This window comes from Bombus terrestris, chromosome 16, assembly GCF_910591885.1.
Source record: "Bombus terrestris chromosome 16, iyBomTerr1.2, whole genome shotgun sequence".
Classification (NCBI taxonomy): Eukaryota; Metazoa; Arthropoda; class Insecta; order Hymenoptera; family Apidae; genus Bombus; species Bombus terrestris.
In genome coordinates this window covers 8,064,901-8,132,354 of record NC_063284.1, presented here as the reverse complement: position 1 = coordinate 8,132,354, position 67,454 = coordinate 8,064,901, and the positions used below count along the sequence as shown (strand labels likewise).

The 67,454-nt window shown below is 42.2% G+C and overlaps 2 long non-coding RNA genes across 3 annotated transcripts; one reads left to right on the top strand and one right to left on the bottom strand.

Annotated features, from left to right (window-relative positions):
* Positions 1-24,977: 24,977 nt before the first annotated feature.
* LOC105666724 lies at positions 24,978-26,032 on the bottom strand. Its single transcript, XR_001099554.3, has 3 exons — positions 25,860-26,032; positions 25,734-25,776; positions 24,978-25,354 (listed from the first exon to the last, which is right to left on the bottom strand). It is a non-coding gene; the product is annotated as an uncharacterized LOC105666724 (long non-coding RNA).
* Positions 26,033-27,041: 1,009 nt separating this feature from the next.
* LOC105666725 lies at positions 27,042-63,728 on the top strand. 2 transcript variants are annotated; one of them, XR_007226738.1, is made up of 5 exons: positions 27,042-27,214; positions 27,298-27,340; positions 27,720-27,805; positions 58,888-62,773; positions 62,859-63,728. It is a non-coding gene; the product is annotated as an uncharacterized LOC105666725 (long non-coding RNA). The 2 variants fall into 2 exon arrangements; XR_007226737.1 differs by having other exon boundaries at positions 58,888-63,728.
* Positions 63,729-67,454: the final 3,726 nt, after the last annotated feature.

The window sequence follows — 67,454 nt, the reverse complement described above, 5'->3', positions numbered from 1 at the left end:
CATCCCGTTGACCGCGGATTCGTTATTGAGCCTAGGATCATTGTCAATAGCTTCTCGAGTATCTAATTACCGCGATTACTTGTCCAATTCCATCATAGTCATATTTGCACTAGTAAATATCCCCTGTATCGCATAACGATCACGTCTAGCGTCAATAGGGATTCGTTTCACGCCCTTAACCCTAACTCTAACCTTAACGTCGACCCGACATCAGAAGTGGGATCAGTGCCGATTATAACAGTGCTAGAACTTACGATCATCGTGCGCAAGTCGCAAGTCGTGCGCAATTCAGTCGCTAGTGCAAATCGAGTGTGAAACCTAAGAATTATCGCTATCACGTTTAACCCTTAAAATCGCGTGCTCCGACTCCGCTGCATGGGGCGCAGCTGCCAACCTGATTATGGAAGGAAACTATAATTTCAATAACGGGTGGCGAGTCGACTTCTACGTACTGGAAGCACCAACGGATAGATCAAGTCATCTGGGTGAGTCGTTTCCATTTTACTCCGATTCGGGAGCCGAGCGTTCACTAATTAAAGAGTCCGCGGCCTCGAGATTTTCTGGCAAAGGAATGACTGACATATTAGTAATGCGAGGAGTAGGGAATACCTGTATTAAACATACGCCTCCCATTTGTTCATTGTGTGTATTAATGATTTTTACATCGAAGATAATTTCTCATGTCCTTGCTGATAGTTATTTGAAATATGATGTCGCGATTAGTTGCGGGACTCTAAGTCTGGTTTTCGACGTAACATTACACAAAATAGCCTCGCTATGTGTAAAACAAAAATGATTGGTGTCTGTAATGAAACCACTGCAAACGAGATCGTCGTTAATGAAGTTGACGCTGATGTACATGGTAATAATAAAAGTCGATCAATTTCTCTTCTCGACAAATTCAAAGATTCATTCGTTACGGGTTTTCTACGTATTCGCGTAAATGCAGGCCGGTTAGAAATACGATTAACTGATCCTAACACCACTGTAGGAGGAAGTCCTTATAGACTTAGCGAGGAGGAGCGAAGAGCGGTACGTGAGAAAACAAGCGTTCTAATTAAAGCAAAGATTATAAGGCCTAGTAATTCGCCATTAGCGAGCCGTAACTCGTGAAGAAAAAAAAACGGCTCAGATAGATTACGAGTGGATCCCCGAGATCTAAATCAAAGTATCGTCGCGGATCGGTACCCTTTACTCCTTATTGCGGATCAAGTCGCGAGATTGCAAGAGGCGAGATATTTTATTAGCCTGGATATGGCCAGCGGGTTTCACCAAATTTCTATTTATCCTAATCCAACGGAGTTACAGCGTTCGTTACCCCGACAGACAATACGAGTAGATAACGATGCCGTCTGGACTGAAAAATTGCACCGTCCGTCTTTCGGAGGGTCATTCGCAAGGCCTTAGGTGACCTCGCTCATTCGTACGTTGTTATTTATTTCAATGACGTCCTAATTATTGCCAACTCGATAGATCAAGCTTTAGAAAGATTGAACACCGTATTAGATACCCTCGTAAAAGCCGAATTCTCTTTTAATTTTGCGAAACGTTCTTTTCTAAAGACATCGGTGCTCTATTTGCGATATGTAATTCATAACGGAGAAGTTCGTCCTAACCCGGGTAAAATACACACCTTAAGTTCTTCACCTGTGCCAACGACCGTTACACAGTCCAGGCAGTTCATAGGGTTAGCTCCGTACTTCCGAAAATTCATCCCTAAATTCTCACAGACGATGAAATTCCTGTATGCGCTCATCTCAGATAACAGAAATATAACTTGGACAGATAGACACGAGAAAATAAGACAACAGGTAGTTTCCGCCCTGACCGACGCGCCGGTGCTAACGATATTCAAGCCCAATTACCCGATAGAACTACATACTGACGCTAGCTCGGAGAGTTACGGGGTGATTCTGACGCATCAAGCCGAAGGTAAGAACAAGGTAATAGAGTATTACAGTAAAAGAACCAGCCCCGCGGAATCCAGATATCACTCCTATGAACTCAATACATTAGCTATCGTAAACGCCGTAAAACATTTCTGTCACTATCTATAGGGACGGGAATTTCTTGTCGTCACGGATTGCAACTCGTTGAAAGCATCGAGTGATAAAGTACATTTAAATGACAGGGACCATAGGTGATGGGCTTACTTGCAGACTTTTATTTTTGACATTATGCATCGGGAAAGTAAACGGACGGCTCGCAAATTTCTTGTCGCGAAACCCCACAGGCGTTGACCCTATTAAATTCGACAAAATCAAAGAGAAAATAGTTGACTGGCTGAAATTTCGGAAGATTGGCTATTAGCGGGACAACGTCGTGATTCTCAAACCTTGGAAATCGTCAAGGGATTGCAAAACGATGGACTCGCGGAAGACATCGCGAATACATACGAATTACGGTTCGGTACTCTGCACCGTAGGATACAAAGAAAAGGCAGGATTCTCTGTGTACCTATAGTCCCAAGATGTTTTAGATAGTCTGTTATTAACCATGTGCATCAGTCAATTATGCACTTGGGTTGGGATAAGACGCTCGAGAAACTGTACGAGTATTACTGGTTCGAAGGAATGGCGAAGTACGTTCGCAAGTTCGTAGAGAACTGTCATGCTTGTAGAGTTTCGAAGGCAAGCTCGGGTAAGATACAAGCCGAACTACATCCGATACCCAAGACCAGCATACCGTGGCATACGGTGCACATGGATATAACGGGCAAGCTAAGTGGCAAAAATGACTCCAAGGAATATGTCATCGTTTTAGTGGATGCTTTCACGAAGTTTGTATATCTGCATCATACCCGTAAGATAGACTCCCTTAACACCATTAAAGCGCTTAAATCCGCTATATTTTTATTCGGGAGTCCCTGCCGGATAATAGCAGATCGGGGAAGATGTTTTAAGGGTAAAAGAATTTCGAGAATTCTGCGAAAGCAAACGAATTAAAGTTCACTTGATAGCGATCGGTGCTAGTAGAGCCAATGGACAGGTAGAGCGTGTTATGGGTACATTGGAAAATGTGTTCACGGTAGTAGAGACGACCGGGCGGTCGTGGCAAGACGCGATTGGGGAAATACAGTTGGCTTTGAACTGTACCACCAACCGCGTGACCAACTCAAGTCCATTAGAACTACTAATAGGTAGAACGGCAAGACCTTACGATCTGTTGTTACCCGATAACATCAAAAGTATCGATATCTCCAATATAAGACGACAGGCAATAAAGTGGATGGAAACTAGTGCTAGGTATGATGAGGATGGATTTGACAAAGCTAAAGCTTAAGCGGTTAGGTTTAATCTCGGTGATTTCGTATTACGCAAAATGAGGAAAGAAATCAAATTAGATCCAGAATTTAGAGGTCCACTTGTAATAGCAGAAGTCTTGGAAGGGGACAGGTATATCCTAAAGACATTAGACGGTAAGCGATCGTACAAATACAGTCACGACAGGTTGAGGAAAATGCCAGATGGTCGCATCCCTGCTGAGTTGGATGTCTGTAGTGAAGGCAATAACAGTGACCATGACGATATGAGCACTTCGATCTCGGAAGATCAGTAGCACTATGCCATTAACACCCGGCAAAGCGAGTTCGCACGTGTTTCGGGGTGACAGTGTGATGAGGCTCAGTGAGAACATGCGATGTGATTCGCATGCATTTCGGGGCGACAGTATGATAAGGCTCAGTGAGAACATGCGATGTGACTCGCATGCATTTCGGGGCGACAGTATGATAAGGCTCAGTGAGAACATGCGATGTGATTCGCATGCATTTCGGGGCGACAGTATGATAAGGCTCAGTGAGAACATGCGATGTGATTCGCATGCATTTCGGGGCGACAGTATGATAAGGCTCAGTGAGAACATGCGGTGTGATTCGCATGCATTTCGGGGCAACAATATGGTAAAACTCGGTGAAACCGTGGAACAAGGCTCTATGTGCTCACACGATCTAGAAGACCGAGATCCTTTGGAGTGCGAAATCGAAAATGGTCCATCATGCCGTTACGATCCGACTAATAACCTGCAGGATGCAACTATCACCTTGAATACTAACTATAACGCTACTAATTTTCATTATCTTTTATTTCTTTGCTGCCAAACCCCCGAACAGGATTTGTTGCTACACTGGACCCTTGCCTTATTCGAACATCTAGTTAAATTGTGAATAATGTTAATTGTATCGAGTCTAATGTTAGGAAACTCAATATTTTAGTTACACACGAGGACGTGTGATAGTCAGAATGGCCGTGTCGGAGATGAAAGAACACCGGAACCTTCCTTTTGGAACTTTGGGAAGACCCCTAGTATTGTAATTTAGATTTCACCATAGCCGTATTAAGAAACTGTTGTCATTCGATCCGACTGTATTTATTTGAGTTTTGTGATAGTGAGCTCGGGCTCGAGGCGACAATCAGTCGCCGAACGTAGCCGCGGTCAAAGGGATGAACGTTTTGTCTAACAAAGGCATGAAGTAATTCTATAGCTCTCCTTAAAAGAAATACTTGGGACAGGGCACGACGGTAAACGTTTCAATGGTTTCTGCCCCGTGGCTCGCCACACGCAGACTTTGTCCTTCGGGTAAGATGATTGCCAGATGCCAACGCATCTTCACAGTATATGTTTAGCTGGGCGAGGACCCGCTACGAATATTAAGTTTCAATTATACAAAGTCTTTCAAATAGACAAATAGCCTGTGCCCCAACTACGGGAAGATAAGAGAAATCTATCCTTCCGCGAACGACGCTTCTCGCTAGCAACTTTCCCCAAGGACAGCTAATATCTTTCTCTAACCACCAACATGGAAATTGACCAATTAACAGCAACGTCAATTTCCCTCACCCTTCGAACGAAGACTTTTCTCCGCGAATCCGATGATCTCGTGCCCTTAGGCACACCCATTATAGTTTTCTTCGACAGCGTCACCGCGACGGAGAGTCACACTCTCTAGTGCGATCTCATCAGTAATCGACCTGTCTTTCGTATACGTAATAATTGCCCCTTGCTCTAACATACAGTGTAACTTAGGCGCTAACGAAGGGTAAAGTTCGTCATCCCGTTGACCGCGGATTCGTTATTGAGCCTAGGATCATTGTCAATAGCTTCTCGAGTATCTAATTACCGCGATTACTTGTCCAATTCCATCATAGTCATATTTGCACTAGTAAATATCCCCTGTATCGCATAACGATCACGTCTAGCGTCAATAGGGATTCGTTTCACGCCCTTAACCCTAACTCTAACCTTAACGTCGACCCGACATATATATGTGAATAAACATCTGTGTCGTTAAGCATATTCGAGTGTTCCTTCGATACCTATCACGACCTATCCACCTCAAGTTATTTAAGTTGTCACCTATGGGTATACGTATGCTTTACGTGTATATGCCGGGAAAAATCTAGAAGAAGAAGATACGACACCAACTAATGTTATAATGTTTGTTAGTAAAGATGTCTCCAATAAAGGACACACGTTATACACAGACAGTTGGTACGCGAGTTCACATTTAGCATATAAATGACTCGATAATAATACTCATTTAGGAGGAACGTCACGTTCAAATCGACGGGGAAAATGCTTATGAAGTAATGTCAAAGAAATTAAAACGGGGAGAAATTATAGCAAAAGGGCACAAAAGAGGAATAATCATTGTAAAATGGAAAAATAAGTGGAACTTCTTACTTTTTTATTAAAATTTGTAGTGGATCATAATGCATGACAGCAACAGTTGGTACATCTGATCAAATGTGTGTCTATAATAATTCGTTGCGAAAATACATGACATGGCATGAGTAGCTAGCCTATAAGCTCCGACTAATGCTGCTGTTTTCAATGCTTATATTTTATTTAAAAATATTAACAAGCAAAGTATGAAAGAATCACAGAATTTCAAAAGAAATTAGCTGTCCATCTAACAAATTGTCCGGATGAAGAAATTCCAAATAGCAGTATTGTAAATATACCTAAATATCTCCTATATTACAAGCTGCAACAAAAAATTGGAAGAGCGTCTAAAGTTCGAAGATATTGAAAGAAATCCTACAAAGATAATGCAGTATGATTTGGACGAGATATTGACGAGGTACACTCTTTCATGATCTTCAAATTATTTAAAATTTATTGATATAAGGATATAATTTTTGAATTGTATACCGTCAGTCAACAGTGACTAACGCGGCCTGAACGAAAAATTCTGAAAGTATTCATAGAAATGGAAAGATACATGGAGAATCTTCTATAAATATTAATAGAAGAAGCAAGATAACCAATTATTTACATGTAGTTATTTGTACCGTTATTTATATAAAGACTGGTTACTAGACACAAGTAAATCCATCGCAACAACTTAACCAGAAAATTATTCATGACTTCGAATATATAAATTTTTTGATCTGCGTTAATTTAAGCTTATTTCTTTTGTTTCACGAGTACTATGACCTAAAATTTTTAACAATATTTGCTAGCACCCTGTATATAAGCCTGTGATCCAGTTCCTTCCCTCCCCCCTCCTCCGCCGACATTCTCAATAAATTTAGTTTTTATATTCCAATGTAACGTATAAGAACACACGTTCTCTTTATGGCTAAAATAACAGCTTAGATCATCTAGTTCTAAAACTGACAGTAAACTCTACTTTTTCTATCACTCTATCTACTCTTAAGCACTCCGCTCACGTCGCCGTATGAATCTACTAAAATCTTTTGTAGAAAGGAAATCTTCGTAAGAAAATCTTTATGTACATGTTTTACGATATCCCCTGGTTAATTAATTAACGTAAAATGTTAGGTTGAGTAGCTCTTTTCGGTTTCATTGCCTAAATCATACTACTACTACCTTTGAAAAAGAGTTTCAACCGTTTACAACCGTTTTGCGATTTTAACTGCTTGAAACACCACAAAGTTGATGGTTGAACGCTTTGTTTAAGAAGAAAAATTTATGATTTCTGTTGCCAATGATCTTATGATCAAATGGATTATTATTACCAGATGGATTTTGAATATATTCCCATTTCTTTTCTACACCCTCCAAGCCTTAAATAATAGGCTTTGTTTGTTCGCGCCCTAATCCGTTACTAGCAGAATGCCCTCGCTATCTTTAGTTCCGCACATTATTCTGAAATGCTTAGGTATTTCATCATAATAGTTTTAAATCGCCAGGTATTGCCTGTTCGAACTATTTGCCGATTTATTTAGTTTATTACACTGCATAATTATATTCAGCCTTGAAAACTGAAGATATTATTATATTCTGACAATTTCAGATATCACGTACATAACATCATACAATCATAGTAATCGCGTTCCTCTGCTCACTGTGCTCACTCCATTGTACTGCACTGTCACGTAAATCTTCCGCTACGTATAATTCAAAAATACGTACTTTATAATTTGTCCAGCTGGACATTCGGTAAATTCTTCTAGCTTTATTGCTAATTAACATGTGGATGGCTACCCCAAGCGGGATACTGTCTTTCAGTTGCTCTATCTTATTTCTTCAATGAGGTCAGTGAGGTGTTTTCTCTTTAGTCTTCTTTTTATGAGAGTTTTGTTCGCTTCAACAGCCAGCTGGTTTGGATTTATTGCCGTCTTTTTCTTGTATTTTTTTACGTATCTGCCGATTTCTTCTTTGACCGTTGATATTTTTAGGTCTTTGAAATTCGCTTCGAGAGCTTTCTGTAGCGCTTTATTTTTTCGTCAGTAGTATACTACGTTATTTCCTAACATTTGAGATCGTATTTAAACTAAAGTATATAATTCTAGCATTTAGTTTTGGCGAAGTGTAGCACATTGCTTCTATTTTCAAATTCAAAACAGGCAATCCTCTTCTCTCACTTCCTCAACTTTCACGCATAGAAAATGGTTTTCTGCCTAATCTCATCCCCCGATAAAGATACGCAGGAATGAAATCAGGAACGTGTTTATCAAAAAGAAATCCGAAATAAAGTCACCGAGTAAAGTCATCAAAGATGTAAGCTGTTTTACATATATATGGCAATAAGTTTTCAAATGACGTAGATGAAGAAAAATGAGTTAGGCGCATCCCGTGTTTCAGATTGTACTATGAGCAGTGGATATCTATATCACAAATTAAAAAAGTTGTATGTGATTTTTGTATAGATACAAGATCTGTATAAATTTCATAACATAACATATTTCGCTGAAAAAGGTATCCTCTCACACGTATATTTTTTAATATATAGTGGTGTGCTTAGTTATAAAACATTGATTACAGATTACCATTACCAAGTTTCCAAGGAAATTATACAACTTTTCTCAGATGAAAAAATTCATTCGGTTTTGGCTAAATGCTAAGAAAAGAGTTCGCAGGACGGAATTTGGGCACGTTATTCTAATAGATTATAATGACAAAATGGGTGGTATGGATCGAAAAGATCAGATGCTCCATCTCTATCTGGTTGAAAGAAAAAGAAAACAGATGCGGTATGAACAATTATTTCCACTGCTATTAAACACAATAGTACTCAATAGCATCATTATATACAAAAAAATTATGACTTGTAGAACTACTTATTTAGAATTTCACATTACACACATTAGTAAAAAAGTCTGCTAATGATGTAAGCAGAGAAAGAGAGTTCGGTATCACCAAATCTTCCAACGACAACAGCGTTGCTAAAGATGCATATAGTATCGTGGGCAAAAGGCCTAAGATATCGGCAGAACCATAAACAATGTCGTGAGAGCCGCGGCGTCGTCGGGTACATCAATGTGTCGTCGGTCCTTTCAAGTGAATAGTTTCGTGGAAAAGGCCTGCGTGACCCTGGCCACGGGCGTTTTCAGGACACGTGCGCGATAGGGCGGGAAAAGACAAAGAGATCAATGTTAGTTGAGAAGCCGGAGAAAACGAATGCAAAAGGCGTGCAGTGTGAGTTGAGAAGCGAGAGCGAGCGAGTGCAGAAGCCGGGGAGTGTGAATCGGGAAGTCGAGAGCCGAGTATAAGAATAAGACGTACGATAGCATTGTAATCATTTCGTTGTTTTGAATATTATTTATTACATCAAAACATCATTACTTGTCCTTTTCTCTAAGACCCATTTAGATACTACATGCATTTTACGCACAAAACGGCGAAAAGAAAATAGGAAACTGTAAAATTCGACCAATCGCGGGGAGACGCAATCGCGAGGAAACACGTTAACGGGAGTCGTAAATTCCCGTTACGATTATAATGATCGACGCCGCGAGTAGATCGATCCCCTGATTTCCGTTAAGACAATAGGGGTGGTTGAATTAATATAACTCCGTAATTTGCAGTGTTATGATTATATTTTTCTCCAACAACTTCGTTTAATCACACACGATAGTAACGTCGCTGAGTATGAAGATTGCCTGGATCTTGCTCAGATTCTGACTGCCAATTTGATAGAGGAAGGCTCTCGTGTCGTAGTAGATGTGGCGATTGATCAGATCCGACTTTGACTGAATCGAATCAACAGAATCAACCAAGTGACCGAATGAGGAGACGTCGACTGTGTAACCCCAAACTCTTTTGCCCTGATGTCACCTTAGGCGACCACTTCTAAACATTCTCCAGACAGCCGATACTTGAACATTACACATGGCGACCTTGGTGACAATGTATATTGCCGGAGTGCCTGAGGGTTCATCTGTGTCCTAACGGTCCTTCCACCGAATGTTCTGGAAGCGTGGCAGCGGTCGCGTGCGCCTGCAGGGTGGTGGGCATGATGAAGGATGAAAAACAAAAGAAGAAACAGATGTCACCGAAAGTAAGAAAATATAGTAAGAGTCTCAGTCTCGAACGGGCACGGCTAGAGTTCAGAAGTGTATAAACGAGGAAAAAAATAAAGCATTCTTCTCTCCTTTAAATTTCTTTCTCATTTTACGTGACATTTTGGCGATCCTGCCAGGATACATCAACGTTTGATAAAACAAGATTACGGTTTTGGCCTACGGGACATCCGACCAAAGGTGTATCAAGCAACCTGGACTACGAAAAACGGTTTTATTAGTAAGTAGAACCATTTCCTCTAAAAGGATCGATCGATTGCATTCGATAACGTCAGACTCCGACGATCTATTACTCTGAAATGGACAAAAGGGACGATAAGAAAGTTACACCTGTCGCTTCGACTAGCGGTGATCCAAACCTGCGGGCAATTTTGGATATGATGCAGCGCCAGCACGAAGAACATAAGGCAGTTATAAATGATTTGTATAAACTAATCCGCGATGAAAGCACTCAACGGATCAAGGAAATGGAATTAATAGGGAAGACTGTAGCCGAACTCAAGCTAGGAGTACAATCCTCCGTAGATACGTCTGAGATCAACTCAATTATGACAGACGATACTAGTTCTGCCAGCAGAAGCACTACTCGGGACACCCGTATAGTGAAATCTCCGGAAGAACGCGTTCGGATCAAAGAAACTCCGGAAACCTCCGACCCAGCGAACTCCGAGGATGAGGAAGAAGAATCAGCCTCGTACGAACGACATATGTTCGACGCGAAAACCAGCATCGAGTTCATCCCAGTCCTCAACGGTCAAGATGACATTGGAGTGGAGGGATTCATCAAGCGGGTAAGCGAAGCTAGATCGGAATGTAAGGAAAAGCGTGCTTTATTGAAATTAATTCTAACCAAACGCATTGTCGGCGAAGCCGAAAGAGGCATTAGACATTCGGTTATCGAGACGTACAGCGCCTTATTCGAAAATCTGAGGAAGTTCGTATCGATTAGCGTAACTTCAAACGGTGCGCGCGATAAATTACAAAGAACTCGGCAAAGTTTCAACGAATCAGTACACGGATACGTCAAAAGATTTCGACAAGGTCTTAATGAACTTATATACGCATTGCAACACGAAATTCGCGATCCTATTCGACGAGCAGTCGCGATAGACCTAGAGAACGAACGCGCAACCAAAACGTTCATACTAAATTTAAAACCTGAGATAGAAATCAGAACATCAAGCATGAAACCGCGCACCTTACAAGAAGCACAAGATGCCGCGTTCGAAGCAGAACTATTAATCGGAGAAATTGAGCGAAACCGCGGAAATCAGTGCAGCCAGCAAATAAGAGCTCACTCATTCGCCCGAGGGAATGTATCGTCACAACGCAAACCCCCACTTAAGAGCGGTCCGATGACTACGCTCAATCGCCTGCCGACAAGCACTCAAATAAACAACGGAGGGAGAATGAAGTGTCTTAAGTGCAACCAAATAGGACATACCGCAAATTACTGCCGAAAATTTTCAACCGGCCAGCCAGCGAAATCTTCCGCCACCGCGCAGCTACAATATAAACATGGAGAATGCGGGACGAGAAGAGGAAACAGCGCTACCAGAATCTCGAGAGACGTCGTACGAGTACACGCAACAACAGGAAAACTTCTATCCATTGGAGTTCGATCGGGAACAGAAATCAAACGATATTTAATCGATACCGGTGCAGGAATAAATTTAGTTAAAAGATCAAGTGCCATATTTAAACCTAAGAAGACAGTAGCTAAAACATTTTACATGGGCAATGACAAATACCAAACTGACGAAACAGTAGACTTTCAATTCTTTAACATCATGAACACATTTCACGTTGTGCCAGACGATTTTCCTTTAATAGAAGACGGAATAATTGGTTTACCTATGCTCTCTAACTACTCATATCGAATTAACAACGAATCAATACAATTAAACGGGAACGAAATATTTTTCCAGGCGCCGAAAACCATTCTCCCAGGGCAAACCAAAATCGAAACAATTTATCTGGATAAAGTTCCGACGAGAGTATGTTTCTGCAATACTGGTGAGCAACCAACTATAATCACTAATGATCTTTCTTATGAACACGATCTCGATAAAATTGCTAAAATGAAACAAATAATTAGACTAGACCATATTGAAGACAAACTTCGTATTCCTATCGAAAAGATCCTCCTACATTACATAGACGTGTTTGACCTAGAATCCGATACCCTACCTTGTACTAACCTAACAAAACACACTATTACCCTACGCGAAAACAAAATCGTCAATACCAAATCGTACCGACCTCCCGAAGCCCATAAAGCAGAAATTGAAAAACAAATGAAAAAAATGTTAGATAAAAATATCATTGAAGAATCAGATTCTCCTTACAACAGTCCAGTATGGGTAGTACCCAAGAAATCAGACGCATCAGGCAAACAGAAATGGCGTATAGTTATCGACTTTCGAAAATTAAATGAACTTACCGATCAAGACGCCTACCCACTACCGACAATCGACGACATTCTATCACAATTAGGCAACGCCAAATTCTTCTCTGCTCTAGATTTATCTTCGGGATTCCATCAAATACCTATGGACCCCGACTCAAAGAAATATACAGCCTTTAGCACACCTCAGGGACACTTTCACTATAATCGCATGCCATTCGGTTTAAAAAACGCCCCAGCCACCTTCCAACGCATGATGGATACCGCGTTACGAGGATTATTGAACAAATATTGCTTTGTATACCTTGACGACATAATAATATTCGGTAGTACAATTCAACAACACAATGAAAACCTTGCTATAGTATTGCAAAGATTAAAAGAGTTAGGACTAAAAATCCAACCCGACAAATGCGAGTTTCTAAAACCTGAATTAGAATACTTAGGACATGTCATAACACACGAGGGCATAAAGCCAAATCCTAAAAAGATCTCCGCAGTTAAAGACTTTAAGATTCCCAAAACACCAACAGACGTAAAGTCATTTCTCGGATTAGCTGGATACTACAGAAAATTCATTAAAAACTTTTCCAAACTCGCCAAACCATTAACAGATCTCACAAAGAAAGACAATCCTTTTAGATGGACAGAAACGCAACAGACAAGCTTTGACACACTAAAAGAAAAGCTATGCTCAGCCCCAGTTTTAGCATACCCAGACTACACGAAAACATTCACACTCACCACAGACGCTTCCAATGAAGGAATAGGCGCAATCTTATCACAAGACGGACATCCTTGTTGTTACATATCACGGACACTCAACCCCCCAGAGAAAAATTATTCTACCACAGAAAAGGAATTATTAGTTATCGTATGGGCAGTTAAGAGACTCAGGCAATACCTGTTAGGAAGACGATTCGTTATTCGAACCGATCACCAAGCACTCACTTGGCTCAAAAATTGCAAAGACCCTTCCTCGCGTTTGATTAGATGGAGACTTAAACTCGAAGAATACGAGTACGATATTCAGTATTGCAAAGGTAAAGAGAACACAGCAGCCGACGCACTTTCCAGAAAAATTTACCAAATTACCGACAAATCAGTCCCAGACACACCTGCAAACTCCGAAAATATTGTAGAACACTTTAACGCATGGTCAGAAGACGCGACACCCCCGAGACGACTTAAAATCACGCCAAACGATCACACCTTCTATCAATTAAATAGAGAAACATTAGGTCCATTCGACAAAGATACTTGGATTCGAAAAATTTTTGAACTAACCAAGAAACACAAGAAAATTGGGATAGGAGACAATAGTTTTACCGAAACCGAAAAAGCTAGGATCAAAGTAACACTCATGTTTATTAATGACCAAATTGAAGAAATAACTTTTGCATACGAACCAATACAAACCATAACTGACGAACAAGCTCTAGACATTATACGCGAAAACCATAACGACATTAGTGGACACTTGGGTATTCAAAAGACATATAGTAAAATCAAAGACCAATTCAAAATCCCACGCCTCATGGAAAGGATAGAAGATTTTATAAAAAATTGCGAAGCTTGTCAACGACAAAAGCTAGTTAGAATCAGACCCAAGGAACAACCTGTAATTCCTCAGACACCAGTAGAGCCAAACGAAAAGATAGCCATGGATCTAATTGGTCCGATGCCTAAAACCACACGTGGAAATCAATACATTCTTTCGATTCACGATGACCTAACGAAATATCTCGTTTTAGTACCACTGAAAACACAACGAACCGAATCGATTATCGATGCATTACTACACCACTACATTTACATCTTCTCAGCACCCAAAACGATACTAACAGACCAGGAACAAAACTTTATTAGCGAACTAATGGAAAAATTCGAGAAAGCATTTAAAATCAAACATATAAAGACCACTAGTTTTCATCCTCAATCTAACGGATCCTTAGAACGAACACACGCCACAGTAAAAGACATGATTCGCACGAGCCTACACGATTCTAACAAAGAATGGGATCAGGTATTAGACTTTATTTGCCTAGGGTATAATACCGCGATACACGATGCAACTGGATTTTCACCCTTCGAACTAACATTTGGAAGAAAAGCCAACCTCCCGTCTTCCGTATCCCGAACTTCCAATTACACCTACGAAGAAATGTTTGCACTATGGCAAAAACAATTGCAAAAATATAGAATGATAGCGAAGAACACTCTTGAACAAAGTAGAAAGAGGTACATGAGAGATCAGACAAGAAAAATCATTAGAACTCAAACCTTATTTCAGGAAGGAGATCGTATACTCCTTCACAACGATCATAAGTCGGATAAATTGGACGACGAATGGTTAGGACCCTACGTTATTAAATCAGTCAAGACACCGTATTATGAGATTCTCATTAGAGATCGAGTTAAGAAAATCCACGGTAACAGAATAAAACCTTATTTTTCAGGACGATCACCCTTGCCGTCGGCTTTACCACCCTTAACGGATTAAAAATAACCCCTATTGACAATAATGGAATATTTCATGAGAAAGTATCCAAAGCATATCTTTATAGCGAACACATAAATGTTATTATAGGACTAGATATTAGTGCTGTATTGGAACAAGTAAGATATATTGAAAAGGGAGTAGCCGAAGTTAGGAATCATTGCGAGACACGAAAAGACTGTAACATATTACCAGAAATACGCTCTTTACAAGCAAAACTAAATAACGTCAGAACACTTAGCATCGAATTACGATCCTTAGCTCACATTCATCTCAGAAGTAGACGAGGACTAGTAGACGCTATCGGATCTATTAGTAAAACTCTTTTTGGAACCCTAGACGCAAACGATCTAGATATAATCAACAAAAATATAGACAAACTCTTTGAAGAAGGTAACAGCCTAAAAACCATAGTAGCCAACCAGACAGCTTTGATTAAACGAATTTTAAATAACGACGTCATCCAGCGACTGAAACAAGTAGACACAGGTGTAACAAACGAACTTAAAACGCTTAACAAAAACGAGATCACCTTAATAAAAGTCATAGCTCTAGAAAGCTCACTCTCTGACTTACATTTCCAAATCGACGAAATATTCAATTTAATCATCTTAGGAAAACAAGGAATAATAAGCCCACAAATTATTGATTCCGGAACTTTTATTAACAATTACGCCCAAGTACTAGGTAGCAAAACAGTAGGAAACGCTTTTATACCAAAGGAAGAGAATTTCCAAAATATTTTAGATATCTCAGAACTCACATTGTTTACTCGACAAAACAAAGTTTTCTTTGTAATTTCTGTACCAACAGTTATGGACATGGAATGGGATATAGAGCAAATATATCCCATACCATCTCTCACGAACAAAGTGTTTTTAGCACCTTTAGTAGTTCATCCGATATTTTTAACGTCAGGACTAAATTACATCAATGTCGATCAAAACTACTTGGATAAGCAATGCCGTTCTATATCTGACTTTTACATTTGCAAACAAACTCAGCCGATTCACGACCGTCGAGTGAAGCACGATTGTAACTCTGAAATCTTAAGCGCAGAAAACACTGTCAAATTCTGTAAGGTAGTAGTTTATAACATTGAAGATATAACTTTTATCCCATTAAACGCTGAGAATCATTTTATAGCTATACCAGAAAAACCAATAGATCTGAGCATTTTCGAAGAAAAGACACATCGAATTGTTAGACTAGAGAAACCATCTTTGTTACAAACTAATAAAACCGTAGACATATTGTACAAGAATAACCATATGAGAATCAGTGGTAGTAGCAAGGAAATTTCTTACGAGATTAAAATCAAAACAGTCAATGTAGCTAATGATTCAGACTGGATTATTTTACTAAATAAACTAGAGAAAACTCCAAAACTTATTAACGATAAGTACGGATACAAAAACACTCTGGATGGAATCGAAGATCAAACGAATCAACTAACTTTTGCTCATAGAATCGATCAAGTTGGATCACGGGGAATATCTATATTACAAATTATAGGATATTTATCCATTGCTCTCATATGCTTATACTTTCTCAACAAAATAGGAATGCCGAAATTGTGTTTTCATTTATTCTGTTGTAAAATCAAGCGAAACACGACAAAGAACAATCCACCAACCAGCGCTCCGATGCCAATCAACCCGGCACCTATCAACATGTTCACCCCGATTCTACCTGTGCCCAGCACCAGCAACGATTCACAAGTAACCTTCGACCTGGAAACACCCAAGGCAAAATTTCACCCATCTATCTTAAAGAGGAAAAGGAACTTCGAGGACTAAGTTCATTCTAAGGAGGGGGGAGTGTAACCCCAAACTCTTTTGCCCTGATGTCACCTTAGGCGACCACTTCTAAACATTCTCCAGACAGCCGATACTTGAACATTACACATGGCGACCTTGGCGACAATGTATATTGCCGGAGTGCCTGAGGGTTCATCTGTGTCCTAACGGTCCTTCCACCGAATGTTTTGGAAGCGTGGCAGCGGACGCGTGCGCCTGCAGGGTGGTGGGGATGATGAAGGATGAAAAACAAAAGAAGAAACAGATGTCACCGAAAGTAAGAAAATATTGTAAGAGCCTCAGTCTCGAACGGGCACGGCTAGAGTTCAGAAGTGTATAAACGAGGAAAAAAATAAAGCATTCTTCTCTCCTTTAAATTTCTTTCTCATTTTACGTGACAACTGCTTGACTCCGACTGTGTGACTTGAGTGGCTTGAATTGACTCGTACTGACTCGAACGACTAACTCGTACTGACTTCCTTGTGTGTCTACCTGTGGGACTTACGGTGGGCGTCTCGGGATGAGAGAGGTTTTGAACGAAGTAAGCTGATTCGTTGTTCGTACTTTCCGTTATGAACATGAGGACACAGATCCCCGTTACCATTGGCTAAGACGTTAACGGTTGAAGTTGGGATATGGAAGCATCCTACCGGCATGACTCGTGGGAAAACCCAGACATTTCTAGTCTCTAAATGCCTGGTTTTCCCTATCATATAATTAACAGTTTTTCCCGTCATAACTACCAGCTTACTCCGTAATTTTTAAGAACGTTCAATAAAACTAAGGACCTTTTTAAGTACCAGCTATAAACCGAAAATACTTGCAGGATTCAAGGTTTCTGCAAGCTAATGAGAATCGGTTTATGGTGGGCCTTAGCTTTATTGAGGGTTCTCTAACGACGTTTGGGTCTTGACGTCAGACATTAAGGTACGTCGCGCGGACCTTTTTACGCGACGTAACAGAAACTGTGTATTGATGTCGAAATTGAGATGTGGGCTTATGTTTGAAGAATTGTTTTGAAACTTACCATACGAAGTTACAATATTAGATAAGCCACGAATGAAGAATTTAAAGACCTTCGGAAACGTTTCAAAAATCATTTAGAGACATATTAATGTCATTTATAGTAAGTAATTATTTAATTATAGAATATCATACAAAATAATAGCTCACGCTGTCTTGCAACTCAGCAAAAACCGGTTAAATTCAAACAACGAAACTGTCAGTCTTGCTTCATTTTTGGATCCTAGCACTTTGCTGATCGGTTGCTGGTGTAATCTTATTTATATGGCCGAACATTGCGGACCTTTTTACCAATCGACCAAAATTAATTCCGGCTCTTTTCGCCAGATATTAACATTTTTATTTGAATAAACAAACATAACAATTATTTGTTATTAAATGTGTGACATATTTCGAAGTCATATTCTTTACAATCGTGCCTAGGTTATCCGAGTCCACCTTAAATGAAGTTCTGTATTATTCCAGGTGCTTTGAATTTTGCCATAACTTCCTTTTTCGAAATTTTAACACGAAGAGTACATTTCAGGTATTATGAAAACAGTTAAACTCTCAACTGATTAAGTAAAAATTTAACATAAATACATGTGCAGTATTGCATTATCGAAATGTTTTCTATGATTTTGTTATACCATTTATGGACACCAATAGAACTTTCCGTATTATCCGAGTTTTCGATTTCCCGAGGTAGATTCGGTCCATATCGGTTGGGATAATAAAATTTATTACATTTACTACACACATTTCGTGCTAATTATCTCGCGACTTATTCCAAGTCACAACATTATTCCTTGATAGATATTTTGAACTACACATGTTATACAATATCGGAAAATCGAGAAAAATACCGTAGCGGGGAATGAGACAATGCATTCGACTGTCTGTGATGATGATTCTTGGAAGAAGAGGGATTTTTCTTCACTATTTGGACTGAATACGTTTATTGGAAAATGCAAGAATAAAATACTCGATCCAATTGTAAATTCTACTTCCTAGTGCTCACTTTATTATTGAAAGGAAAGGGAAGAAACTCCAAAATATAAGAAGTGGAAGGGAAACAGATGCTTATGAATGTACTGTCCATCACGAAAGAAAAGTACAGGAAAAATGTGGGTAGACGCCGTGACTAAAATGTTTTTGCTTTCAGAAGAATTACATGGCGTGAAGTACGTGAATCATAATCGTATTTAAAACATTAAGCATGAAGCTGATTTTGATGTGCTTACCGTTCAGGCAGCGTGCAGACGCCGCCACGATCATTCCCGAGGTGAGAATTAGAGTATAAGCAGACGATAATACACACATCGCGGTGACGATTTAGTTTCATTTTATACAAATTATAAATGAAATATAACTAGATAGGGAACTCATTTCAAGTGGAAAAATGGAGTTAAGAGAGCAGTGAATTTGTTTATTAAAAGTTATCAAAATATAGATTGATGTAAATGGCAATTACGTCGAAAAATAATTAAGATATTTTATAGGTAATGAATTGAATTTTCATTTCCCTTCTGTTTCATTCCAGTTAACCGTCGTAGTTCGCGTTAAAAACGAAACTGCGCCATAGTATCTCGCAAAATAATGTGAAAAAGAATTGTTTGTGTTGTTCGATGATTCCGTTAAACGAAATGTAGCGACACATGAGTCATAGGTCAAGACGGATTAAGATTATCCCATGGTTGTTGTTGCCTCGGAAAACGGTTACAGCAATGACGCTCGACTTACCTCGATTAGTAAAAACAAAGTCGCTGTTACAGGCAACCGTCGACTGTAGACAAATCCAAATTATCCGACCCCCCTTCCCCCTGAGCAGTATAAATATACGGACGAGATCGCAGGCAGAAGAGATACCGAATATCTGCGAATTATCGAGCAATATCTACAAGTTATTATCCGACTTATTAGTTACCGAGTTTTCCGCGAGCGATCATACGTTAACTTTGCAAATACATTCGTACAAGCGTTTCTCGGCGATATTTATATTTATTCTGTAGCGGCACATGAGTCAGAGGACAAAGCAAATCATATTGTTGTTTTGCCTCGGAGTATTAAGACCGTTAGACTACAAGTAATGTAAGAACAAATAGACTCTGGGCAAAACAACGTCGCCGCTATCAGCAACCGCTATCAGCGTCGTAGGAAGACAAATTTGAATTTTCTGATTTCCCCCCGACCACTATAAATAAACCGACGCGATCGCGAGCGATAGTTCATACCGAGTACATAGCGAGTTCATATCAAGTATTTAGCGGCATCCAGAGCGGCGTATCAAGCGGCATTCTTTGAAGATCTAACGAGCGTCTATCAAGTTACGCGACAAGTATTTACGAGTATTTATTCCGCGATTATATCTTGCGATTTATAAATCGTAATAACGACTTAGTCTACGTTTATACATTAACTTATTGTCATAAATACATTCGACGGTTACAATGACAAGCAATATCGTCATTAATCCTCACGACCTTCGTCCTCTTCACACAAACATTTACAGTTCTTATTTATTCTATTTATTCTAAATATAATTGACGGGTTGCAGCAGCAATTTCTCGCATTCTAAATTGTCGATCCTCTACCGATCCACTACATTCTCCACTACAATTTGTGACCCCGACGTGATCGGAAACAGAACATGGCGACTACGAAAAACGATGTTAAGGCTACGGGTAGTGTCGTGGTTACAATGCCTCCGCTGCAACCTTCCAACATTACTGTTTGGTTTGCCTTGTTGGGATCGCAACTAGACGCGGCGGACGTTACGTCCGATAAGGTGAGGTTCGTGACCCTTGCAAAGAGCCTCGATGGCCAGCTCCTCCAGCAGGTAGAAAGCGTTATGACGGACCCGCCAGTCACCGGACGGTATGCGAAACTAAAGAACGAACTCGTTCACATCCTTACAGACTCAGATAGCGATAGCGTAAAAAAGTTGGTGGAGAGCGAGGAAATGGGCGATAGAAAACCGTCCCAATTTTACCATCATCTGAGGAAACTCACCACCCTCTCCACACCAGATGAATTCGTCTGATCGCCGTGGAGAAACCGGCTCCTCACCCGCATCAGGCGCATCCTCGCCGCCGTCGACGATTCCGACCCAGAAAAATTGATGCGATCAGCGGACCTCATCACGGAGGAGTTCAAAGGAGACACGGAACATACTTCGCAGGGAACAACGATAACGGACCACCCGGCGCACGCGGAACCGTCCGAAGCTCCATGGCTCGCGCTTTTCAACGCACTTAACGAACAGATGAACCAATTAAGGGCCGAGGTGAGTGCGATGAACATTAACTACCGTCCGCGTCGACACTGGCGATCAAGAAGTCGGAGCCGTTCCAGGTCGCGAGAAAAGACGTATGATTCCGGCCTTTGCTATTACCATGAAGTATTCCGCGAACGTGCGCGAACACAACACAACAACTCCATTATCAACGAAAGGATTCGCTGCCACGGCTGACGTGGCACCGATAAAAACAATCACCGGAGATTCACCGTACTACAGACTGCTAGCGGAATTCCCCGATCTCACGAGACCGCCAGTGTTCCGAAGAAGTGCAATACGCATGGGGTGCAACACTACATCAGCACGAAGCCCGGACCTCCTGTCCACGCCAAAACACGCCGCCTCGTCCCCGATCGACTCAAGCAGGCATCGAGAAGCCCGTGGGCATCACCCTTACACATCGTACCGAAAAAGGACGGAGGGATTCGACCGTGTGGCAACTATCGGGCATTGAACGCCTGCACCACCCCAGACAGGTATTAACCACCGCACATCGAGGACTTCGCGTAGAATCTCCATGGTAAGCGCATATGTTCTAAAATCGATCTCGTTCCCGCTTACCATCAAATTCCGATCGCGCCGGAAGACGTACCGAATATGATGTTTGGGCTTCGAAACACCGCTTAAACATGCCAACGATTCGTGGACGAAATCACGAGGTGCCTCGATTTCGTCTACGCGTACATAGACGATTTTTTAATTGCGTCCGAAAACGAAGAACGACACCGCGAACACTTGCGGATTTTGTTTAAACGTCTCGGCGAAAATGGGGTCGTAATAAATCTCGTGAAATGTGAATTCGGCGTCAGCGAAATAAAATTTCTCGGTTATACGGCTATCGCCGAGGAGATAAAGCCATTAGCCGAACGCGACGACGCTATAATTAAAGTACCGCTACCCACGACCGTTAAAGATCTGCGAAAGTACATCGGTATGATCAACTTTTACAAACGTTTCATACCGGGGGCAGCCAAAGTCCTTCAACCACACGACGACTTGTTGAAAGGTACAACGAAGTGCAACGCATCCATCGAGTGGACCGAACAAGCTGGAAATAGCTTTCGCGAGTCGAAACGCGCCTTAGTTGACGCGACAATGTTAACGCATCCGATTCCTGGCGCGCCCGTCAGCCTCGCGGTCGATGCATCCGATTACGCCATAGGAGCGGTACTTAGGAGGTACTTAGGATACCTAACAAACGTTAGGTTTTATGACAAAATCGCTATCACAATAAAAGTACAGCGCGTACGACCGAGAAATACTCGCGATGTACACCGCGGTGTAACGATTTAGATACGCCTTCGAAACTAGAGATTTCACTATTTTTATCGATCACAAACCCCATATATACGCGTTTAACAAAACCTCGTTAAGTGTTCGCCGAGACGGTTTAGACACTTAGATTACGTCGGACCGACACGATGGGGCTGGTCTGGCGCGCGGCGTGGGACGGAACCGTCCGTCTGGCGGAACTGGCTGTAGCCCGCGTGGTCGCCGCGATCAAGGGATTGGGGCTGAGGGTGTCCCCTGAGAAGTCCGAGGCAATGTGGTTCTGCCACAGGGCCGATCACGGGACGCCTCCAGCGGGTTATCGCCTGAGGTTGGAGGGGGCTGAGATCGGGGTCGGAACCAGCATGAAATACCTGGGCTTAACCCTCGACAGTCACTGGACCTTCCACGCTCACTACGAGCGCCTGGCACCGTCGGTCGAGGCGACGGCGAACGCAATAGGACGTTTGCTGCCTCGGCTGGGCGAGCCCGGCGTCGGAGTGCGCCGGCTGTTCGCCGGCATGGTGCGAACGAGGCTCTTCTATGGAGCTCCGATCTGGGCAAAGGATCTGATGGCCAGCCGCCGCAGTCTCCTGAAGGTCAGGAGGTTGCACAGGACGGTGACCATCAGGGTAGTGAGGGGCTCTCGCGCCATTTCGACGGCAGCAACGGCGGTGCTCGCCGGGTTCCCCCCGTTCGAACTGCAGGTACTGAGATGTCGCGAAATTTACCTCCACACTTAGGGTCGGTCGGATGGGATCGATCCGGTGAGCGCCGATGTTGAGGGTCGGGCTCGACGGGCCCTGCTCGATAGATGGCGTGCCAGCCTCGACATGAGGGCGGGCGCGCCGGAGCTAAGGGTCCTCGAGGTCGTCCTTCCAAACTGGGACGTTTGGTTGGACGGGGCCGGCCCACTTACAGGGTGACGCAGGTGCTCACCGGGCACGGGTGCTTTGGCGAATACTTGCTTCGAATCAGGAAGAAAGATACCGCGCGTTGCCACCATTGCGATGCGAGTGTCACGACCGGCATACTTTAAATCCGATGGACCGAGGATGAGGATAAAGATGTGGCGGCCTTGGCGACAATGTATATCGCTGAAGTGCCTCATGAGTCATCTATATCCCAACGGTCCTTTCACCGAATGTTCTAGAAGCGTGGCAACGGTCACGTATGCCTACAGGTTAGTGGGGATATTGAGGGATGACGAACAAAGAAGAAACAGATCCCACCGAAAGTCAAATTGTAAGAGCTTCAGTCTTGGAAAGTCACGGCTGGAGCTCAGAACCAAATCGCAGTCAGTGTAAACTCAGAGTACAAGAAATAAATTCTCTTGTTTTTTTTTGTTACCTTATTTTTTTCTTTTCGATCGAGTTACCCCTTTTTTTATTTTACGTGACACGAGCGTGGATTCGGCGCGGCACACGTTGGAGTTCTGTCTGGCGTGGGCGCGGCCGTGCCGCAATCTCATCGTGGAAATCGGATGGGACCTCTCGCCGCCGGCGATCCTCGGGGCACTGTTGGCGAGCGAGAGAGGGAGGAGGGCCGTGACCTCCTTCCGTGAGCAGGTTATGTTTCGGAAGGAGGCAGCGGAGAGAGCGAGGGTGCGGAGCTCCCACCCCGAGAGGATCGACCGGCGGGGGCGCGGCAGACGTCGCGGTCGCGCTTGGACAAGGCGCTCTAGGGCCGCCGCTCCCCCCCGTGTGGGTCAAACTTAGGCGCTGATAGATCAGCGCCTCGGGACCGCCAAGCAGTCCGGTAGGGGAACCAGACTGCCTTGCACGGCGGCCCTGGAGACGATGCATTCTGTGCGCGAGAGGGGCCCGGTGTGTCGCTCGCACCGGTTCCCGGGCCTCTTTCGATCGCAACCGGAACGGTCATCGTGGAGGTTTTAGTCGGTTGGAGTCTGGCACTGCTGTGCCGCTTCCGCTCCCCCCCCCCCCCCTCGCAGAAGCGACCTGGTGTCCGTGCGGATTTCCTCCACACAAAAAAAAAAAAAAAAAAAAATAGATTGCTTCAGACAATTTACGACCGCTATCCGGCACATTAAAGATTACAGGATTAAAGGGATAGACAATAATGTACCCGATAATCTTTTAGAAGCGATCGGGAAATCCGTCGATCATCAAACGTTAGCCGCAGCGCAAGAGAAAGATACCGAGCTACGCGAAATCATTAAGTCCGGCTCTAGCGCGCTGCAATTGGAAAAGATACGATTTCCCGATCAGGATGTCGGAATTTATTGCAATTTCTCGCACGAGCGCCCGCAACGAAAACAGCGCAAACAACAACGATCAAACAGCGAAAGAAAGCATCAGGAACAGGTACGTTACTCGATCTGGACGAAGAGTTCGTTTTTCCGATTGTTCTTTTTTTTTTTTTTAATCTACCAATCAGTCGAAACTCGTGCTTTGTAAACAACAGTGGTGTAACCGATATAGCAACGTTTCATATCATATAAAAAAGTATTAACCTATTTATGTCGAAAAACTGTTAATTTAAATTATATCTTACCTTTAATTTGTCGTATGAAACATAAGCAAAAGAAAAAACACAGGAGTGCCGTTTCGCATCCTTACCTGGCTTCCTTTCATATGACGAATTTAAGTTAAGATTTCTGGTGAACTAACAGATCTTTTTAATTTTTTCATAAGGAATACAAAGATAGATCGATGAATGTATTTGAAAAAAATATGATTCCATTTGCAAAAATGAAGTTGAAATGGAACCCTACTACTGGATCTACAAAAAAGTAATTTGCACCGTATGTGATGTCTTCTTTTGAATTAAATAATTTTTGTTAAACCTTTTTCTGATAACATCAATCTCACGTGAGATATTCTACCTCTTACTGTTTCGCTATTGGTTAAATATTGAGGTTAGGTTTCTATGTATTATAATAAATTTCTATGTATAATAAAATATCCACATATAAAATACATTTAAAAATTGAAAATTTTTAACGATTTTGTACATATCAGACCCGGTACATTATTCAAATCATATCCATATCTAATTGTAATGAATTGCAACAGAATCTGAGAACTGAGGTTTGTTCTTTTACATTTATAATTTTTGGTTCATAAATAGGAAAGATAACGAATGAATGTACTGTATCATTTTTCCTAAATGAAATAATGCACTTTGCGATAAAAATGCAGACATTATGGCAAATAATACAGCAATAGTAGACAATCAAAAAGAAGTAAGGAAAAAAGCTTACCATAACAGCATGGAAGAGAATTAATGAAGAATTGTGTTACTGGAATAAGCTCCTTTATGTATCACGAAGTGCATCAGGGGAGGATTCTTAAACAAATTTCGTAAAAAAATTACTATCTATCAGATAAATACAATACGAGATTCGAAGAATAATTAATATTATAAAAAATATAATTATTTTATATGAACATAATATCCAATTATTTATTTTTGGTTCTGAATAAGCATTATCTTTGATGAAAACATTTTTTAGCGAGAGAAAATAAAATAGGAAGAACGATCTAACATTTGTATAAAAAACTATAATCAATATGTTTAATTAAAACTAAAACATAAATATGTGTAACATCACTCTTACGTTAATATAAATGTATAAATGCAAGTAATACATGAGAGACGAAAAATATAATAAGAATAATAAAAAAGAAAAATAAATAAGAAAACTGTATTCGTTTCTACGACTTACTTCCACGTGTGAAATAATCTATCCGGTTGCCGTATGACCCATCCTAGAGGCAGAACAAAGTTATTAGATTAAAATAATTCACAGAAAGTTTTTAATTCATAAAATTTACAAGTATAAAGTATTTACCCCGAACAACTCCATTTTATGGAAAATTGCAAGTCAACTTTCGAATAACCAGATTTTATATTTTATCTAGCAACTAGCACTTCTTACTAATTGCTCAAACGTTGCTGATTGCTAGCACGTTTCCACTATCGCGTCTCGAATATGAAAGACTGTCGAACAATACTGTCCCTTTCAAAGACAAATTCGTACTGCTTGTTCATTGGCTACGATTCTGGACTATAAGCGAATCCTGTACGCTGCGCAAATGTCTCTGCGCCGACAGTCGCAAGCAGAGCTGACACATTACATGTAATAAATAATGACATAATTACAGTTTATATTAAGCTTTATATTTTATGGTTATCATTTCAAGTTAAATACATTTCAGCCAACATCAACAATGATTCTTACAGTTTCGAATACGCAATTGTAAATAATTAATTATTATTAGATACAGAAAGTATAGTTCAAAGACAAAAACATCAATGTCTAATGGATGTAAATAAACAAATCGCCAAGCAACACGCCGAACAAAGCCGCAAACGTGTCAGCTCTGCTTGCGACTGTGTTAGATATGTACATGTAGTGTTACCGACAATTTTTTGCGAATATTTCGGAAACTAAAACCGAGCGGCGGTAAACTGCCAAGAATGAAGTTGTTGGAAATGTTGATTTCTACAGCATATCATTTATTCGTCCGGATTTTTTAAATAATTATGTTCGATACATTCTAGAGAAACTTTTTATTCGTCTTTATAGAGCCCTCCATCTAGTAATCTTTACGTACGCTTATGTAGAAGACACCCCTGAAGTAATGCCGCATGATAGTCCCAAGGTTGAAATTACCTCAATTACCGCTCCTGTAACGGGAGAAGTGGAGGGGTTTTTAGTAGATATGGCACTACCATCTTGTGGAGTCCAACATAACCCGGAGGCACAGGCTTCTATGCCTAATGCATGTAAAATATTGTGCAATTGTTACATAGTATGAATATATTTTGCACTTACATATTTTATGCACTTTGACATATAATATCTATATAAAAATCAGCAGCGTAATAGTGACAATTTTCAAGATGTAAAGTCGTTATTGTATTATAGTAAAATTGAAATAAAATCGGCGCAGAGACATTTGCGCAGCGTACAGGATTCGCTTATAGTCCAGAATCGTAGCCAATGAACAAGCAGTACGAATTTGTCTTTGAAAGGGACAGTATTGTTCGACAGTCTTTCATATTCGAGACGCGATAGTGGAAACGTGCTAGCAATCAGCAACGTTTGAGCAATTAGTAAGAAGTGCTAGTTGCTAGATAAAATATAAAATCTGGTTATTCGAAAGTTGACTTGCAATTTTCCATAAAATGGAGTTGTTCGGGGTAAATACTTTATACTTGTAAATTTTATGAATTAAAAACTTTCTGTGAATTATTTTAATCTAATAACTTTGTTCTGCCTCTAGGATGGGTCATACGGCAACCGGATAGATTATTTCACACGTGGAAGTAAGTCGTAGAAACGAATACAGTTTTCTTATTTATTTTTCTTTTTTATTATTCTTATTATATTTTTCGTCTCTCATGTATTACTTGCATTTATACATTTATATTAACGTAAGAGTGATGTTACACATATTTATGTTTTAGTTTTAATTAAACATATTGATTATAGTTTTTTATACAAATGTTAGATCGTTCTTCCTATTTTATTTTCTCTCGCTAAAAAATGTTTTCATCAAAGATAATGCTTATTCAGAACCAAAAATAAATAATTGGATATTATGTTCATATAAAATAATTATATTTTTTATAATATTAATTATTCTTCGAATCTCGTATTGTATTTATCTGATAGATAGTAATTTTTTTACGAAATTTGTTTAAGAATCCTCCCCTGATGCACTTCGTGATACATAAAGGAGCTTATTCCAGTAACACAATTCTTCATTAATTCTCTTCCATGCTGTTATGGTAAGCTTTTTTCCTTACTTCTTTTTGATTGTCTACTATTGCTGTATTATTTGCCATAATGTCTGCATTTTTATCGCAAAGTGCATTATTTCATTTAGGAAAAATGATACAGTACATTCATTCGTTATCTTTCCTATTTATGAACCAAAAATTATAAATGTAAAAAAACAAACCTCAGTTCTCAGATTCTGTTGCAATTCATTACAATTAGATATGGATATGATTTGAATAATGTACCGGGTCTGATATGTACAAAATCGTTAAAAATTTTCAATTTTTAAATGTATTTTATATGTGGATATTTTATTATACATAGAAATTTATTATACATAGAAACCTAACCTCAATATTTAACCAATAGCGAAACAGTAAGAGGTAGAATATCTCACGTGAGATTGATGTTATCAGAAAAAGGTTTAACAAAAATTATTTAATTCAAAAGAAGACATCACATACGGTGCAAATTACTTTTTTGTAGATCCGGTAGTAGGGTTCCATTTCAACTTCATTTTTGCAAATGGAATCATATTTTTTTCAAATACATTCATCGATCTATCTTTGTATTCCTTATGAAAAAATTAAAAAGATCTGTTAGTTCACCAGAAATCTTAACTTAAATTCGTCATATGAAAGGAAGCCAGGTAAGGATGCGAAACGGCACTCCTGTGTTTTTTCTTTTGCTTATGTTTCATACGACAAATTAAAGGTAAGATATAATTTAAATTAACAGTTTTTCGACATAAATAGGTTAATACTTTTTTATATGATATGAAACGTTGCTATATCGGTTACACCACTGTTGTTTACAAAGCACGAGTTTCGACTGATTGGTAGATAAAAAAAAAAAAAAAGAACAATCGGAAAAACGAACTCTTCGTCCAGATCGAGTAACGTACCTGTTCCTGATGCTTTCTTTCACGGTTTGATCGTTGTTGTTTGCGCTGTTTTCGTTGCGGGCGCTCGTGCGAGAAATTGCAATAAATTCCGACATCCTGATCGGGAAATCGTATCTTTTCCAATTGCAGCGCGCTAGAGCCGGACTTAATGATTTCGCGTAGCTCGGTATCTTTCTCTTGCGCTGCGGCTAACGTTTGATGATCGACGGATTTCCCGATCGCTTCTAAAAGATTATCGGGTACATTATTGTCTATCCCTTTAATCCTGTAATCTTTAATGTGCCGGATAGCGGTCGTAAATTGTCTGAAGCAATCTATTTTTTTTTTTTTTTTTTTTTTTTTGGAGGAAATCCGCACGGACACCAGGTCGCTTCTGCGAGGGGGGGGGGGGGGGGGGGGAGCGGAAGCGGCGCAGCAGTGCCAGACTCCAACCGACTAAAACCTCCACGATGACCGTTCCGGTTGCGATCGAAAGAGGCCCGGGAACCGGTGCGAGCGACACACCGGGCCCCTCTCGCGCACAGAATGCATCGTCTCCAGGGCCGCCGTGCAAGGCAGTCTGGTTCCCCTACCGGACTGCTTGGCGGTCCCGAGGCGCTGATCTATCAGCGCCTAAGTTTGACCCACACGGGGGGGAGCGGCGGCCCTAGAGCGCCTTGTCCAAGCGCGACCGCGACGTCTGCCGCGCCCCCGCCGGTCGATCCTCTCGGGGTGGGAGCTCCGCACCCTCGCTCTCTCCGCTGCCTCCTTCCGAAACATAACCTGCTCACGGAAGGAGGTCACGGCCCTCCTCCCTCTCTCGCTCGCCAACAGTGCCCCGAGGATCGCCGGCGGCGAGAGGTCCCATCCGATTTCCACGATGAGATTGCGGCACGGCCGCGCCCACGCCAGACAGAACTCCAACGTGTGCCGCGCCGAATCCACGCTCGTGTCACGTAAAATAAAAAAAGGGGTAACTCGATCGAAAAGAAAAAAATAAGGTAACAAAAAAAAACAAGAGAATTTATTTCTTGTACTCTGAGTTTACACTGACTGCGATTTGGTTCTGAGCTCCAGCCGTGACTTTCCAAGACTGAAGCTCTTACAATTTGACTTTCGGTGGGATCTGTTTCTTCTTTGTTCGTCATCCCTCAATATCCCCACTAACCTGTAGGCATACGTGACCGTTGCCACGCTTCTAGAACATTCGGTGAAAGGACCGTTGGGATATAGATGACTCATGAGGCACTTCAGCGATATACATTGTCGCCAAGGCCGCCACATCTTTATCCTCATCCTCGGTCCATCGGATTTAAAGTATGCCGGTCGTGACACTCGCATCGCAATGGTGGCAACGCGCGGTATCTTTCTTCCTGATTCGAAGCAAGTATTCGCCAAAGCACCCGTGCCCGGTGAGCACCTGCGTCACCCTGTAAGTGGGCCGGCCCCGTCCAACCAAACGTCCCAGTTTGGAAGGACGACCTCGAGGACCCTTAGCTCCGGCGCGCCCGCCCTCATGTCGAGGCTGGCACGCCATCTGTCGAGCAGGGCCCGTCGAGCCCGACCCTCAACATCGGCGCTCACCGGATCGATCCCATCCGACCGACCCTAAGTGTGGAGGTAAATTTCGCGACATCTCAGTACCTGCAGTTCGAACGGGGGGAACCCGGCGAGCACCGCCATTGCTGCCGTCGAAATGGCGCGAGAGCCCCTCACTACCCTGATGGTCACCGTCCTGTGCAACCTCCTGACCTTCAGGAGACTGCGGCGGCTGGCCATCAGATCCTTTGCCCAGATCGGAGCTCCATAGAAGAGCCTCGTTCGCACCATGCCGGCGAACAGCCGGCGCACTCCGACGCCGGGCTCGCCCAGCCGAGGCAGCAAACGTCCTATTGCGTTCGCCGTCGCCTCGACCGACGGTGCTAGGCGCTCGTAGTGAGCGTGGAAGGTCCAGTGACTGTCGAGGGTTAAGCCCAGGTATTTCATGCTGGTTCCGACCCCGATCTCAGCCCCCTCCAACCTCAGGCGATAACCCGCTGGAGGCGTCCCGTGATCGGCCCTGTGGCAGAACCACATTGCCTCGGACTTCTCAGGGGACACCCTCAGCCCCAATCCCTTGATCGCGGCGACCACGCGGGCTACAGCCAGTTCCGCCAGACGGACGGTTCCGTCCCACGCCGCGCGCCAGACCAGCCCCATCGTGTCGGTCCGACGTAATCTAAGTGTCTAAACCGTCTCGGCGAACACTTAACGAGGTTTTGTTAAACGCGTATATATGGGGTTTGTGATCGATAAAAATAGTGAAATCTCTAGTTTCGAAGGCGTATCTAAATCGTTACACCGCGGTGTACATCGCGAGTATTTCTCGGTCGTACGCGCTGTACTTTTATTGTGATAGCGATTTTGTCATAAAACCTAACGTTTGTTAGGTATCCTAAGTACCTCCTAAGTACCGCTCCTATGGCGTAATCGGATGCATCGACCGCGAGGCTGACGGGCGCGCCAGGAATCGGATGCGTTAACATTGTCGCGTCAACTAAGGCGCGTTTCGACTCGCGAAAGCTATTTCCAGCTTGTTCGGTCCACTCGATGGATGCGTTGCACTTCGTTGTACCTTTCAACAAGTCGTCGTGTGGTTGAAGGACTTTGGCTGCCCCCGGTATGAAACGTTTGTAAAAGTTGATCATACCGATGTACTTTCGCAGATCTTTAACGGTCGTGGGTAGCGGTACTTTAATTATAGCGTCGTCGCGTTCGGCTAATGGCTTTATCTCCTCGGCGATAGCCGTATAACCGAGAAATTTTATTTCGCTGACGCCGAATTCACATTTCACGAGATTTATTACGACCCCATTTTCGCCGAGGCGTTTAAACAAAATCCGCAAGTGTTCGCGGTGTCGTTCTTCGTTTTCGGACGCAATTAAAAAATCGTCTATGTACGCGTAGACGAAATCGAGGTACCTCGTGATTTCGTCCACGAATCGTTGGCATGTTTAAGCGGTGTTTCGAAGCCCAAACATCATATTCGGTACGTCTTCCGGCGCGATCGGAATTTGATGGTAAGCGGGAACGAGATCGATTTTAGAACATATGCGCTTACCATGGAGATTCTACGCGAAGTCCTCGATGTGCGGTGGTTAATACCTGTCTGGGGTGGTGCAGGCGTTCAATGCCCGATAGTTGCCACACGGTCGAATCCCTCCGTCCTTTTTCGGTACGATGTGTAAGGGTGATGCCCACGGGCTTCTCGATGCCTGCTTGAGTCGATCGGGGACGAGGCGGCGTGTTTTGGCGTGGACAGGAGGTCCGGGCTTCGTGCTGATGTAGTGTTGCACCCCATGCGTATTGCACTTCTTCGGAACACTGGCGGTCTCGTGAGATCGGGGAATTCCGCTAGCAGTCTGTAGTACGGTGAATCTCCGGTGATTGTTTTTATCGGTGCCACGTCAGCCGTGGCGGCGAATCCTTTCGTTGATAATGGAGTTGTTGTGTTGTGTTCGCGCACGTTCGCGGAATACTTCATGGTAATAGCAAAGGCCGGAATCATACGTCTTTTCTCGCGACCTGGAACGGCTCCGACTTCTTGATCGCCAGTGTCGACGCGGACGGTGGTTAATGTTCATCGCACTCACCTCGGCCCTTAATTGGTTCATCTGTTCGTTAAGTGCGTTGAAAAGCGCGAGCCATGGAGCTTCGGACGGTTCCGCGTGCGCCGGGTGGTCCGTTATCGTTGTTCCCTGCGAAGTATGTTCCGTGTCTCCTTTGAACTCCTCCTTTATGAGGTCCGCTGATCGCATCAATTTTTCTGGGTCGGAATCGTCGACGGCGGCGAGGATGCGCCTGATGCGGGTGAGGAGCCGGTTTCTCCACGGCGATCAGACGAATTCATCTGGTGTGGAGAGGGTGGCGAGTTTCCTCAGATGATGGTAAAATTGGGACGGTTTTCTATCGCCCATTTCCTCGCTCTCCACCAACTTTTTTACGCTATCGCTATCTGAGTCTGTAAGGATGTGAACGAGTTCGTTCTTTAGTTTCGCATACCGTCCGGTGACTGGCGGGTCCGTCATAACGCTTTCTACCTGCTGGAGGAGCTGGCCATCGAGGCTCTTTGCAAGGGTCACGAACCTCACCTTATCGGACGTAACGTCCGCCGCGTCTAGTTGCGATCCCAACAAGGCAGACCAAACAGTAATGTTGGAAGGTTGCAGCGGAGGCATTGTAACCACGACACTACCCGTAGCCTTAACATCGTTTTTCGTAATCGCCATGTTCTGTTTCCGATCACGTCGGGGTCACAAATTGTAGTGGAGAATGTAGTGGATCGGTAGAGGATCGACAATTTAGAATGCGAGAAATTGCTGCTGCAACCCGTCAATTATATTTAGAATAAATAGAATAAATAAGAACTGTAAATGTTTGTGTGAAGAGGACGAAGGTCGTGAGGATTAATGACGATATTGCTTGTCATTGTAACCGTCGAATGTATTTATGACAATAAGTTAATGTATAAACGTAGACTAAGTCGTTATTACGATTTATAAATCGCAAGATATAATCGCGGAATAAATACTCGTAAATACTTGTCGCGTAACTTGATAGACGCTCGTTAGATCTTCAAAGAATGCCGCTTGATACGCCGCTCTGGATGCCGCTAAATACTTGATATGAACTCGCTATGTACTCGGTATGAACTATCGCTCGCGATCGCGTCGGTTTATTTATAGTGGTCGGGGGGAAATCAGAAAATTCAAATTTGTCTTCCTACGACGCTGATAGCGGTTGCTGATAGCGGCGACGTTGTTTTGCCCAGAGTCTATTTGTTCTTACATTACTTGTAGTCTAACGGTCTTAATACTCCGAGGCAAAACAACAATATGATTTGCTTTGTCCTCTGACTCATGTGCCGCTACAGAATAAATATAAATATCGCCGAGAAACGCTTGTACGAATGTATTTGCAAAGTTAACGTATGATCGCTCGCGGAAAACTCGGTAACTAATAAGTCGGATAATAACTTGTAGATATTGCTCGATAATTCGCAGATATTCGGTATCTCTTCTGCCTGCGATCTCGTCCGTATATTTATACTGCTCAGGGGGAAGGGGGGTCGGATAATTTGGATTTGTCTACAGTCGACGGTTGCCTGTAACAGCGACTTTGTTTTTACTAATCGAGGTAAGTCGAGCGTCATTGCTGTAACCGTTTTCCAAGGCAACAACAACCATGGGATAATCTTAATCCGTCTTGACCTATGACTCATGTGTCGCTACATTTCGTTTAACGGAATCATCGAACAACACAAACAATTCTTTTTCACATTATTTTGCGAGATACTATGGCGCAGTTTCGTTTTTAACGCGAACTACGACGGTTAACTGGAATGAAACAGAAGGGAAATGAAAATTCAATTCATTACCTATAAAATATCTTAATTATTTTTCGACGTAATTGCCATTTACATCAATCTATATTTTGATAACTTTTAATAAACAAATTCACTGCTCTCTTAACTCCATTTTTCCACTTGAAATGAGTTCCCTATCTAGTTATATTTCATTTATAATTTGTATAAAATGAAACTAAATCGTCACCGCGATGTGTGTATTATCGTCTGCTTATACTCTAATTCTCACCTCGGGAATGATCGTGGCGGCGTCTGCACGCTGCCTGAACGGTAAGCACATCAAAATCAGCTTCATGCTTAATGTTTTAAATACGATTATGATTCACGTACTTCACGCCATGTAATTCTTCTGAAAGCAAAAACATTTTAGTCACGGCGTCTACCCACATTTTTCCTGTACTTTTCTTTCGTGATGGACAGTACATTCATAAGCATCTGTTTCCCTTCCACTTCTTATATTTTGGAGTTTCTTCCCTTTCCTTTCAATAATAAAGTGAGCACTAGGAAGTAGAATTTACAATTGGATCGAGTATTTTATTCTTGCATTTTCCAATAAACGTATTCAGTCCAAATAGTGAAGAAAAATCCCTCTTCTTCCAAGAATCATCATCACAGACAGTCGAATGCATTGTCTCATTCCCCGCTACGGTATTTTTCTCGATTTTCCGATATTGTATAACATGTGTAGTTCAAAATATCTATCAAGGAATAATGTTGTGACTTGGAATAAGTCGCGAGATAATTAGCACGAAATGTGTGTAGTAAATGTAATAAATTTTATTATCCCAACCGATATGGACCGAATCTACCTCGGGTAATCGAAAACTCGGATAATACGGAAAGTTCTATTGGTGTCCATAAATGGTATAACAAAATCATAGAAAACATTTCGATAATGCAATACTGCACATGTATTTATGTTAAATTTTTACTTAATCAGTTGAGAGTTTAACTGTTTTCATAATACCTGAAATGTACTCTTCGTGTTAAAATTTCGAAAAAGGAAGTTATGGCAAAATTCAAAGCACCTGGAATAATACAGAACTTCATTTAAGGTGGACTCGGATAACCTAGGCACGATTGTAAAGAATATGACTTCGAAATATGTCACACATTTAATAACAAATAATTGTTATGTTTGTTTATTCAAATAAAAATGTTAATATCTGGCGAAAAGAGCCGGAATTAATTTTGGTCGATTGGTAAAAAGGTCCGCAACGTTCGGCCATATAAATAAGATTACACCAGCAACCGATCAGCAAAGTGCTAGGATCCAAAAATGAAGCAAGACTGACAGTTTCGTTGTTTGAATTTAACCGGTTTTTACTGAGTTGCAAGACAGCGTGAGCTATTATTTTGTATGATATTCTATAATTAAATAATTACTTACTATAAATGACATTAATATGTCTCTAAATGATTTTTGAAACGTTTCCGAAGGTCTTTAAATTCTTCATTCGTGGCTTATCTAATATTGTAACTTCGTATGGTAAGTTTCAAAACAATTCTTCAAACATAAGCCCACATCTCAATTTCGACATCAATACACAGTTTCTGTTACGTCGCGTAAAAAGGTCCGCGCGACGTACCTTAATGTCTGACGTCAAGACCCAAACGTCGTTAGAGAACCCTCAATAAAGCTAAGGCCCACCATAAACCGATTCTCATTAGCTTGCAGAAACCTTGAATCCTGCAAGTATTTTCGGTTTATAGCTGGTACTTAAAAAGGTCCTTAGTTTTATTGAACGTTCTTAAAAATTACGGAGTAAGCTGGTAGTTATGACGGGAAAAACTGTTAATTATATGATAGGGAAAACCAGGCATTTAGAGACTAGAAATGTCTGGGTTTTCCCACGAGTCATGCCGGTAGGATGCTTCCATATCCCAACTTCAACCGTTAACGTCTTAGCCAATGGTAACGGGGATCTGTGTCCTCATGTTCATAACGGAAAGTACGAACAACGAATCAGCTTACTTCGTTCAAAACCTCTCTCATCCCGAGACGCCCACCGTAAGTCCCACAGGTAGACACACAAGGAAGTCAGTACGAGTTAGTCGTTCGAGTCAGTACGAGTCAATTCAAGCCACTCAAGTCACACAGTCGGAGTCAAGCAGTTGTCACGTAAAATGAGAAAGAAATTTAAAGGAGAGAAGAATGCTTTATTTTTTTCCTCGTTTATACACTTCTGAACTCTAGCCGTGCCCGTTCGAGACTGATGCTCTTACAATATTTTCTTACTTTCGGTGACATCTGTTTCTTCTTTTGTTTTTCATCCTTCATCATCCCCACCACCCTGCAGGCGCACGCGACCGCTGCCACGCTTCCAAAACATTCGGTGGAAGGACCGTTAGGACACAGATGAACCCTCAGGCACTCCGGCAATATACATTGTCGCCAAGGTCGCCATGTGTAATGTTCAAGTATCGGCTGTCTGGAGAATGTTTAGAAGTGGTCGCCTAAGGTGACATCAGGGCAAAAGAGTTTGGGGTTACACAGTCGACGTCTCCTCATTCGGTCACTTGGTTGATTCTGTTGATTCGATTCAGTCAAAGTCGGATCTGATCAATCGCCACATCTACTACGACACGAGAGCCTTCCTCTATCAAATTGGCAGTCAGAATCTGAGCAAGATCCAGGCAATCTTCATACTCAGCGACGTTACTATCGTGTGTGATTAAACGAAGTTGTTGGAGAAAAATATAATCATAACACTGCAAATTACGGAGTTATATTAATTCAACCACCCCTATTGTCTTAACGGAAATCAGGGGATCGATCTACTCGCGGCGTCGATCATTATAATCGTAACGGGAATTTACGACTCCCGTTAACGTGTTTCCTCGCGATTGCGTCTCCCCGCGATTGGTCGAATTTTACAGTTTCCTATTTTCTTTTCGCCGTTTTGTGCGTAAAATGCATGTAGTATCTAAATGGGTCTTAGAGAAAAGGACAAGTAATGATGTTTTGATGTAATAAATAATATTCAAAACAACGAAATGATTACAATGCTATCGTACGTCTTATTCTTATACTCGGCTCTCGACTTCCCGATTCACACTCCCCGGCTTCTGCACTCGCTCGCTCTCGCTTCTCAACTCACACTGCACGCCTTTTGCATTCGTTTTCTCCGGCTTCTCAACTAACACTGATCTCTTTGTCTTTTCCCGCCCTATCGCGCACGTGTCCTGAAAACGCCCGTGGCCAGGGTCACGCAGGCCTTTTCCACGAAACTATTCACTTGAAAGGACCGACGACACATTGATGTACCCGACGACGCCGCGGCTCTCACGACATTGTTTATGGTTCTGCCGATATCTTAGGCCTTTTGCCCACGATACTATATGCATCTTTAGCAACGCTGTTGTCGTTGGAAGATTTGGTGATACCGAACTCTCTTTCTCTGCTTACATCATTAGCAGACTTTTTTACTAATGTGTGTAATGTGAAATTCTAAATAAGTAGTTCTACAAGTCATAATTTTTTTGTATATAATGATGCTATTGAGTACTATTGTGTTTAATAGCAGTGGAAATAATTGTTCATACCGCATCTGTTTTCTTTTTCTTTCAACCAGATAGAGATGGAGCATCTGATCTTTTCGATCCATACCACCCATTTTGTCATTATAATCTATTAGAATAACGTGCCCAAATTCCGTCCTGCGAACTCTTTTCTTAGCATTTAGCCAAAACCGAATGAATTTTTTCATCTGAGAAAAGTTGTATAATTTCCTTGGAAACTTGGTAATGGTAATCTGTAATCAATGTTTTATAACTAAGCACACCACTATATATTAAAAAATATACGTGTGAGAGGATACCTTTTTCAGCGAAATATGTTATGTTATGAAATTTATACAGATCTTGTATCTATACAAAAATCACATACAACTTTTTTAATTTGTGATATAGATATCCACTGCTCATAGTACAATCTGAAACACGGGATGCGCCTAACTCATTTTTCTTCATCTACGTCATTTGAAAACTTATTGCCATATATATGTAAAACAGCTTACATCTTTGATGACTTTACTCGGTGACTTTATTTCGGATTTCTTTTTGATAAACACGTTCCTGATTTCATTCCTGCGTATCTTTATCGGGGGATGAGATTAGGCAGAAAACCATTTTCTATGCGTGAAAGTTGAGGAAGTGAGAGAAGAAGATTGCCTGTTTTGAATTTGAAAATAGAAGCAATGTGCTACACTTCGCCAAAACTAAATGCTAGAATTATATACTTTAGTTTAAATACGATCTCAAATGTTAGGAAATAACGTAGTATACTACTGACGAAAAAATAAAGCGCTACAGAAAGCTCTCGAAGCGAATTTCAAAGACCTAAAAATATCAACGGTCAAAGAAGAAATCGGCAGATACGTAAAAAAATACAAGAAAAAGACGGCAATAAATCCAAACCAGCTGGCTGTTGAAGCGAACAAAACTCTCATAAAAAGAAGACTAAAGAGAAAACACCTCACTGACCTCATTGAAGAAATAAGATAGAGCAACTGAAAGACAGTATCCCGCTTGGGGTAGCCATCCACATGTTAATTAGCAATAAAGCTAGAAGAATTTACCGAATGTCCAGCTGGACAAATTATAAAGTACGTATTTTTGAATTATACGTAGCGGAAGATTTACGTGACAGTGCAGTACAATGGAGTGAGCACAGTGAGCAGAGGAACGCGATTACTATGATTGTATGATGTTATGTACGTGATATCTGAAATTGTCAGAATATAATAATATCTTCAGTTTTCAAGGCTGAATATAATTATGCAGTGTAATAAACTAAATAAATCGGCAAATAGTTCGAACAGGCAATACCTGGCGATTTAAAACTATTATGATGAAATACCTAAGCATTTCAGAATAATGTGCGGAACTAAAGATAGCGAGGGCATTCTGCTAGTAACGGATTAGGGCGCGAACAAACAAAGCCTATTATTTAAGGCTTGGAGGGTGTAGAAAAGAAATGGGAATATATTCAAAATCCATCTGGTAATAATAATCCATTTGATCATAAGATCATTGGCAACAGAAATCATAAATTTTTCTTCTTAAACAAAGCGTTCAACCATCAACTTTGTGGTGTTTCAAGCAGTTAAAATCGCAAAACGGTTGTAAACGGTTGAAACTCTTTTTCAAAGGTAGTAGTAGTATGATTTAGGCAATGAAACCGAAAAGAGCTACTCAACCTAACATTTTACGTTAATTAATTAACCAGGGGATATCGTAAAACATGTACATAAAGGTTTTCTTACGAAGATTTCCTTTCTACAAAAGATTTTAGTAGATTCATACGGCGACGTGAGCGGAGTGCTTAAGAGTAGATAGAGTGATAGAAAAAGTAGAGTTTACTGTCAGTTTTAGAACTAGATGATCTAAGCTGTTATTTTAGCCATAAAGAGAACGTGTGTTCTTATACGTTACATTGGAATATAAAAACTAAATTTATTGAGAATGTCGGCGGAGGAGGGGGGAGGGAAGGAACTGGATCACAGGCTTATATACAGGGTGCTAGCAAATATTGTTAAAAATTTTAGGTCATAGTACTCGTGAAACAAAAGAAATAAGCTTAAATTAACGCAGATCAAAAAATTTATATATTCGAAGTCATGAATAATTTTCTGGTTAAGTTGTTGCGATGGATTTACTTGTGTCTAGTAACCAGTCTTTATATAAATAACGGTACAAATAACTACATGTAAATAATTGGTTATCTTGCTTCTTCTATTAATATTTATAGAAGATTCTCCATGTATCTTTCCATTTCTATGAATACTTTCAGAATTTTTCGTTCAGGCCGCGTTAGTCACTGTTGACTGACGGTATACAATTCAAAAATTATATCCTTATATCAATAAATTTTAAATAATTTGAAGATCATGAAAGAGTGTACCTCGTCAATATCTCGTCCAAATCATACTGCATTATCTTTGTAGGATTTCTTTCAATATCTTCGAACTTTAGACGCTCTTCCAATTTTTTGTTGCAGCTTGTAATATAGGAGATATTTAGGTATATTTACAATACTGCTATTTGGAATTTCTTCATCCGGACAATTTGTTAGATGGACAGCTAATTTCTTTTGAAATTCTGTGATTCTTTCATACTTTGCTTGTTAATATTTTTAAATAAAATATAAGCATTGAAAACAGCAGCATTAGTCGGAGCTTATAGGCTAGCTACTCATGCCATGTCATGTATTTTCGCAACGAATTATTATAGACACACATTTGATCAGATGTACCAACTGTTGCTGTCATGCATTATGATCCACTACAAATTTTAATAAAAAAGTAAGAAGTTCTACTTATTTTTCCATTTTACAATGATTATTCCTCTTTTGTGCCCTTTTGCTATAATTTCTCCCCGTTTTAATTTCTTTGACATTACTTCATAAGCATTTTCCCCGTCGATTTGAACGTGACGTTCCTCCTAAATGAGTATTATTATCGAGTCATTTATATGCTAAATGTGAACTCGCGTACCAACTGTCTGTGTATAACGTGTGTCCTTTATTGGAGACATCTTTACTAACAAACATTATAACATTAGTTGGTGTCGTATCTTCTTCTTCTAGATTTTTCCCGGCATATACACGTAAAGCATACGTGTACCCATAGGTGACAACTTAAATAACTTGAGGTGGATAGGTCGTGATAGGTATCGAAGGAACACTCGAATATGCTTAACGACACAGATGTTTATTCACATATATATATATGTCGGGTTGGCGTTAAGATTTGAGTTAGGGTTAAGGGCGTGAAACGAATCCCTATTGGCGCTAGACGTGATCGTTATGCGATACAGGGGATATTTACTAGTGCAAATATGACTATGATGGAATTGGACAAGTAATCGCGGTAGTTAGATACTCGAGAAGCTATTGACAATGATCCTAGGCTCAATAACGAATCCGCGGTCAAGGGGATGACGAACTCTACTTTTCTTCAGCGTCTAAGTTGTACTCAATGTTAATGCATGAGGCAATCACTACGTATCTGAGAGTTACTTGAATCGTCTTTGAGATCGTACGGGAGAGTGGTTCTCCATCACGGTAACGCTTTTTTTTTTTTTTTTTTTTTTTTTTTTTATTAGAATATTTACAATCAATTCTCGTTGAGAATTTTCAGTAACTTAATTTGGCGTGATACAATGACATGGATTATAATAGCTTTATATTGTTGATTCTAGTAGGACTAAGGATTTAATCTAGTGGGTATTTTCTTTTTAGTCTGCGGATCTGGTCCGTCGTGTCCAGTAGTTGGGTGACTAGTGGGTTGTGGTGGTTGTTGACTCTTGTGTTATATCTGCTTCTGGACTTGTGTATTTCGTCTTTGACTGTAGGTATCTTGAGGTCTCGGTGTATTGTTTCGTTGGTAACATACCAGGGTGCATTTAATAGGGATCTTAGCGTTTTCGATTGGAAGCGTTGGAGTATTTCAATGTTGGAGTTACTTGCTGTTCCCCATAGTTGGATTCCGTAGGTCCAGACAGGTTTTATTACGGCCTTGTAGAGGGTTATTTTGTTCTGTATGTTTAGTTTGGAGCGTCGGCCCGTGAGCCAATAGAATTTTCTTAGTTTTTCCTTTAGTTGCTTTGTTTTTTCCGAGATATGTTTTTTCCAGGTTAGCCTCCTGTCCAGGGTCATGCCCAGGTATCTTACGGAGTTCTTGCTTGGGATTATTGTGTTGTTAATGGTGACCTGGGGGCAGGTTTGTTTTCGGAGCGTGAAGGTTACATGGGAGGATTTTTTTTCGTTTATTTTAAAGCCCCATTTTTGGAACCACTTTTCCATGGAGTCGAGACTTCGCTGGAGAGTGGATGAGGCAATTGCCGGGTCTGCGTGGGTAGCTAATAGTGCTGTGTCGTCGGCAAATGTTGCTATTGTTACCTCGTTTGATATGGGTAAGTCGGCAGTGTAGATGGAGAATAGTAGGGGTCCGAGGACACTACCTTGCGGTATGCCGGATTCTATTGGGAATGTTGCGGAAGTGGCGCCTAGACATTTGACTATGAATTGTCTGTTGGTTAGGTAGGATTTTAAGATGGAGTAGTATGAGTGGGGTAGGATTTTTTTAAGCTTGTAGAGTAGCCCTTCATGCCATACTTTATCGAATGCCTGTTGGATGTCTAGGAATACGGCTGAGCAGTATTTTTCCTTTTCAAGGGTTTGGCTGATCATGTGGGTTATGCGGTGGATTTGCTCTACTGTTGAGTGTTGTTTTCGGAAGCCGAATTGGTGATCTGGGAGAGTTTTCAATTCTTCTAGGAGTGGAAGGAGACGGTTCGTGAGCATCCTCTCGAATAGTTTAGATAGGGTAGGTAAAAGACTGATTGGGCGATAGGAGCTGGCTTCATATATTGGTTTACCGGGTTTGGGGATGAGGGTGATTAGTGAGATTTTCCACGCCTTAGGAAAGTGTTCAAGGCGGAGGATGGCGTTAAAGATTGATGCGATGAGTGCAATCCCTTTTATGGGGAGTTCCTTGATTGCTTTATTTCCTATTAGGTCGTGACCTGCTGCTTTCTTGGGGTTTAGGCGACTGATTGCTTCTATGATCTCTGCAGAAGTGAAGGGTTGGATAGGAGGGGACATTTGGAAGGGAGTGTGCAGGTATTCGGTGACGTCCGCTGCGGCTATGGAGGAATGGGGTTGGAATACTTCAGTCAAGTGTTTGGCAAATAGGTTGGCTTTTTCTATAGGGCTACGCGCCCATCCACCCTGCGGGCGGCGGATTGGAGGTATTATTTGTGGGGGGCGCGTGAGTTTCCTGGAGGCTTTCCATAGTGAGTAGTTTGAGTCGGCTGTGGGGGACAGGCTGGCGAGATATTTGTGAAAACGGTCATTATTGTAGTTCTTTATGGTTTTGGATAGTTTTCTAGTTGCGTTGTTTAGTTTGCGTTTGTCCTCCGGTGTTCTATGGGTCTGCCATATCCTTCTTAGTCTACGTTTTTCTGCTATTTTTTTTAGTATGTACTGGGGGTATTCGTGATTGCTGATGGACGTTTTTGCCGGTGTGGAGACGCGGATAGCGTTTATTATGCTCTCATTTAGGTATTCCGTGGCTGCTTCGATTTCGTCATTGGTTTTTAGTGAGGTTGAGGCTGAAGTTGTGTGGGTGAAGACTTCTCTAAAGAGCTGCCAGTTGGTGTGTTGGTTATGAATGGAGCCATTAGGTGTATTCTCGATGATAGTTGAACTGACTGTTACTATCACGGGGGAATGATCAGAGGAGAGATCAGCCGAGGAATTGATTTGGACGTGTCTTGGCGAGATATTTTTAGTTATGAAGAAATCAAGGAGATCGGGTATTTTGTTTGTGTCGGTGGGCCAGTATGTGGGTTCGTATGTGGTAAGGTAGTTGAGGTTGTTGGATATTATGCTGTTGAGGAGGTTTTTGCCTCTTACTGTAACCAGTCTGCTACCCCATTGGGTGTGTTTAGCGTTGTAGTCTCCTCCGGCTATGCATCTGTTGCCCAGGGTGTCCAGGAAGTGGTCGAAGTCTTCTTTGGCGATGGAGTGTCTGGGAGGGCAGTATACAGCTGAGGTGGTGATTGTACCATGATAGTCTTCTATTGCTACGTTTGTTGCTTGGAGGTAGTCTTTCTGGAATGGTGGAAGTTCGTAGTGTTTGATATTTGCTTTGATTATGATTCCGGTGCCGCCGTGGGCCTTTCCGCTGGGGTGTTGGGTATGGTAGAACTTGTATCCGTTTATGTTCAGGTAGTTTTTGTCGGTGAAGTGAGTTTCAGATATGAGCATTATGTCGATTAGCTGGTGTTTTAGGAAGAGTTCTAGCTCAAGTTTGCGTTGCGCTAGACCATTGGCATTCCAGAGAGCTATGCGTCTTGGTTTTATTTTGTGTCTGGGCGTATTAATTTGTCCATGATGAATGTTAATAGCGATAGCAAATTGTTTATTTGCTCTGATTGTTTCTCTATTAGCTTTTCTAGTCTAGAGACGTTGTCTGTGTTAGGTGAGGTGGGGGCACTATTTTGGGGAGGATCCCTGTGGCTATTTGGTGTATTTTGAGTGCCTTGTACCGCTTGGGCATAGGAGTTTGAGGGAGTGGTGAGTTTGATAGGGCTGGGTGTTTGATTGATTGGAGGGATTGGGATAACTGTGGATTTCGGCGAGCTGGGTGTTTGGTGATTTTCCTCTTTTGTTCTAAGTTTGGGGTATTTGCTTGAGTACAGACTTTTGTAGGCTGAGCAGCCTTTGTAGTTGGCAGGATGGTCACCTTGACAGTGGATGCACTTCGCTGGGGTTTCCGGTGATTTCCTGCACTGGTCGGTGGGGTGTGTACCTGCACATTTGACGCAGCGGAAGGTGTGGTTGCAGTATTTCTGCGTGTGCCCATATCTTTGGCACCTTTTGCATTGGACTATCTCCTTTTTGGTTTGCGGTGGTTCGAATTTAACGATGGCGTTCATTAGACGACTGATATTGTAGATTTCCTTGTTGTTTGGTTTCTGTTTTAAGTCGATGAAAAATAGGGATAGCGGGTCTTTTGTGACTCTATGCCTTATGTTGCTGACATTTGTGACTTCGTGGCCGAGTTTCGATAGTTCTATTTTTAGTTCGTCGATGTCTGCGGAGTGGTGGATGTTTCGTAGCACCACCCGAAAAGGTCTTTCTTCCTTGAGTTGGTAGGTGTGGAAGTTGGCATTCAGGGCCCTGAGTGTCTTGGTGAGCTTCCTGTAAGCTTCTGGGTTTGTCGGCAGGATTTTTACTTGATTGTTGGTTATTTTCAGGTTATAGTCCTCCTTGGAGATATCTCTCTCTAAGGACTTGGTCATTGTCTGGATGTCTATGACATCATTAACAAATATTGGCGGTGGAGGGGGGCTTCTCTGTGCGTGATGGTTTGACGGCGGGTCTGCGATTTCCATGGCGTCGTTTGAGGATTCCAATACTGCAAACCTGTTGTGAGTGTTAATTTGTGTTGATGGCTGTTCGTTCGAGTTAGTGTTTGATGGTCCAATTTTGCGTTTTTTCGCCTTGTTGGCGTCGTTGGCACGGGGGGATCTGCTGAGCTGCTGCCACGGGGGGAGTAGCGCGGGGTAGTGGTGGGTTTGCACAGGCGAGCCTGGTCGTGATTGTTGGGCCATCATCGAGCTAGCTATTTCAATATGAATAACTAGTCGTGAGGCTATGCGGCAGGGATCGGGTTGGGGTTAGTTGCGTAGGCTTTTCTTCTCTCTGGCGGATATGAAACACTTGGGAAGATAGGAGCACGTTGTGTTCACTTTCGACGGTTGGGTAACACGTGTTGCTTTCGAACTTCACTGGGCACTAGAGACACGTCTGCACGCTTCGGCACTCGACAGCGAACGACGGTAACGCTGTCGAGGAAAACTATGATGGGTGTGCCTAAGGGCACGAAATCATCGGATTCGTGGAGAAAAGCCTTCATTCGGAAAGTGAGGGAAATTGGCGTTACTGTTAATTGGTCAATTTCCATGTTGGTGGTTAGGGAAGGGTGCTAGCCGCCCTTAAGAGAGAGTTCGAGAAGAGGAAGCGTCGTTCGTGAGAAAAATAGATTTCTCCTATTTTCTCGTAGTTGGTACGAGGACTGTTTGTCGGTTTGAAGGACTTTAGTTAAACAAATCTTAAGATTTATAGCGGGTCCTCGGGCTAGCTGAACATGTACTGTGGAGACGCGTCGACATCTGGTAATCATCTTACTCAAAGAATAGAGTCTGCGTGTGGCGAGCCACGGGACAGAAATCGTTGAAATGCTTACCGTCGTGTCCCGTCCTAAGTATTTCTTTTAAGGAGAGCTATAGAGTTACTTCATGCCTTTGTTAGACAGAACGTTCATCCCTTGACCGCGACTACGTTCGGCGACTGGTTGTCGCCTCGAGCCCGAGCTCACTATCATAAATCTCAAATAAGTACAGTCGAATCGAATGACAACAGTTTCTTAATTCGGCTATGGTGAAATCAAAATTACAGTACTAGGGGTCTTCCCAAAGTTCCGAAGGGAAGATTCCGGTGTTCTTTCATCTCCGACATATATAATGTTCAAATTAGGATAATCTAGGGATCGATTAAGTCTGAAAATCGAGTTTATTATAACAATATTTAAACAAAATACAGAGGTAAACAACAATAAATAATAATTAATAACAATAAATAATAATGAATAACCTGAATTTGTCTACCTGAAAATCGAGAATCGATTTTCCACGTCCTAAACTGCCACTCTTCCTCTGTCAATCTTCAATACACTAAATAAAAATTTCTTTCTTGTGACCGTGTCTATTTCTAATGCTCGAAATCCTTCTTCTTCTCTAATCGTCCGTCTGTGTAATGTCTGTTTGGCAAATCGGTTATCCGTAACGACAAATAAGGTCACATTGTCCGTTAACAGAGAAAGTCCTTTTGTTTATCCGTGTTTGAACTCTTAGGAAGTTTATACCTCTCCTCCTTGTATTGACAATTGCCTCGCTAATTGTTCTTTTCATAGGGGACTAGTTTACTCGCATGAAAGAAATTCCCTCCAGCTTTACGATTACCGTTATCCACTTCGTACATCGACTCCTGCTCGGACAGCCGAGGAGGACGGACGTGTCTAGACGGTCGTCCTCTCCAGGTATAAGTGAATAGTGAAAAAGTGCTCCAAAGTAATAGTGCTGCAAAGTGATAGTGAGGAGGAAATAAAATAACAATGCAGATACCAACTATAAACATAGCAACAAAAGGAGAAACATATTATATAAAAACCAAACAAATTAACATGGAGACAGAAGAAACAAAAGAGCATCGGGGACAGGAAGATAGCAATTCAGAACATGAAAGATACTACCAGGATGAAAGCTGGAAGCCAGTGAAGGCTAGCAAAAAACGTAAAACAACCACAGACACAAGTGCCATAGGAAACCCAGTCACAGAAAAGCAGCGATGGCTGCAAGAATTACCATTAAGTAACTCCTTCAACTCACTAACTGAAGAAATAGACGCTGACCCCGTAAGTAAAACCACTATCCAAACAAACCATATTACAAAACCACCACCAATTTTTGTCGAGGCCCAAATAATAGACCCGCTCATTGATCTACTAAATAATCTAGATGAGAAAAACAATTACACAATAAAGCAAACAAAATTGGATCAAGTAAAAATTCAAACAAACACACCAGAATCATTTAGGAAAGTTATAAAAGCATTAAAAGAAAAAAATGCTATCTACCACACGTATCAGCTTAAAACTGAAAGGAGCTATAAAACTGTCATAAGAGGATTGCATCCTAAAACCAACATACATAAACTAAGCGATGAGTTAGCTAAAATTGGTCATCAAACAAGAACAATAAACAATATAACAAGATTCGACACAAAGCAACCACTACCACTATTCTTAATAGAACTTGAACCCAGAAACAATAACAAGGAAATATATGATATCAAACAAATACTAAACACAATAGTAACAGTCGAACCACCACGACACAAAAAAGATATACCTCAATGCGGTGTCAACAATACGGACACACTAAAAACTATTGCAACAGAAGCCCAGCTTGCGTCAAGTGCGCAAAAAATCACTTAACTGTATACTGCCCATATTCAGGAAAAATAGAAAAAGTTAAATGCTTCAACTGTAACGGAAACCACCCAGCCAGCTATAAAGGCTGTGAAGTAAGAAAACAACTACAACGAAAACTGTTCCCGCCCCTACGAAGCAGGACAAGCACTAACACACAAGCCCATCATGACAGCACAAAACCTGAAATATTACCAAATACAGAGCAAGCAATAAACACCAAACCTATCAGCACCAACACCATTGGTGGTCTAAGCTATGCTCAAGTAACCAGCCAACCAACACACACACATAACCAATACCACAGCAATAGTAACAACGACACTGCAGAAATCAAAGAACTGCTCAAACAATCCATAAGGAACACCGAAATGCTAACCAGAATGATAAGCGAACAAAACGCAGTACTCAAACAGCAAACCCAACAAATCACAGTCATGCTACAACTAATTACAAACGTGCTAAGCAAAAAATAAAAACGGACACTCTAAAAATAGCAGCCTGGAACTCAAACGGCCTCCAACAACGGGCCCTCGAAACTAAAACATTCATATACAATAATAATATAGACATACTACTTGTCTCAGAAACACACTTCACTATAAAAAGCTATTTGAAAATACCATACTACACCATATATGATACCAAACACCCCTCAGGAAAAGCTCACGGAGGGACAGCAGTGATAGTCAGAAACGATATCAAACATTATCTTCACAGCCAAGTTAGCAAAGAATATTTACAAGCAACCACTGTTACAGTTCAAACTAGCAGCAACTACTTCCAGTTGTCAGCAGTATACGTGCCTCCGCGACACAAAATAACAACACAAATGTGGGAAGAATACTTCCAGGACCTAGGGGACAAGTACATCGCAGCGGGAGACTACAACTCAAAGCACACGCTTTGGGGATCAAGAAACATTACACCTCGAGGTAGAACACTGGAAAAATACATTAGAAATAATAACCTCAATATATTATCCACAGGAACACCGACACATTGGCCGACTGACCTGAACAAAAAACCAGATCTTCTGGACTTTGCAATTACAAGGGGACTAAACACAAATAAACTAAAAATAACACCCAACCTCGAGCTCAGCTCCGATCATACACCCATAATAATTGAATACAGAAACAAACCAATTCACTATAGCAAACCAGAAACACTATGCAATAAAACCACCAAATGGCAAACTTTCAAAGAAATAATAGAAAGCAAAATAAACTGCAACATCCCGTTAAAAACTCCTGAACACATAGAACAGGCAGTAGCAACATTGACAGCAACTATTCAGGAAGCAACAAGGACAACCACTACTCCCGAACCAACCAGCAGACAAACAATAACAATCCCGCAAGAAATACTCGACAAAATCAAAGAAAAAAGAAAAGCAAAAGCAAAATGGCAAAAATACAGAACCCGAGAAAACAAAAAACACTTAAACAAACTTGCAAAGGAAATAAAAAACAAAATAAAGGAGCACAACGATAATGAATTCGCAAAGTTCATAGGGACACTCTCCACACACGAGAACACCAACTATTCACTATGGAAAGCCACGAAAAAAATAAGGAAGCCAATAATACCCGTCCCGGCAATCAGAAAAGCAGATAACACATGGGCAAGAAGCAACGAAGAACAAGCTGAAGAATTCTCCAACCACCTCTACAACACATTCACACCACACATTATCAACAACAGCAACCTCAAAAGTCATACGGAGGAGGATCCACAAACCACTGCTACCACAGCCGACAAGGAATACACCATACCTAAAACATCGGCACAAGAAATTAGAAACATAATTGATAAAACAAAAAACAACAAAGCGCCAGGAATCGACCTAATTAATGGTAAAATCTTAAAAAACCTTCCGCCAAAAGCAATAAGACTAATAACAGTAATATTCAACGCAATTCTAAGAATTCAATACTTTCCCAAACCATGGAAATTAGCACAGATCAAAATGTTACATAAACCAGGCAAAGACCTGCACCAAACTGCATCTTACAGACCAATATCACTGCTTCCAGTATTTTCCAAAATACTGGAAAAAATAATATAGTGCCGGATAAAAACAATAATAGAGACAAAAAAACTAATACCGGATCACCAATTTGGTTTCAGAAACAAACACTCCACGATAGAGCAAATGCACAGGCTTATAAGCGAAATAATAGTAGCACTAGAAAACAAGGAATACTGCACAGCCCTCTTTATAGACATAGAGAAAGCATTCGATAAAATTAACCATGAAAGTCTACTACAAACAATTAGGAAACAATTCCCGGAGCAAATACACCACTTAAGAAAATCCTACCTAAGCTGCAGAACCTTCGTAATAAAAATCAAGGACACACATTCTCAAGTTAAAGACATCAAGGCCGGGGTACCACAAGGAAGCGTCCTAGGCCCAATACTATACACATTATACACGGCGAACATACCAACAACTACCAACAGCACAGTATTGACATTCGCGGACGACACAGCTATACTAGTCAGGCATACTAACCCAGAAACGGCAGTCAAAATACTACAAGAACACATCGTAAAAATAGAAAATTGGCTACAAGAAAAACAAATAAAAGCAAACCCCAATAAATGCAACCATATTACATTCACGCTACGGAAAAAGACACCACCAAACATTCTATTGAACGGCACGCATATAACGCAAACAAAGCATGTCAAATACCTAGGACTCCACTTAGATCAAAAACTCACCTGGAAACTACACATCAAATCAATAGTAGAAAAAATACAGAAAACAAGAAGACAAATGCATTGGCTAACAAGCCGAAAATCCAAACTAAGCACAGAAAACAAGTTAAAAATATATAAAACGATCATAAAACCAATCTGGACGTACGGAATACCACTATGGGGGACGGCAGCAATGAGCCATATAAACAAAATAGAGGTAATACAGGCTAAAATCCTCAGGACAATAGTAAACGGACCTTGGTACGTCAGAAACGAAGAGATACGAAGGGACCTGGGAATGCCAACGGTCAAGGAAGAAATCAACAGATACTCCGAGAAATACAAATTAAGAATAGCAACACACATAAACCGGCTAGCTGCGGAAACATACAAAATCACAAATATGGACAGAAGACTAAAAAGGAAGCACCCAGCAGACCTTATAAAGGACATAACCTAAGAAACACGAGGATGGTACCCCGCTGGGGGTAGCCACCAACATGCTAATTTAACCGTTAAAAAATTCCACCAAATGTCCAAATTGGACAAATTGTGAATTTTAATAAATAAATAAAAAAAAAACTAAAAAAAAAAAAAAAACTTCGTACATAGAATTTGAGATCCTTCTCAGAATTTTGAAAGGCCCTTTCCGGATTTTCTCCAATTTATTTCTATTTAATTTATTCCCATTCTGAGTGAAGGCCATATCGCCAATTTTAAATTCATGCTCTCTTCTTTTCTTATCATATTTTTGTTTATTAATTTTGAAGTTTCTCATTGAGTTCTTAAATGCTTCTTCCTTATCTCTTTCTAAGTCTGTCTTGTTCTCAATTATTCCTTTAGGAGCGATCTCAATTATTTTCCTGTACAATAAGTAATTCGGAGCAAATCGTGTGACACTGTGTCTGGTGTTATTGTATTCTTCCACACTTTCTTTTGCGATTTTTGTCCAGTTTTTCTTTTTTTTTTTAATTAATTTTGCATCGGATCCTGTTTACTAGTGTTTGGTTTTCTCTTTCGTTTAATCCATTCAAGGATGGACAGTCTGTCGAGGTGAAAATTAGTTTGATGTTCTTTTTTCTTGCGTATTCTTGGATTTCTTTCGATGTCAGTACTGGATATCGGTCTGCGAGGATCATTTTTATAGAGTCGGTTTCTCTCGTCGAATCTATAAATTTTGTTGTATCGTCTGAGCGTTGTGTCTTTTGTAGAGGTTTATCAGGTCAAGGATAGTGCGAAATGACGAAAGCAATTATTATTGCTGTCACAGCTTGTTATATGTATTTCTGGTCCTTAAATAGCTCTACGTACACAATATACAAGTATTGCGGAGATACCCGTTAGTGCTGATGATTTCTGTGTATATTCGCTCGATATTGTATTACATTCTGCCCACTCGCGAACGTGTCTGTTTATTTAGACTGGTCGGAGGAGAGTCGGAAAAATTTGAATTTGTTCTGACCCGACGGTTGCCTGTAGCGGCGACATTGTTCTGCCCGGAGTTTACGTTACTTGTATTCTAACGGTCTTGATACTCCGGGACAGAACAATAACATGATTTGATTTGTCCTCTAAATCATGTGCCGCCACACTTTGATGTGGACATAAAAGCGGCCCTTGAAAACTGGTCAACGAGAATATGCATGAATTTCTTCGATGAGTTGTTATTAGAAAAACCTCCGACCGTATCGAATGACATTATTTCAAACGGTTTCTTAGCTGGTCCTAGTTTCGACATAAATCCAATCGGTCTTCTTGTTCTGCTTTTATTCTTAATGCAGATTTCGCTTTGTTTGCAGAATTTGTCGACTATCTGATCCATATTTTTGAAGTAGTAGAAAGGTCGGATTAAGTTGGTGGTTGGAAAAGGATGTTAACTACCCTTGAAAGCAAGTTGCTAGCAGGAAACGTCGTACGTGAGGAAAGCAGGTTTCCAGTATCTTTCCGTAGTGGGTGGTATGTATAGGGACTGTTGAGACAAAGACTCATTTTGTCTCATATTTGTCTCTTTGGAGAACCTTAGCTAAATAAATCTTAAGATTTATAGCGGGTCCTTTGGCTAGCTAAAAATATTCCGTAAGGATCTATCGACATCTAGCAATCATCTTGTCCGAAGGATAGGGTCTTTGTGTAGCGAGCCACGGGACGGAAACCGTTGGAAAATTTACTGTCGAGTGCCACTACAAACTTAATACCATATTTGTAGCGTTTTTATTCTAAATATTGCCTAAATATTATACGGCCACCAAATGGCATCAAAGATTCATCGATACATACAGTTTCAAATGGATCATAATATTTTTGAAAGTTTATTTCCATGTTATCTATTAGTTGTTGTATTTTGCATAAACGTTTCGAAACATCTATCTTCCTATTGACTGAAAAATGCATGACAAGAAAGCATTCATGACATTTCAAATCTACTTTTTGACATTATCTCTTTCGGGGAAGTTTGCGTATATGCAGGATCATGGGATGAAAATAAACGTAAAGATGGTCTAACCGGCCCCACCCATAGAATCAGCCCAAAAAATCTTTTCATTTTATTTTTGTATGTCACAGTTAATCTAAACAAATGCTATGAGTTTTCAATCCCTAGTTTTTGCGACGTGTATAAGTTCGTAGCGTGGTCGATGGAGTTCGTGGCCAGGCAGGTCGACCTTTTCTGTTCAGGGACTTCGACCAACGGTGTTGGGCTCCAGCCCAATGTTCTTCGTTCTGCTGGAGCCATCCTGGTCCCCTTTTTCAAATAGTCGGGCGCAGGAATTCCTTGGGCGTCTGATCTCGGGAGATAAGATCCCCTGGGTTATCGGCGGCAGACACATGACGCCAGTCGGCGGTATTGGTCTTAGTTTGTATCTCGGCCACGCGGTTCGCCACAAAGGTTTTTAAGGTGTACGGCGAGGACTTGATCCACCGGAGCACGATGATGAAATCAATCAATATACGATCCGAGAGACCTAGATTGTTAAGGCCTTCTGGACTGATGAGATCAAGGAAGCCAGACGAAGTGCTCCGCTCAGTTCGAGTCGTGGTATGGTCAGCGATTTGAGCGGTCTTTCATCGCGCCGTGAGAAGTCGAGTCCAAGCATGGTTGCCAAGATTAGTGGTTCTGAGATAGACGCAGGCGGACATGGTTTCGGAAGTGCTCCTCACATTGTCGTTCAGCTTCAGAAAGGTGTGTGGTGGGCGGTCCCTCATCGATTTCCCAGAAGCGGGCGAGATCCGCTTGTAGATCTGTTGAAATGCGCGTGATGTCGATTGAGCGGCTGGGCTTCCACCGATGACCCAACCGAATCGAGTCTTTTGCAGACGCAAGTCGGTATTGTTTGATGGATTGATCTTGATTTGTCCGACGCATGGTGATGCTAGTGTGGAGGATTAGTCGTGAATAGATATTGTGAAATAACGAAAGCGAAATATTGCTGTCGCAGTCCGTCAAGTATATCTGAAAAAAATAAATATACGTACTGAAAAATTCGAGCTATCGCGGGGAGACGCGGTCGTTAGAATACGCGTCAACGAGAGTCGTAAATTCCCGTTACGATTAGAATAATCGACACCACGAATAGTTCGATCCCCGTATTTCGGTTAGGATAATCGGGGTGGTTGATGCGGTATAACACTGAGAGTCACAGAATTATAATAATGTATATTTCCAACAATTAGTCTACACGATTGAAAAGATATCAACAATTAACAACCTTATCGCACGCAGATAATATAGATGTATACAATATAGAGCAAGGCTCTTACAATTGAGCTTAGTCTCTTGGCTCAATGTGTAACGTTCGACGCGTCACAAGGAACTGATCGCCTTTGGATGATTTCTTTGTCTCATCTTTAAGACGACCCCCACTATACTTAGGTCACGCCACCGTTCGCGCCTATGATCACGTATGTCTGTTCTTGCGTGGAAAACGTAACGGACCAAATTCGACGTTTCGAGAACTCGCTGCTTGGCGACAGCTATGCGCTCGTCGATACATTGTATGTGATCCGGCGGTCAGATAAGACGATCTGACTGAGACATTGTAGGGCCGCGAGTGACGGTTAGAAAATACAGCCTGTGTTAAACCTCGTGGCGTAACACGTACAGAGAGTCCTTGATACAATATAAAGCTCGGAGATATTCGTTAATACTCGTTGATAGTCGATATGAACTGTTCGATACTGTGTCGCTCGCGATCGCGTCCGTTTATTTATACTGGTCGGGAGAGAGTCGGAAAATTCAAATTCGTCTTTGTTCGACGGTTGCCTGTAGCGGCGGCATTGTTTTGCCCGGTGTTTATTTGTTCTTATATTGCTTATAATCTAACGGTCTTGATACTCCGAGGCAAAACAACAACATAATTCGAACTGTCCTCTAACTCATGTGCCGGTACACTAGTGTTGGTCCCCCGGTCAATAAGATTTCGATCAGACCAGGCCTATGGAGTCTTGAATCGGCTAATTGGAGATTCCTGGGTATTTGGATCATTGAGTGATCCATGGGTTGAACTAGGACCAATGACGTCAAGTCAAAAGTCAATGTACGTTTGTCCGTGCCTTCCAAGGAAGTTATCGTGGCCGTGATATAGCGCTTCGAAGTCGTCGTTAGGGTATCAAGGGCTCCGATTAGGATCGAACATCTTCCCTACTTTATGCCGATTGATTTGGCGAACTTTTCGGTTATAAAGTCTATGCTAGAGCCGGTGTCTAGCAAAGCTCTACATCGGATTGGTTCTGCCTTGTGATTAAAAATGTTGAGTTGGGCTGTGACTAACAGGTCGTGATACAGTGGGTCAGATGGATACGTAACCGGTAATTCGATCGCTTTTGAAGTTGTAGGCTTTCGTAGTCATTGTTTCCTCTGTTGTTGAGTGTCAGATGTGGGACTTGGTGTAAATTTCCGATCTCTCCGCGGAGACGAGGGTGGTGTTTGATTAGACGATGACGGGGATGACGATTGATGTTTTGAACGATCTGTTTGTGACTGTTCTCTGTTGCTTGACCGAATTTTAACTGGATGAAGTTATATATGGTGGCGTTGTTTGCATATGCGACATGATCGGCTTGCATATTGAGACACTGGATGCCCTTCACCCAGACTATTAGTACACAATGATGCTCTTTTGGCGGCTTCAAGGCGCTCGTTAATTGACTTCGCTTTGAAAACCTCGCATCGCCAGACTTCGTGCGGTCCATTACACACCAGACATGTCATCGGCATATGTGACGCGATGCAAGCGTGGTCCCGTGAGACGTGTTGCCGCGGACGACTGCGCGGTTCCGACGTTTTGACTGATGGGGACAGTGTGCGGCCCCCATTGCCACAGCTGGCTCGATTTTCCAAGAAGGCTAATAAGTGCTGGTATGACGGCATTTTCTTGTTGGTCACAGTAGATTCCCACTGGTTAACGGTGTCCGTGTTGATTTTCGAGATAAATAACCCGATAACAGCGGTATCTAGCGCCAGAATTTTCCAACGCGCGTAAGTGCTGTTTGATATTCCCGATTAATACTTCTAAGACTGCAGCTGTTTCCTACGTTATTTTTGGGAAATCTGTCGTCGCGTGCCAATTACTCATACAGATTTGTCGCGGACAATCAAGTTTTTCTTTAAGTGATGCGTGGACATTCGAGTAGCTCGCATCCGCCTTGCCCAAAGATTCTATGCTCTGCGCGGCTATTCCGGTTAAGGAGTTGCGGAGATGATGCAACTTTTGGATGGATGTCAGCTTTTCATTTCAGCCAATCGTAGACATGAAGGTATCGTGAAAGGATTCTCAATCCTCCATGGTGTCGTCGAACGTGGGCAAATGAATCTCCGGTAACTTTAGTGATATCGGCCTGGAACCAGTGTCTGATTCGCATTTTGTCGGTTTTGACGGCGATGCTAGTCGTACGCTACTTAGATGACGGCTTACCTGCATTCCTAAATCGAAAGACTGATCTGTTATCTCGAGGCCGCGCGCATGTTCCTCCTAGTCCAATTCTTATAGCTCGCGTTGGATGGGTTCGAATCCCGTCCAAGCTTCGTTCAGACGATTCTCAATGAATATTAAATCAGACTCTCCCTAATGACTGGATTGTTCGTATTTGTACAATCGTTTCGATAAGAGCGTGAATAGACCGATATAATAGCCTCGGCTTCGATAAAAGGCAGTGATTTTGTCTTCGCTTGCCATTGTAGCCACGGATTCTGTATTGGCGATTGCTTCGCGATATAAGCGTTTCTTCTCCGAAGGTAGCTCCTTTCGTAGTGATATCGTAGTTGTTGGAATCGCTAGGTTGGATTCATGTGGCACTGTATGGTAGTGGGATCCCGCGGGGAGGACTTGCTTACGTGAGTCTATGGAGGCTGGCAAACCCACGTTCCCGAAGCCAGGGAGGACCGTCGGGACAAGCGTCCCGCTTACGCGAGTCCTCTATGTACACCGCAAGAAAGGTCGCCGTGAGTGTAAGGGGTCTAGGTACGGTTACACCCTTTCTACGTGGCCTTGGGTAGTAGCGCGCCCACGATCCTGAAGCCAAGGGTGGGACCGTCGAGATAAGTCCCGGGTACTTTGTACTTTCAGGCCCCCGCTTACGTGAGTCCCATCTGGAACTGCCGAGCACGGTTAGCACGTTCCGGCCGACAGTGATGTGGCCGTACATCCACACGATAGTCCCACCAATGACTAAGGTTGGTACCACGGGGGTCGAGTAAAAGCCCGAAGAGTGTAGCGACCCCTCAGCTCGGCCAATTATGGGTTTGGACTCGTTGGCAATGGTTGATGGCCAAGATGCTGGTAAGAGGGCCGATTTAAGGGGTATTGGCTCCACCGAATGATCTTCGGCGGGTGAGCAGCGTCGGGTGCTCCGAACCTGCCCCGAAACCATCCTGGAGAGATGGTAGGGCTTAGAAAGCGTCCCGTTTGACCTGAGACGAGTGACAGCCCCTGCCAGGCTTAACTAATCCAGGTAGCAAGGTATTCGGTGCCTTGTGCGCTGGTTGGGCGTAACCCCAATCTCTATGACCCTAGGGGTGCCCGGGTAATGTATGGCGATAAATTTGCGCTAAGGAAAGAACCCGTTACGAAAGACAACAGTACTTGTATGGTGGTGGGTGTCACTGACGTGCACTTTCCACTTGACACGTGATCCGGCCTTGAAGGATCATCCATAAACCGAAATCATTTACACGATTAGACATTCCTTCAAGTTAATAAGATTAAGTTTATAGTGAGTCCTTAGGTTTATTGGAGGTATGAATAACGGTACGCGGGCCCTTGGCGGCCAGATAACGAGGGACGTCGCACGGACCATCTCTCGGAACGTAACAGTTCGTTTGTTCTGCAATATCCTCAAACAATTCATTACACACGAACAGTTTATAAGAATTCTCTACAGTTGCACATGACTCTACATTCAAGTGTACAATCCTTCCTTTTTTTTATTAGTGATGAGGAGAAAATGCAACTACGTATACTCAGATACGCTAACGCGCCCCTGGATTATGTGAGGCTCGGCAAGATGATGACGCCTCTACTCACTAAAAGCCCTTCCTCTATCGATCTCCTCTATCTGCACCAGCAACCCTGGAACTACCTCTCGGTATTACTTCAGGGTTAGACTTCTCTCTGGGTGTGCCTCTAATCTTTTCTTCTTCCTATTCCTAATCTTTTCTGTCTCTCGATGTTCTTTTCCTGCGCTTGTCTGATTAGCATAATCTTCTGGCATAGCATCTTGAGTGGGTCTTTTTCCTAATCGTTCCCCGATATTCATTGAATACTCCATGTCCACTGAAGATCTGCATGGTATAGTGATCGATGTTCCCTTTATTATCCTTCAAAATCCAGGCATCGTCAATCAGCTTCCTGGTCCAATTATCCTCTCTGTAACAGAGCCACTCTTCCCTCCATCTTTTCCTCGATCATCGACAACATATTCGGAATGTTCTTGTTTTTCTTTATTGCTAGGGAATGTAGGATCTTTTCCTGGTTTCGGAATGAGAAGCACCATCGCCGCCTTCCATATCGCTGGTATCTTTCCATTTCTATTAACCTCATTGAATACTCTTAGCAGTTTTTCCGTTTTTCTTTCTGCTATTAATGTAACTTCTATCCCCAGTTCGCCATCCACTCCCGCCGCTTTATTCGGATTAATCTTTCTACTCGCTTATAATAAATCGTTCTCTGTAATTATTAGATCACATTCGCAGTCGTCGTCATTATAACCCTCATCTGTTTTTCTTATTCGTTCAATTAGCCTGATTTGAAAGAGTTTATGGATAATTTTTTTGACCTTGTTAACGTGCAGGCCGTCTGTTCGGACTTTTCGGGCTATTTTGGACATAATAGCCCGATAAGGCCTCGCCTTGTTCAATGTGACGCAAAACCCCTTTCACCATTTTTCTTTATTTTCGCGACATTTTCTCGCGAGACTATATCTTTTAATTTTAAATCCCTGGATCAATAGATCCGCGTACTATAATCCTCTTGTTTTGGTTCTCTGAGCTTCCCCTCTTTTTACACCACCAGTAATTTCTATTCTTTCTTCCTATAGGAGGATAAATTTTCTTTAATTCGGGCTAACGGCGATGAAATCAGACCCCAACCAAAGGAAACAAAAAGGTCATCCTATCAATATCCCCGTCACCGACAAACTGTACCGCGAGGACACACATTCACCATAACAAACAGGAAGATGGTGTGTCCGACATGCCAAGGACCCTACGAACTCAGACACTATAAGGTCTTCAAAGCGAAATCGGGAACAAAACGCTTTGAACTTGTAAAAAGGACATCACTCTGCACAAATTGCCTGGACAGAGGAAATTCTCTTACCCAATGATCTACGGGTTAGTGTCATACATGTGGACAACAACACCACACATATCTACACTGAGAACCAACCCACGTCAGTTCGCGAGTATCAAGCGTCCGATCATCGAGCGGTCGGTCGTCGAGCGGCCGTTCATCGGACGACCGATCCACTAACAGACGAGCATCACCTGGATCATTGACATCGCGTTCGTCATATCGTTCGAAACGTACCACAAAATCTTCGCAGAAATCTCCTCCATCAACTCCAAAAGGTAGGAGATCCCTTCCTCAACACGAATCTCGGTCATCACGGACCAAATGCACTGAATCAAACTCAACGTCCAATCCTCCACGATCAGAAAAAAAATGACTAGAAGAAACGATGACAGCAAAAGGGACTGATTTAACAAACAGATCTCCAAACGGCCCACTATATCATGATCTGTTGGTCACAGCACAGATCAATATTTTAAATAATAGGGCACAACCAATCTGAGCCAGAGCTTTGCTAGACACTGGATCTAGTATGAACCTCATGACCGAAGAGTTCGCAAACTCCCTCAGTATAAAACAAAGGAAATGCGCGGTTCCAATCGGTGCCCTCGATAACTTAACCACTATCGCGAAACGCCACATCACGGCCAACCTTACTTCAACTGACGGCGCATACGAACGAACATTAACGTTCCTTGTTATCCCGACTATTTCAACCTTAATTCGAAGTGAATCCATCGATTGTTCGACATTTGAGATACCCAGAAATCTCAAATTGGCCGATCCACGATTTCATGTACCAGCCCCGATCGATGTTCTACTAAGCTCAGGTTCAATATTCGCCAGGCGAGCCTGAACTGCATCTGCAAAAAACGCGATTTGATTAGGTAATCGGGGCGAGTCCTACTTCGCAGGCCGTGACCAACATATTTCACGCAACCACGACAGATATACAAGCGGATCTCGCCCGCTTTTGGTAAATGGACGAGGGACCATCCACCCTACATTTATCGGAATTAGAACTACAATGTGAGGAGCATTTCCGAAACCATGTCCAACGCACCAAGGAAGGGCGATAGATCGTCGCCCTGCCATTCAATGAGAAGTTTCCTTCATTTGGGACGTCGAAGTCCGTTGCTATGAGCAGGCTCGCCTCTCTTCATTGCCGATTCCAACGCGACAAACAATTTGAAACCGCGTATAGTACGGTGATTCAAGAATATTTAGACCTGGGTCATATGACGAAGATCACGACTGATCACCCTCCTAGTAACCGGTATTATTAACCACATTACGGCGTGATCAAGGAATCGAGCGACACTACGAAACTTCGGGTTATGTTCGACAGATCAGCCTTCAGCACCCCTGGAGTTTCCCTAAACGACACTCTCCATACAAGACCGAAGTTACAAGAGGACCTGTTTGACATTCTACTAAGATTCCGCTCGCACCAGTATGTCCTAACGGGCGATATTGATAAGATGTATCGACAAATCCTAATACGCCCAGAGGACAGGAAATATCAACTAATTCTGTGGCGTAATTTCAAAGGTGAATTCGATACATACCAACTCAACACCGTGACGTTCGGGTTATCAGCAGCCCCATACCTAGCCCTACGGTGCCTAAAACAGTTGGCAGACGACGAAGGACAGTTTTACAGCGAGACTTCTACGTCGATGACGTCTTCACCGGAGCTGATACGAAGGAAGTGGTATTATCAAACAAATAAGAACTTACTCTCCAATCGGCCGGCTTAAACATCCGAGAATGGGCCTCCGATGCCAAGGACATACTTCGAGGGCTATCCGAAAAGGACAAAAACCGAAGATTACAATTGAGTGAGCTTCAAACTATAAAATCACTTGGCATTTTTTGGGATTCTCACAACGATGCAATCCTTTACTCAGTCGAGGTCACAGCTAACCCCTCCCGGGTTACTAAACGATCAATTAGTTCTGTGGCGGTACTCGATAACAAATACCGCTACTCGACACTAACTAGCCAACAGACACGATAGCGCAGTTGTTAGCGCCTTAGCTTTCGAACGTTCGGGACCCGAGTTCGATTCCCAGCGCCCGTAGTCCGATTTTTCTTCTGCTTATCAAAAATAGAAGAATAATAGCAGTAACCCAGCAGCGACATCTACAGCCTACAACAACAATTATCACGGACAACATATACCACTTCAGTTCTGTGATCGCCAGAATCTATGATCCACTAGGATTGCTCACGCCAGTGATTATTAGAGCAAAAATCTTACTGCAACGAGTCTGGGTATTGAAGATCGATTGGGATGAGTCCCTTCCAGCAGATTTTCATTCAGTATGAAACCGATATTACATCCAACTGCCATTACTCAATGATATTCGGTACCCTCGCAAGACAGTAATAAGGTCAGCAATGAACATTGAATTACACGGCTTTTGTGACGCCAGTGAGAGAGAATACGGAGCATGTATGTACCTTCGCAGTATTAACTCTCACGGACACATCCAGACTAGACTACTCACGGCGCGATCAAAGGTAGCGCCGCTAAAATCACAGACCATCCCAAGACTCGAACTAAGCGGAGCATTGCTTCTCACCTCCCTAGTCCTCGGTAAAAGGAAATCCTTAACGATAGATTTTTCTCGGATCGTGTATTGAACCGATTCCACCATCGTGCTCCAGTGGATCAAATCCTCGCCACACACGTTAAAAACCTTTGTGGCGAATCGCGTATCTGAGATACAGAACAAAACCAACATCGCCAACTGGCGTCATGTGCCCACCGCCGACAACACAGCAGATCTAATCTTCTGAGGTCAGACACCCAAGGAATTCCTGCGCCCGAGCAATTGGAAAAACGGACCCGAGTGGCTTAAGCAGAAAGAAGAAAATTGGCCGATCTGGATCCCAACACCACTGGGCGAAATCCCGGAACAAAAAAAGACGATCTGCCTAGTCAAGAACACCGTCGACCATACTCTGTTAGAAAGATATTCGTCCTGGACAAAACTAATAAGAGTCGCTCGGTGTCTCCGATGGAGATACAAACAAAACCAAGATGCACATCTCACCGTAGACGAATTAACTTCGGCACATAACAAGTTAATACGAATACTACAAGACATGCATTTCTCGATGAAATTCGTACGCTCCAGAAGGATCGGGTCAAGGATGTTGGAGGGAAACTCCACCCCTTAAGTCCCTTCATCGACAAGGAGGGGATACTACGAATCGGGGGACGACTCAGTAACTCACCGATACCCTTCCAACAAAAACACCCCATTATTTTACTGAAATCGCCAGTAATAAACATAGATCAGGAACACCGGAATAATCATCATTCAGGGACACACGCCACCTTATACGCGGTCAGACAACGCCACTGGCTTGTCGACGGTCGTAGCCAAGTATGGCGCACTACCAAAAAGTGCGTGCGATGTTGCCGAGCCAACCCACCTCCAGTACCTGATGGGAGATCTTCCAGAGGCACGTATTACCGAGTCGTGTCCCTTCACTAACATCGGGTCGATTATTGCGGCCCATTCTATATCAAGGAACGAAGGGATCGCAACCGACGCAAGATCAAGGTTTACGTCGCCATATTCGTATGTCTGGCGACCAAAGCTGCTCACATCGAGTTGGTGAGTGATCTTACATCCGACGCATTCCTGGCCACCCTCTGCCGATTCATAGCTCGGCGAGGATATTTCGCGACAATTCTTTCAGACAACGGCACCAACTTCGTAGGAGCTAACAGGGAATTGAAGGAACTCCGGAGCCTTCTGCGATCCGACGACCATCAAGAAAGGATGCAGACCTTTCTAGCTGACCGGCAAATACAATGGCGTTTCAATCCTCCTAATTCGCCACACTTTGGCGGCATATGGGAAGCCGCGGTAAAATCATTCAAATGCCATCTCATCCGCATCGTCGGCACGGAACTCTTAACCTTCGAACATCTCAACACCCTTGTGATTGAGATCGAAGCCATCCTCAACTCCCGTCCACTCAATCCGACCTCGTCTGATTTAAAGGATCTCCCTGTCCTCACTCCCGACCACCTCCTAATCAGCGATACTCTCACTAACATACGTGATCGAGATTTCAGAGCTACTCCATCATGTCGGTTAACCAGCTGGCAGCGTATCAACCAACTGAAATAGCACTTCTGGAGCCGCTGGCATCGCGAATATCTCACCGAGTTGACCAGCCGTGAGAAGTGGAATAAGGGCAACCACAAAATCCGCAAAGGCACCATTGTCATTATCCGGGAGGATAATGTCCCATCAATGCAGTGGCCCTTAGGCAGCGTAATCAAGGTCCTCCCCGGAGCCAATGGAATAATACGGACAGCTACCGTACAGACGTCAGCGAGCATCCTGGATCGCGGTGTCAAACGACTAGTCCCCCTGCCCTGCCAACCAGATTCAGACCGAGTCGAACAATCCCATCGAGCGAGCGAGGTGGAGGAGATGTGCACCTGACCCATCTCTACAGATTTTTGATCAGTGCCCTCTCAACGGGGGGAGGATGTTCCGCCGCGCAATACATCTGCACTCCATCCCGCGCGGCTTGACAGCCAACGGTCTACGTGCCGTCCTGCGAACCTTCCATAGGCCCAAGGACCCACCATAAAGTTGAAATTCTAACTGCATTGTTCGCACATATGGTTTAAGTCAATCTGTTTGCCAGGAAAGACTTTCTAATTCTAGAAGTGTCTTCAGCTGGTTTTTTAGAAGGGTCCTTGGGTTTATTACGCGCTCTTAAGAATTACGCAGAAAGCGGGTAGTGGCCTAACGCAAAATGGAAATGCCTAACGGAAAAGCCGGGTTTTCCCAAAAAACAAAGACATCAAACTAGCAACAGTAGTAGGAGGCTCTCATCACTCATCAACATCGACTAACCAATGGACATCGCAGATCGTTGCCCTCACTTTACGAACGAAAAGTGTGAGCAACGAATCCGTTTTCTTCACCCAAAAAACCACACCCACACGAGCTTTCCTCCGCAATTGCACGAGAGCAAAGAGTCAGTCTATTCCAGTCAATCAGTCAGTCGTTCAAGTCATTCAGTCAAGTCAGACAGTCGACGTCTATTCATTCGGTCATTCGGTTGATTCTGTTGATTCGATTCAGTCAAAGTCGGATCTGATCAATCGTTACGTCTACTACGACACGAGAGCCTTTATCTATCAGATTGGCAGTCAGAATCTAAACAAGATCAAGGCAATCCTCATACTCAGCGACGTTACTAGTGTGTGTGATTATACGAAGTTGTTGGAAAATATATAAGTTATAACACTGTTTATCACGGAGTTATATCATTTCAATCACCCCTATTGTCTTAACGGAAATCAGGGGATCGATCTATTCGCGGCGTCGATTATTATAATCGTAACGGGAATTTACGACTCCCGTTGACATGTTTCCTCGCGATTGCGTCTCCCCGCGATTAGTCGAATTTACACATGTTGTCAAAAATTTTCCCCGAAAATATGTGATGACAGATTTAATTTTATGCAATCTACGGAATATTCGTTATTGCTGAAGTCAGTATCTCGATATCTGACAATGCCTATCGTCTATCACAGTATCAGTGCGAAGTACAGGATTTGTGGATTAATACTCATCTCTCCCAGATTTTTTTTGTACGAGACTCATTGGAATAAACAGACTGAGAAAACTTTCTATCTATGTTTTGTTTATGTCGATTTAATTTTTCCTTCTACTCGTTTCTCTACTATCATTGTTGCTGTTTAGATAATAATACCTGTTGAATTCTATGCCAAGTGTGTAAATAAATTCGCCTCCAATAATAAATTCAATAATAAATTCCAATTACAGAAAGCTATTAACCTATTTATGTGGAAGAACCAGAAGATATTTTAATTTTAATTTGTCAAATTTAACGTATAGAAGACACAACGTAAACACAACAATGCCGTCACGCGTTTTTCCTTATTTTTTACACGTTAAATTTACCAAAATAAAGTTAAAATATTTTTATCTACTAATGACTTTTCGTCCTAAGTAGGTTAATATTTTCATACAGGGAATGCCGAGACGGATTGATTACTGTATTTAAAATTATATGATTCCATTAAAAGAAAAAAAATATTTATACGACTCTATCCGGCTATCTACGAAGAGAACTAATTACATCAAACTATTCTCCATTGATACTATACAATTTTCTTTTAAAACTTTTTTTCCTGTTTTTGATACTTACAGAAATAATTGCGCGTATACTTTTAAAACGAGTATATTGTATATACTTGTACGACGAACAATGATTCGTGCAAATAACTTGGACAACAATTCGACGAGAACTAATAAGCACTTAGAAGCTGAAATATAGGCAATAATCAATTGACGGCAACAAACATAACCACGTTTCGATAAAAATTGTATCAATCGCAAATGGCGCGATTGTTAAGTGTTTTTCCTTTATCAGCAATTTTTTATGTTTTAAGCCCATATTTATTCATTGATCAGCCTCCCGCGGGGAATAACTGAGGACAACACGGATGGCCATTAAACGTAAGCCCTGATCCTCGCGCATACCTTTACCGTATTTAGTGTAGATTGCACGTCCACGAGAACAGGAAAGCAATTTCTAAAAGAAACGGGCCTAAGATCCTCCATGACCCGGATCTCGAGATCTCTCTTCTCCCTGACTACATTTCTCCCTGCATCACCCACTTCTTCGGCGCCACGCAAACAGTTGTGCACGTCCCATGGTGTCTGTTGGGTCCCCTGATTTTCCTACGGCCGCCTTCTTTGTTCCCGTTGAGGACAGCATCATTGCAGTGCAAAACCGTCCAGTTGCAACCTTCTCCGTCCTCTTCTATCCTTTGGTTTGTATTTCTACCGACCCATGAAGAAGATTTACTTCTTTTTCTAGGCAATGTACCTTTTCTCAGCGATATGCGTTCCCCTCTACACAAAAGCACCGGCAGGCCGACCCCCCGCTCCACTAGACTTTGGAACATAAGGACCTGAGCCCGGCTCAGGCGGCTGAAGTTGGCCTGGAGCAGCCTTATACCGGTGAAGGTTAAGGCCCCATTGCCTCCTCTAGGCTCTCCCCTTACGGTCGGTCCGACCCATCTCCGTGAGGATGGTCGGTGTGGACGCTCTTTCCTCGTCGTCGACCCCGCTCTTCGACCTCTTCGGTAACACGACAACACGGCAACACGAGATCCGTACAAATCGGACATCGGCGAGCCCATGCCGAACAATCCCTAGTCGAAACTATCGGTCGTCGATGTGCAACCCCGACGCACGTGTCAGAGCTTCAGATACCTGAATCACTGCAGCCGGTGCGTCTGGAGGAGGTGAACACTCGCTGCCAACCATCCCACTAGAAGTCTTCCTTGCCGCCGTCAACGGCCAACGGAACCACACCGAGGCGAAGCTCAGTGGAACGGTTCGAAACACGCCAACACTGATCTTGTTTGTGCGTGTCGAAGTGACTATCACTTCTAATAAAAAAAAACTCTACATGATCTGTTTAGTCTTCTCGTAGTTTTTTTAGTAATAAATTAATTTGAATGGAAAAGAGAAAGGCAGTTGGCAAATGTATCTGTGAAGACATTGACAAAATCAAGGTTCAGATATTTACGACGAGAGTTAGAAAATATACAGATATAATTGTTTGTTGGGATGTAGAGTTTTAGGGAGGGTGTTGAAGTGGTCACCACTTCTAGGAAAACTCCACATCTGGTCTTTTTAGCTTTCTCAAGCGCTGAAGCCATCGACAGCATATAGACAAAAGAATAGCAGGGAGGCAAACCATAAACAGTAGACAGGCGACGTTGGCTTCGGGGTTTTCAGTCATAAAGTAACACTGCTAGCGTGCGGATCTGGACCAGCTCAAATTGTATTCCTGTATTGTACTGTTAAGTCAAATATATACTTTGTATCTTACACTTTATCCACGCGTTTTTCTCTCTTTATATACCGAATAACCTCAACAGTGCGGCAACCGCCGTCTCGGCGACAGTAGCCATCACCTCCTCGAGTTTTGTTTGGTCGATGTTCAATAGGCATCCTTGCCATCTTAGCATAGTTATTTGCGTCACACAGTATCTTAACGCTTGCTCCGATTGGTCATGTATGCTCATGGCGGCAACTTTGCAAACTTGCGTGGTAATAGCCGAATCGAACCGAAGGCTGTGTATGTTTCTATCCTTCAGTCGATCAAAAAATCGGTGTAACCCGTCACGGTTCCTTCTAGAACAAAAGCTCTCTCCCAAAAACTAGCAGCTTCGAAATATCCTAACGCGGCAAGGAGCATACCCGATGTCAAATTTTTTACCTTCTT